Raw genomic sequence first — 72,089 nt, 5'->3', positions numbered from 1 at the left:
CGAGCGCATAATGATCTCGTGGCGAGCGCGCAACAAATTCACTGCGTACTGACAATTGCGAAAAAATAAAAGCACATTTGTTGCATTCCCGTGGCATATTATTACGCGCTTGAGGCAAAATCATTGCGCGCCTGCTGCGTTTTCGCTGCGCGCTCGCCTCGCATTCAACTCTTTCGCTAATCGCCAGTGTGATAAGGCTTTAACATTAAGTAGGTAGGTAACAATGATTCTATCTAAGGGTTGGCGATATCACGAGCCATCGATATCAATACCGAATACCGCCTGAAGCCCAATAATGTATCTAAATGCTAATGTGGCGGGCCACTCGTGTTATTGTGTGATTCCCGCATTCCCGCCGGATAAGGATAATTTGTGTGCACGGTGTGGAACCTACGTCAGAATAGAAAATGGTTTATAGCTTTACGATTGCGTCCGATAAATATATATCTACCCCAGAGTGGCTATCTGAATCTTGGTAACATTATTACTTCACTTTTTTTTAATACCACGTCGGTGGAAAATAAGCATATGAACCGCCTGAGACGTTACATCATGCGCCTTGCCGACGCTTTAAAAATCTGTATACAGTACTTTTTTGTAGAACCCCATCCTGAACTGAATATTACCTTTTAATTTTTTCGTACTATCATCCTCGGGATGAGACGTCGGGGTGTTACGTCCGTCGCCTTATTTCTGCTTGAAGAAATGTTAATGTCGACACCTGATTGATAATAACAAATCCAGATTATATTCATAGCCAGTTATTACTCGTAGGTACAACCAGTAGAAGAATTATTATGTACTTTAAGGTTGTTTCTTTTGTGCAATACTGATTAAATAAATAAGGCACCATGAGACTCTTCTCATGGTTCCTTATTTATCCGTTGGCAACCGCAATGAAGCGTAGCACAGCCGTAGAGGTCCCGGCTACGAGCTACAATGCGGCCGCGGCGTAGCACGTAAGTCGCTACAAACTTCGAACTAGAGTATTTAGTATTATCTTGTTTGTAAATAAGAGCAGAAACCCGAATCAGATTTCACAACATGTTGCGGCTTGGAACTGGTTTTCATACGATTTGACTTGACTCTTGGTGATTGGCGCGCATCTGACGCACGACACCCACTTAATTTTGAGTGCATTAATCAGCGTGAGCGATCTTCAAAATCGTGTCAAAATAAGATGTAAACTGTAACAAGTTGTTAAATCTTATGATTGTACCTAGGTGCCTTAACTACGTTGTTTCCAAGAAAATACTTTAAACGACAAAAGCGTACACAGATTAGGCAAAGTAGACGTCGTAATTAACTGTATTCAGCACAATTACATTCTCTTTAATCACTATAATATGAATATAATAGAAATTTTGGTATAATTTGTCATACATACGGTGACGGACCGGCGCAGACTGCGGGCCCTCCTGTAAACGCAAGCTCCTGATGACACTCCTCGGTACGGAGTGAAACATGTCGAGCGTTTTTCGACTTAAAATACGTTAGTGACCCCCGTTCTTAATATATTTAATATGTCTGTATCTCACGGAAGTTTTGTTATTAAAATAACAGTGAATGTTTAAATTATTGGGTTTTGCTTGTACAGTAAGTTATTAAGTAGTATAGGAATAAATTTCAAATGTATACAGCCTGTGGCCTGTAATACGAGCAAAAAATTAAACTGTAGGCTGTACTCCTCATACTGACTAACATTTGATCAGCAACTTTTAAAAATAACTTGTGGTTTGATTTTTAGTACACTTTAAAGTTGATTCTAAGACGCAATGTATTGCGAATTTTGTTATGTTTAAGGCGTGACAAGCAACGTCAATCACAATGATATGGCGTGGCGATGGCGTCCATTGAAGATAATATTTATTTTGTATGAAAAATAGGGACTCTAAATACTTCATAATTTTTAAAAGTTGTTGAACAAAAGTGTCACCGTTTGAGGAGTACAATCTATGTTTTCATTATCATATGTATAAAATAAGCGACTATTTGAATGAAAATTAAATGTATGTATAAATTTTATTTCTTAAGTATGACTATGTTCTAAATTTTGTGACTATGTTCTAATGATTAATATTTAATTTACGAATTGTAAATTTTAAAATAATGCATGTTGTATGTTTATAAGTAGTATTATAGTATTTGTACGCCACTATTGGCAGAGCATGGTGAGACTACGAAACTGTAATATAAGATCATTAATTGTACCTGTGTTTTCACAAATAAAGACTCTCTCTCTCTCTCTCTCTCTCTCTCTCTCTCTCTCTATCTCTCTCTCTCTCTCTCTCTCTCTCTCTCTCTCTATTTGCTCGTGTTACAGGCCACACCCGGTATACGAATATGTAATTGCCTGAGATCGGCTAGAGCCAAAGTAAAAAATATTACAAAACAAATGCTCTCCAAACAAGCCCTAATTGAAACTAAAGTATTTCAACTCTTCGGATTGTCACCTCTTGTTCCAAAACTGGGAGGCCAATTCAACCTACATTATAAAGTCTGAACTAACCCTCTATATCGTTGTAAAACGAGTCCACCGACGCATAATTCACGCCGACACTCCCCCGCATAATAGCTTCCCTCAAACAGCAGACTAATTGAGTAATGTGGTTTCTGACATTCGGTGACTTCGGTTTGTTAAACATTAATATTTGAACTCGATTTTTATTGAAGAAATTGGAACGAAATTCAAATAAGAAGCAGTTTAGATTGAGTTCCAAATATTGCTTTGATTATCTACCTCACGCTGACTCGCTACCGCAACAGTTGTAAAATAGAAGGTGATTTGATGTCAAACACTAATTGACCGGAGCGTAGCGAAGGTCTGCGTTTCGACTGGAGCATTTTGCTTTTGTATGTCCGGATGTTCTCCTCTACAGGTCGCAATTCTTAACCGAATCTCGTGAAATTTTGTGACTGGATTCTATGTCTAAATAATTTTTTTTTGTCCGTCCGGTTTTTTTAATTTTTTTAAAATGGCGGAGTCGTGATAGCTCGCGCCTAAACAAATAGTGGTATTGGTACCATACGAGTGTTTTCTTTTTGAGATATGTATATAGATTAAACGGCCAAAAATTCAGAAAATTTATTTCGCTGGTTTCGGAGGTATTGAGATATTTAATTTTAACTAATTTTAATTTGAGAAGGAGTAGTTAAATTTCGTCAACCCATCTAAGAACTATTTGGCTCAGTTTGTAAACGTTCGCTTTTTCTGTTTGCACAGAGGGTCTGGGTTCGATCCCCAGTAATTGTATGCTGGGATATTATAACTTTTTGTATTTTTTTACACATAAATTTCGTATTGTTTTTTTTTTTTAATTTACTATATTTAAAGCTCTTAGCACCATGTTATTTAAAACTCTGCTCGCGAGGTCTACAGCTCACAGAGCCACTAGTGTTAATATCTATCCATCTTACACTATTGGTAGTCTTTGTACAATGTGGATGTTCTTTGTTCTATTGTTGTAATACGAGAAGGCACTCATTACTCACTAAAGTCCCATTCACCACAAATTATCGGGAAATTCTTCTGTAACACAACCCTTCAAGTGGGTTGAGAGGATCTGAGCTCCGACAATGTATTTCCCGGCGTATTAACATCACAATCGACTCGCTTTCGTATACATACATGTGGTATTAAAAGTATATTGGTGAGATTGAGACATTTTTAGGGTTCCGTACCCAAAGGGTAAAACGGGACCCTATTACTAAGACTCCGCTGTCCGTCCGTCCGTCCGTCCGTCTGTCACCAGGCTGTATCTCGTGATCTGTGATAGCTAGACAGCTGAAATTAATAGATAATTAACACATGATGTATTTCCGTTGCCGCTATAACAACAAATACTAAAAACAGAATAAAATAAAGACTTAAATGGGGCTCCCATACAACAAACGTGATTTTTGACCGAAGTTAAGCAACGTCGGGCGGGGTCAGTACTTGGATGGGTCACCGTTTTTATAGATAATGGTACGGAACCCTTCGTGTGCGAGTCCGACTCGCACTTGGCCAATTTTTTTTATTCATATTTACACATAAGTTAACAGTACCTATAACACCAAAGCACTTAGGTATGTGGTTTTGATTATGTGGTATCATACTTATATTGACTGATTTATTATTAGTATAACAAGATTTTATCTAACTTGTTTGTATGTTCAGGTGAAACCTTGCAAGCTGCCGCACTTGCCATCATCGTTTGAACTGAAACTTCACATACATATGTAAGTCGCGTGACAATACAATACATATTATGGTACCATCGAGCTGATCTCGTAATGGACATAGAATCTGGCCATAGGAATTAAACAAATAAAATTTAATCAATATCCCAAAACAGACTTTGTTGTTATAACTTCCCAATGCCTAATTTTTGTGTAAGCATTTCTTTCAGTGTTCTGAATGATCGTAATATCACAAGCTTTTTTTTATCATAACAAGTCGAGACAATCCACGCTCACTTTCAGTGACAAACTGCCGTATTCGAACTTCAAGATATTCACAAGAGAAGACACGTGCTAGATCCATTCTAGATACGTTATAGTTTAGATATCAACTAGTACTCTTTTGCAGCGCAATTCGAGCAACCAATGTCACTTTTACGTTAGATAGAGTAAGATATCTATTAAATGTGAATTGGATCTCTAAGTCGTATTTTGTGGAAATCGTTCAACAGTATCTCCAGAATCGCGCAAACGTCAAATTTGACAGGTTAGATCTTAAACATATCGTTATCGTATCTTCGTGATGTCTAAAAGATGTCTAATAGATGTCTATTTCAAAATCCGAATCGGGCCCAAACTCTTACCTACTCCTTTCATAATCCGGTTGACTCGCTGTGCCACACGTTTTACATTTAAGGAGATTGACTGCGTGTGCTCCTCGTATCGTGTTCTTTCTTTAACAATTTTAAAATGTATCTAAAAACAATCCTCAATCTGTCGGTTTGCGGGATTACAGTACAGGAGTATCAGTTACTCACACGGTTGCTAAGGAGAATACATTACCTACATCTAATATCTTTGAGTAGGTATAATGTGTATTATTGCACGACACAGGGATTCACGGATAAGATGTGTACGAAACTACGAAATAATATCGTCTTGCTTAATATCGGTAACAATAGACCGCGGAGACGGCTTTTTGCCGTATTTCTTAATGTAACAAGCCTTATTTACCTTACTTATGTACTATACCTCTTTCATTGCAAGTAAATCTCCGTGGAACATTAGTTGATCCGCTAAGCCTCTTACTCACCACAAAGGAATCGGAGCAAATGTCTGGTTTATACGAAGGATACGATACCGCATTTGTGCTTTAAAAATACAATTAGAATTGATATTGATTTGACGTAACTACAGACTAAACCGACATTATAAAACGTTTAGTAAGTCAAGAGCGCAACGCTACATACAGGAGCAATTTTATTTATAAAATGCTTTACCTTAAGCCCCTTAAGGTACCGTCCGGTTTCAGACTACAATCTGCCGTATTCGAACTTCAAGATATTCACAAGAGACGACACGTACTAGATCCATTCTAGATACGTTATAGTTTAGATATCAACTAGTTCTCTTTTGCAGCGCAATTCGGGCAACCAATGTCACTTTTACGTTAGATAGAGTAAGATATCTATTAGATGTGAATTGGATCTCTAAGTCATATCCTGTGGAAATCGTTCAACAGTATCTCCAGAATCGCGCAAATGTCAAATTTGACAGGTTAGATCTTAAACATATCGTTATCGTATCTTGGTGATGTCTAAAAGATGTCTAATAGATGTCTATTTCAAAATCCGAATCGGGCCAAATATGCATGTCATTACTGCCGACTGCATCATTGCTACCGCAAATGTCAACAATTCGGAAAACAACATCAATTTCGATATTTGCGGCAGCAATGCAGTCGGTAGGTAGTACACGTGAAATTCATTGCAAAATATTATTAAAGGAATATTGAAACAAGTTTAGATTCTAAGAGCTCGAACGCAGCTGTAGCACTACACGAAATATACGAGCCGTCGGACTAGGAACGAATTTGTTTCGCTTGTAAATGTTATGTGTATTACCTACCTTTCGGGCAATAACCAATGAAGTGCTGCTGTACTTATTTACCACATTTACAATCAATTGATTTCTTATTGTATTGTCACGATAATTAGGTACATTATGTATGCTAGAACTAGGAACAATAAATCTTTTTTGAAAGGCCGCGCCTGCCTTACTAATATTTTAATGAAATAAATATGTATATGTATCCCATTGTAAGATTATGTAATTTTTATCATTATTTTAAGTTTTATTGAGAAATACATGCGAAAACATAGGCATATTAATAACTTATGTGATTTCTAAAACAAGCCAATTAACAACAATCTAGACGTAAGAGGGAGCATAAAGCCATTTAATTATTATTACTAAATATAGAACCGGCCGGCACAGAGAACCAGTATTTTGCGCCATGAGTTGATGTTGCTTTGAGAACAAACCATAGAAGCCGAGAGTGTATCTCGCGACCTAAACGCGTAAGCGCCATGAATTTTACGGCGCTTATGACGTTAGTGTTGCGTGGTAAAGATTGCGATTGCGACAATTTCATTGTTTGGTATGGCTTTTCTATAGTAATAATAACACAAATGCATATTAATGGCTAGGAAATTATATAGAAACAAAAGATATGGCGCGACGCTCGAAGCATGCGACTTGTGATAGAGTGGCGCGCGGGTAAGAGTTAGACCAAGAAAAGTCTGCAGCGATTTTGATAGCCCACGCAGTGCAAGTGTTATTTATACGTAATAATTTCATAGAAGTTCAACGTTTAAAATAACACTTGCACTGCGTGGGCTATCAAAATCTCTGCAGACTTTTCTTGGGTTGACTCTATTACCTTTTATCTCAATTCCTTACTCTGAAAACCTATATTTAAAATTTTAAGATTTTGTTATGATGAATATTTGCCTATGATTAAAACGGGTAAAAATCATTATAAAAACAAACAATTTGGTGATTTTATAATAGAGCTACCTATATGATTTAGATTTTTAGATTTAGATTTATTTATTTCATTATATTAAATTACAATATAAATTATTTTGGACTAATCTATTCGAATTTATATTATGATCGTCAAGTAGGAAAATAACAATTGATTATAATTATACAAATCGGCTTCCTAGCCTAGTCGGTAGTGACCCTGCCTACGAAGCAGGAGGTCCCGGGTTCGAATCCTGGTAAGGGCATTTATTTGTGTGTTCATCACAAATATTTGTTCCTGAGTTATGGATGTTTTCTATGTATATAAGTATTTTTATATATGTGTATATTGTATATATTGTCGTCTAGGACCCACAACACAAGACTTATTGAGCTTACTGTGGGACTAGGTTGATCTGGGTAAAATTGTCCTATATATAAAAAAAAAAAAAAAAAATGTCAAGCAATACACAATTTAAAAACCATTATAAGCAATCAATTAATTAACTAAATTATGAACAATGTCAAATAATATAAAATTAAAAACAATGTCAATATGGTTAAGATAAGCACGGATATCTCATAAGGATCGTCAAATTAAAATAAAATAAAATAAATGAAATACAGGTCAATAGAAAAATTAACTACATTCAGTTTATTATATTACATGTTATTTCCATATATTCATTTACAGAATATAATGGATTATCCAATAAAAAGAGTCTCAATTGGCGTTCAAATGTTTCGTCAGATGGTTCGGTTCGCAATTTTGCAGGTAGACGTTCATAGTACGTTGGTCCAATCACCCTCGGATTTAGCGAGCGATAGCGATATGTCTGTGTCTGTCTGGCATTACGTCGTAGATTGTTTGTCGTATCAAGTAGGTATACGAGTGTTGTGTGCACAATCAGCTCTGAACGATATGAGACATGGCGAGACAGAGGGATCACACGTCTAACGGCGGCTTCGGAGGGATATCGCTGAGATCGCGTTTGATGTCTCGAAGCTCAAGACATTGTTCTTGTTACTGCTAGAGGCTAGAAAATATTCAAGTCGAATAGTCTCTATACAACACCTTTCTTACCACCAATCACCTTTCTCGCAGCCGTTTTTACTACTTTAAGGGTTCCTCAGAAATAAATAATACAGATCCCTTATGCGTCTCTCTGCTCTTAAATAGGTTAGTTAGGTAATATAACAGGTCCTACCTTAATGGTCCGAAAAAAGCAAATATTTCAAAATTACACATGAAATGAACAGAACACATGCGCTATCTATCTATAAACACGTCTGTGCAGCCAGCATCCCGAAGATTTCTAATCTAGTTAACTATAAACAAGCTTTAAAGCAGAAAAGTTGAAAAACGTAAACAATGATGAGTCGTAAACCGACTTCAAAAAGACGAGTAATGTGCTACTTCCGGTGCAGCTTGACCGGAAACTAACTAGTCACAATATATTTGAAGTAAGATACGTTAATCATCAATTATTATAATTTTAGAGTGTGTGTAGTAGGACTACTTCAACGATCGAATAGGTACGTAATCCCTATGATACTCTTAGAAGATCCATTCAACAATATTCCACACCATGGGGTTATGTACCGGCATATTCAGCATAAAAATTCAGACTAGTCTTCAATGCAATGTGTATTATATGTTCGCCTTTGTACCTTTATTTCTGTAAATATTATGTAAACCTGTGTTGTGTACAATAAAGTGATTACTACTACTACTACTACTACTATTATACCTTTATAATTTCGCTGTTTGACAATAAAATAGTCAAGATCCAGAGCATGCTAATAATCAAATACATAGCTTTGTACTCGCATTCCAAAGGGAGGATAACAATAGCATTTGCAAGTCAAGCTCTAACGATATCTCAGCTCCATTCAGACTTCACAGCTCTCGTGTTTCATTGTGATTGTGACGGTGTTCTATAAAAGTTTTACTTCGAAGGTTTGCGCACACTTGTCAACTCGTTAACACACGTGTATTATCGAGTGACGTAATCCACTCGCCATAAATCAGACTAACAGAAAGCTGGAAGATAAACGTTCTGAGCGAATTCACTAAACGTTTACTAGCGTCTTCTACTTAGCTTGAACTAGCGTCTTCCCGAGACTTCGTCTACGTGGAATAATGATTGATGTAAACTGCCCTTATGTCCTTTCTCGGGACTCAAACTATCTCCATACCCATCTAAAACAACGCCGTTCAACGGCCTTCACGCCTCTTTCGCACATTCGCATTTATAATATGATATACAGCATAGTAGACATTTGCAAGCCACTCATGCTGACAGCGTCAACCGCAATGTAATGAGAAAAACAAATCCACAGCGGACGAAAAAACTCTAGCTAAAAGTTTTGATGCAATTTACATCAAAATGTTTGGCAAATGGATAGAGTGATTTCTCTCAGAGGGTATTTTTTGTAGCTTTCGAGTGAAGTTTGCAGCGTTGAGAGTTTTCTGCAAAAAATACATTTTAATTCAATCACACAACAGAGCTATATTAGAATGAGAAATGAAATAACTTACGAAGAGACATTTTGAACAGCTTACTGCACGGTTCGAATCGCAACGAGTAGTGACGGCGCGCGTCAAAGTGAGAAGTGCGCCCTTATAATCCACCGCGAAATCCCAATACTCGTAACGACAGCGTAACTGCCTCGACGCGAACGAACGAGGTCGTGATACTCGTGATTACACGAACGACGCGTGCCCGGTGTTACCGAATGTAGGGCGAGTAGTTAAATGCATAGACAGTCAGAATTTTTCAAGGATTTTTTTTAACCTTGTGCCCAACTCTGTGAGGTGAAATTGTTTGTACAGCATCAAAAGCAGCATCAGACTGTGCGGGAACAGTATATACATATATGTACTAATACAATCCTCTAAAAGCTTTAGAAAAATAAATATATCTCTGTCTGTATATGAACACATTATAGACTAGTTTTGAACGTCAACCATAGTAGAGTTGGACCAAGAAAAGTATGCAACGATTTTGATAGCATACGCTATGCAAGTGTTATTTATACGTCATAATTTCATAGAGGTTTGAAGTTTAAAATAACACTTTCACTGCGAGTACTATCAAAATCTTTGCAGACTTTTTTTGGTCTAACTCTAGTTCTAGATCTAGGTCGGTGCGGGATCGATTCAGTACGTTGTATTTTTTTAATGATGTAGCCAATGTGAGACAAGGGCCTAAACGTAGATTTGTGTGATCCCGAATGTGACTTTATATTCGTGCCGACCAATATTACGAGTATTATGACCCTACCACAATTAACCCAACCATATGATAGTACGTCGCATATATTGGGAAACCTCGGCCAGAGCATGAGACGTAGCTATGTGTTAGCTATGTGGGTATTCTACTCAGGAAGCCTATCGCCGCGAAAACTGAAATTCGCAAATTGCGGGGATGTTTCTCTTTTACTCTCATTAAGACGCAATTACAGTGACGGAGAAAAATGCCCGCAATTGACGAACTTCGATTTTCGTGGTTATAGCCCAGGTAGGCATGTTATATGACACATAAAATATTATGAGGTCAATGAATATACCTATGTACGTAGTAAGGACGTTAACACAGACATTGGTAAGTTTATTATAACTGTTATAAAAATACTTTTGTGTTATACTCTTAAAATAATGGGTTAGACAGTAAAGGCAAATTATCCGTCGCGAAAAACCACTAAATGTGCTTACCTAACCCTTAACCCACAGGGATGTCTTTAATGGCGGAGTGGTGAATGATAGCCATTTGTTTCTGTAAGTAACGTCATCGCTTCCCTGATAACGGGTTAAGTAATGACAGTAGCGCCCTTTGCGACAAGCAGGATCGGAAATTTATCACTCACATCCCACTAACCAATTCTAATACGGATATGATAGTCGTGGTTGACTAGCAGGCGTATTCTAATTTTAATTATAGGATATGAATTCGATCTGGATTATTAACACCACTCCGGCCTAATTAGAAAAATAAGGCCGGAGGGAGTGGTGTTCATAATCCAGATGGCCGGTGGATTTGATTTGTTACCTAAGAGTGGTGTTTAATGTTTGAAACCCGTAGGTATCCAACAAGTATGGGATTACTCGGATCTCAATCTAAATCCCACAGATTGCTCAACGAAATTCGAAGCTGTAGAGACCATAAAAACTTCGGAAAAACAAGGACAAATTGGGTTTTTCATGTCACCCCGATCTTGAAAGGGTATAGGAATATCTGCTGGAAGAACCGATACGAAAGACAAATATTATCAATTAACACAAATATTGTATCTCGCCACGCCACGCCTCGCCGGACCAATATTTGAACAGGTAACGGGCAAAGGGAAACTTTTACAGGAAAATACCTACTCGATAAAAATACGGTATAAGTTTGAAATTAATTTCGATCTTGAAATGCCCTTTCTCACATGCTAGGAATATTGACGTTATGTTCCTTATAATCATAGTCGGTCAGTTATTGACTGATGATACCAATAGGTGAAAAATATTATACCAGAATGTTTGGTTCAGATGTAAGCTTGAGGCCCTCAAAATCGAACATTTCAAGGTACCCCCTTTTCTGAATGCGCCCCATCGTCGAACTTTATTTGCGTAGGTACCGTCCACCCAGTAAAACCAACACGGCTTTCCTTTTAGACGGTTCTCAATAGAAACCAATTTGGTTTTTAAGTGGATTTTTTGAATTGCTGGTTGGGTTTAGAGAGTTTTTCCGCACGAGCTAAAAAGGATATTCGACATATGTGAAATGGTGAAATGTAAAAAAGGCTTGCGGAACAGAAATGGTCATTAGCCACAAACAAGTTTATAGAAAATTCAATTAATTTCATGTTTACTTGGGCGCAAACATTACAGCACACACGTATTTACATACACAGGCATGAACGTACACTGATAATCAGAATGGTGACTGTAAACTGATTAAAACGGCTTAATTCCATTGTGCTAATGGAAAAAATATTAAATTTAAAGTGGTTACATTACTTTACGAGTATAATCAGATACAGAGAACATTTCATGGACACTGCAATTTTTGACAGTTGTCTTTGACACGTTGCTACTCTTAGGGCCACTTGCACCATCCCACTAACCCAGGTTAACCAGTTAAGCCCGGAGTTACAATGGTTAATTGGTTACCAGTACAATTTGACACTGGGTTAACGGTTTAACCGGTTAACTCCGCGTTAGTGGATTAGTGCAAGTGGGGCTTAGTGTATAAAAATTTCAACACACCCTATAACTACTATAGCGCGTTATTTGTGCCGATTGTAGGTATTTTTAGCTAAATCGGACAAGCAAAGCGTTAAGTAGGTAGTTAAGATGGTTTACATTTTATAAAGATAACTCAAATGTAGGTTCCTACTTACGTACGTACATGGTTACTTACGTCCATTGGATGTTACATAAAAGATTTTTATTTTAAAATTTCTCGCAATTTTCTCGCACCGCAGTGGAAAGCCACCTTACTCTGAAACACAAGACATCCAACGTTTAGTAAACCCAATACCCTCTTAAGACAGCCTATGTCACAATAAAATAATTGGATTTGTCCTTTTTGTGGAGCATACAACGTGAACAACGCCATGGGACCGATCGGCTAAGTTTATTGGACAGACGTCAGGATAGCATTAATACTGGGATATCAAGTGCTTGTATTCTTGATACAGGTATCTCGTTTACCGAGCAATTTGGGGTCGAAGAAGATGTTTAAGCTTTTCTCGACATCGAGTAACCCCTTGAAATGGAAATAAAATAGATATAAACCATTTATAAAATGCACGAATTTATTTATAGCACCTATGACCACATTTAGAGTAATCTTATGACGCAACGCGCACAAGCACGGCGGCTCGTCTGCTCGTTTGCTGACTATAACATAAAAAAAAAAAAAAATAAAAAAAAAATAAAACAAACTTTCGTTATGTTTGTATAATTTGCGTTAAGTGTTTAGATGTACATTGTACAAACCTACCTACTGCTGGTGCATTTTATAAAAATGTTAGGGGAAGCTGTTCTACCTCGGACAGTTTTTTCTTTTATGAATTTTAGAAAAAAAACTAAAGGCTGCAGAATTATTGTTTACTCGAATATTATAAGATACATTAATAAACTAGCTAATACGATATAAAATTTAAAAATTAGTTTATTTATTTTGATGGGATACCTTGACGAAAAAAAAAGGGAAAAGTGTCCAAGGAACAACACCCCTGATGTACCTTGTTCATTTCCCGTTGATATGATAATTTTAATTACTAAATTTATAATATAATCATAGAAATAATATTTATATATGAAATCACAGATATTTTTAGCATTCTTACGCCATTGAATAGATTTTTCTAGTACAATTACATTAGAAAAATGTGACGTCCCACGGTCAAAGGTACCTTATGGCGGGTATGGAGTTATGCATACCCCAGTAATTTACAATAAATAAGCTATCGATAACACAAAAGATCAACCTTCTAGGTTGCGTAGTTACAGAGATATGATTTTTTGAAAATAATGTTGTGAAATGAGCAACTTAACGATAGAGAAGTTTTAAGTTTAGCCGCCTAAAAAACTATGTTCCTGAAGTAAGTTACATAGTTGACTACAAATAATAATACCTTATATATCTGAGATTAAAAAAATATTGCGACTTGTTCTGTAATGCAAATAGAAACTTTTGATATCGACTGATTTATGTGTATACTAACCAATCTCTTGAAAATAAAGTTTTATTTCATTTTTACGATTGATTGCAATGAGCTCTCAAGATTTAAATTTTATCTATTAGAAAACGACACTGACAGACAGTTTAAGCAAAAACAATACCGATTTAGAGGTGAAAATGTATTTTCTGACTTTTTCATATAAAATCACAAAATTGAATATTTTTACTTTTAATGTGACACACAATCAATTTTTCTGAGCACATATGAAAGAAATTCTGTCATTCAAATGAAATAAATCCTAAAACCCCAACTAAATACTATATTTAACCCCTATATTTATTCAAATAAATATTATATTATTCTTCTTTATGCCACTTTAAACTTACATAACAATAACAGTATTTGCTCCATACATTTACGAAAAGGTACCTTATGGAAATAAATCTAATAATACATCACTACAAAATATCAATCATATTACAGATTATCTTGTATGAATAGAAAATATTAATTTACATTAAACTGCCCCAAATTTAATTAGTTCTTCGTCATAATAATCTTAAAAAAGACCAATAATTTGTATGTAATGAAACCTTGTGGTCAAGTTACATGATGAGGCATGATGATGATGGAACAGTTAGGATAAACTAATAATATTTTGGGGTTAAGATGGTATAAATCGTCTATTTCTTATCAATAATATATTTCGGTTGCTATTGAAGATAAGCGGCATTGAGGTTCAATGACCTCAGATATTCCATAAGGTAATGCGTCGGGTATTGGCATTTTTCAGCAAACCAATGGCTGATTTACTGCATGCGACCAAACCAAATGAAGATTATTCTAGTTAAGAAAGACTTGACGAGAGTAACTTTGGTATAATAGCAGTCTACTTGGATTTGTGATGTCGGTCTATGTACGGTTATAATATTTGCGAGGCGCCCCAACCAGAACTGAAATTATCAAATTAGTTTTGCAGAATGCTAATACAGTTCTCTACCAAACTTCTTTTCCCGTATTGACTAGTTTTTTTGGGAATTTTCAATCTTTTTTCCATAAGGTACCTTTTCTACTAAACTCTGAGACGACATTACTAGGCTTATAACTAACTTATAACAAAAATAAAAACAGGTAAACAAACGTTCGGCATTAACGTTTCAGATCACACAATAAAAAAAAATTGAGCATTTTTTCACCTCTTTACAAAACATTTCATATCTCCGAAACTAGAAACCCTCATAAGGTACCTTTTCTCGTGGAACGTCACAAATATACTTAAATACTAATAATTAAACATACGGCAAAAATGAAACCTTAAGTTTAAAAAAAATATTTACAGTAGTAGCAAGCACGGGCCAAGATACAACATATTTTCGGTGTCCGAGGTACAACAAAGCAACTTTTTGGACAAGTAAGCTTCGTAATTGCACTTCCAATTAAGATTAGGCTGAAGTGATCCTACCATCGAGTAGCTAATTAACTTAACTTTAACTTATTATATTAAGTTTTATTATCTATTAGCAAAACATGAAATAATCATCCTTGATGAAATACTGGTTTTTCATAACACAATTTATATTTTAATTTTTTTCTTGAGTTACCGGCCGCTCTCAAGTTTCGTTGATAGCTTGTTTTTTATACTTAATAATAACGTTTCAAATAATATAAATGAAATATTTCAATAACCGTGGCAATGTGGAAATATTGCAATCTGTCCGAGGTAAAACTACACTGAGAGAAAAATACTGTTGATCTAACAATAAAACTTTAACGCCACACAACCCACATTGTTACATTGCTATTGAGTTAACGTTTTTATTGTCGCTAGTTTATTGTTGATATAACAACATTCTGCAACAACTTTTACAATTGCCCAGAACACAATGTCTATTAACAATGTATACAACGTTGTCATAAAGTCAAAACAAATTTTGTGATTAATTGTTGTCACTCTGACAACAAAAAACTTTGTTAATTTGACAGTAGAGCTGTGTCACTATAGCAATGTGTACAACGTTGTCATATAATCAAAACAAGTTTTGTGACATATTGCTGCCAGTGTGACAACAAAGATGTTGTCGATTTGGCTGCAAAACTGTGTCACTATAGCAATATTTTGTGTGATACGCATATATTGTTGTCAGTATGACAACATAAATGTTGTCGATTTGGCTGCAAAACTGTGTCACTATGGCAATATTTTGTGTGATACGCATATATTGTTGTCAGACTGACAACATAAATGTTGTCGATTTGGCTATATAACTGTGTCACTATAGCAATATGTTGTCTGGCACGCATATATTGTTGTCAGTCTGGCAACATAAATGTTGTCGATTTGGCTACATAACTGTGTCACTATAGCAATATGTTGTGTGGCACGCATATATTGTTGTCAGACTGACAACATAAATGTTGTCGATTTGGCTACATAACTGTGTCACTATAGCAATATGTTGTGTGACACGCATATATTGTTGTCAGTCTGACAACAAACATGTTGTCGATTTGGCTGCAAAACTGTGCCACTATAGCAATATGTTATGTGACACGCATATATTGTTGTCAGTCTGACAACATAAATGTTGTCTATTTGGCAGCGGACGGTGTTACTGTAGCGATACATTGTGAGACACACTAAATATATTGAATATATCAATATCAATATATTAATATATTCAATATATCGTCAGGTGACAAGCAAAAGTCACTAATTACTAAAAAAAATTAACAAAAATATCGACCTTCTTTTAGTAGTAATATGGTTCACTATGGCTATGAACTTGTGGTGGTAATTAGTGAGTTTTGCTTGTCACCTGACGATATTATGTGTGTCGCACAATGTATCGTTACAGTGACACAGCTCCGCTGCCAAATAGACAAGATTTATGTTGTCAGACTGTCAACAATATATACGTGTCACAAAACATATTGCTATAATGACACAGTTTTGCAGCCAAACCGACAACATTTTTGTTGTCAGAGTGACAACAATATATGCGTGTCACACAACATATTGTTATAGTGATACAGTTATGTAGCCATATCGACAACATTTATGTTGTCAGAGTGACAACAATATATGCGTGTCACACAACATATTGCTATAGTGATTCAGTTTTGCAGTCACAGATCTGCTGTAAAATTGACAACATTTTTGTTTTCAGAGTGCCTCTTAACACAGGTATTTGTTACTTAAAAAGAGGCACCAACACACAATTGTATAAGTAATTGTAATTCTAAAACCGAATAAACATTTTTTCATTTTCATTTTTAATTTTCAGTGACAACAATATAATATTATATTATGTGTGTCTACAATGTATTGCTACAGTGACACAATATACCTATATTATGTGAGAGCAAGCTACTTTTTAATATGCCAGCAACTGTAATTAATACCAATAACATGTTGCTATGCTGTCCACACTGATCTGTAAACACAGCATTTAGCTATTCCAACAAATCTGTTGGTGCTACCCAATCAATAGTCACTCACTCTTCAGACTGTCATCATAGCGATGAGAAAAAGGCAGCTTAAATTATAAATTGTATGGAAAAGTATTCTTCAAAAATCATGCAAGTTGTTTAGTTTTGTGTTATGCCTTGGATATGAACAATACTTAATACATTTTTTTTATATATACTTTCGCAAATAGCATTATTCATTAAGGTACCTAATAAACTTTTTAAATCTGACAGATAAATAATAAACACTAAATAGCCTTTAATCCTGAATGAGAGCCTGAATCTACATTATCAGACAGTGAAATAAACAAAATATATATCTTGCAATATTTTAAAGGATTATTCATAATTTTAGCTGCCATTATTTTATTGCTATAGCTATAACAGCGCTTTCTGTTCATGGATACAACTACTAGCGCAGACAAGCGGAAGTCTCTTTCTAGCAGAAGAAGATAGAAAGAGACTTCCGCTTGTAAATTGTAACTTACAGCTAGCCCCCTTATAATATCGGCCCCTGAAGACGTTTGGTAAGGTAGGCACAACTGGTTAGTTGCAACAGATAGCTAAAATACTATGTTTACAGAGTTGACAGCTTAAAACAACGCGACGTTATGTAATGACTAAAACAATTACTTACATTACTAGAAACTATTTAAATAAAACAATTAATTGGCGGTGATTAAAAAGAAATTTGCCCTCTATGTTTATGATAGGAGGGAAATGCAAAAATAGTGAATAAAACATTAACTTGTACATTAATGTGTATTTATTTCAAAGATACTTTAACTAATCACTAAGTAATTAAGTAACAGCAGTTGAGGCCCCAGGCCTCTAGAAAATAACATAACATGGTCCTTTGTTACATGTACCTACCTACAATATTACCGACCTCAAATAACAGCACATTCAAAAATTAAAAAAGCGTTTTTTGGACCACTCTAAAGTCCACATAGATAATAATTATTATTTTCTTTATTAAGGCTCCGGCACACTAAAAAGCAAGGCAGAAACAGCGCGGGGCGGCGCAGTTTGAGAGCTGAGCTGAGTTGAGCGACTTGCGACGGCGGCAGCAACAACCATAGGTGGGAACGAAAGGTCCGATCGCTGTTTCGCTCCAACCTATGGTTATCGCTGCCGCCGTCGCAAAGCACTGAATGTCGTGGCCGAGCCGAAAGGGTTGTTGCTAATTGAAAAACAACGGAAACGTATGAGCTGAGTGTCAGCTTTAGTTTATTTAGACCATACATTTGCGTTGTTTTCCGGATTGGGTTGAAGTTATATAATGACGTCAATGACCCTGTGGGGCCGCGCAAACTGTCATAATGGCTGTAGTAAAGCGGGTCAAACGCGGTTGCGGACAGTTGCGTTTTTAAGGGTTGATTTCCTGCTAACGCTGGTATCGGTCAAGCGTACCAATAAACAATGTTGTAGGTATGGGACACCGCACAGCGATACTCATGTCTGCGCGGCAGATCTATCAGCGTCGCTTTGCGGCGTCTCATAGAGCATTGTGTTTATTCCTGCATGTGACCGACGCGTCAGAGACCAACATCAGCGTGTATAGGAGGAATGGTTTATTAGTACAGCGGCGAAACTGCTTTCAATATGCCGGATCCTTTAATCGGAACAGTAACAGTAGTAATGAGTACACTTAATTACATTACAATGGCTTACGCAAAAAACATATTTCATAGTCAGCCCACCATGACTCATATTGATGAGATTGCAAGGAAAATGATACTGCATACCCAACTAGCAAAATAGTCGTATAAGAATTTATTTACTCAGCCTGTAATCGTATAACAGCCGAGTTACGGTTGTTGAAACACCAATATATCGTATAATAGCGGTTAACTCGACTATTTAGCAATTTTCGCTAATTAGTGCTATAATCATGTCGTATAAACGTTTATAGCACTATCTTATAGCACTTTTATTCCACCTTTTAATAAATGCTGAGTTAGCGCTACTAAATCACTTTTATTCAGCATAATTGTTCTATTAAAATCATATAACAGCTATAGAATAGCTAATTGTCTGAATAAGGCGCTTTAATACAACTGTTACTCAATTCTCTTCTCTGTTGCTATAAAAGCTTATTAAAAGCAATCCAATAACCATTTGGCAACAATGCTGCTGTAACAGCGCGCTTATATCATAATTCGGGTAATGGGGTTCAAACCGCTGTTATAGGAGCTGAAGTGTATTTACAGGTTTTATTCAAAATGTATTCAGCTTAGAGTACTTTTAAAGAGTTTTGAACTACATTAACAGCACAAGTCAGCCATGTTGTCGTTTCAATATAGTCCGGTGGCCAACTGCATGAAACCCTACCTGATAAAAAAATAGAAAAATCCTACTCTGTAGGGGTAGCTGACTTTTAGTAGCATCAACTGCTCTTGGTCGGCCGCGGCTTAATTTGGCAAATTTTGCGCAAATGGCAAAATAGTGGCACAAAAATTCATCAAAAAAAACCCCATCGTATAATAGAATTGAGGACAGCAAAACAAAAGTGGTCAGCTACATCCTGTGTTGGCAGGTTCCTGTGTCCTACCGAATTTGTGGCACAACGTGACAGCTACAATTTACCTCATCGAAAAATAGAATGAAAAAAACTGATTGTAATACCTACATTAAATTTGTTGACGTATGTCTTGGTCGGTCTCACCTGGCAGCTTTTGCAGTCCGTCCGCATTAAAAAAAATGTCAATGGCAGCTATCCTACCATACAAGTGACATTCTATTTTTCGATGAGGTAAATTGTAGCTCACTTGGTACCACAAATTCGGTCGGACACAGGAACCAGCCAACACAGGATGTAGCTGACCACTTTTGTTTTTTGATGAATATTTGTACCACTTTTTTGCCACTTGCGCAAAATTTGCCAAGTTAAGCCACGGCCGTCCAAGAGCAGTTGAAGCTGCTAAAAGTCAGCTACCCCTACAGAGTAGGATTTTTCTATTTTTTTATCAGGTAGGGTTTCATGCAGTCGGCCACCGGACTATAAATCCATAAACATGGCGACATCATGTGCTATAAGTGTAGCAGTAAACGCAGTTACTCGACTTATAGTCGAATTAATGAGATATAAGAGAAACTAGATCGTGTAAGCAAATTTTTACTTATTTTAATTAATATTTTTTTATCGAAATTTAAGAAAATAGACGGCCCATGAATATATATGAACCAGTGCCTTTGGTTTTATCAATAAAGTATTTTTCGCGCTAGGTTTTACTGTATTACGTGTACTTACAGACAGTAAAAACTTATGTACACAATCACGGTAAAAATAAATGTCATGGATGACAGCAGTAAAAAAATACTTAAGTACCTTTTTGTTTTATTAGACACGTGAAGACGATTAGGCCTCAAACATAATAAAATAATTGTAATATAATCGCTTACCTGAGATCGTTTTTAGCACATATTAGTTGAATAAAAGCATTTACTGCACTCTTACACATTTAAAATGCCGAGTAAAAGCAATTCGGCTACTTTTACGAAACATTTTTGCTGAGAAAAAGCAGTGCGGCTGCTTTTATAGAACACTTTCACTGAGTAATAGTAAATTGCTAATGTTTATAGAACAAATAGTCGAATAAAAGCACTATCGTTGCTATTAAAACACTAGAAGCGCTTTTATCCACTTTTACTCAACTCTTGCAGCATCGATTTGCTTCTTATACAGCGCTTACTCGATTTTTGTAACACTTTTAGTCTGTATAAGTGCGCCTTTTCGCGTTGAGTAAACGCTTACAGGACTTTTATTCGACTGTTTTTACACCTTTTATAGCACCAAAAAGCGAAAATAAAAACGTGCTCTCAACTTTTATAGCACATAGATTTGCTAGTTGGGTAGTGTCATAATCAAGATATACGGGCTCATCTTCGGAAGGAGCATCTTGATCACGGTATGCAAAGTAATGATCATCAAAGTTGTAAATTATTTATGATAAAAAGCCATGTGCTTCCTCAACCGAATAAAACTGCCAAAGGAAGTGTTGCATACCGCACAAGTAGTCATTTTCCTTTTTTCTACAATATTCGTGCAAAGAAAGTGTAGCTGCTTTATCCCCTTGGACGTCAAGAACGCCGTGTTAATGTCAACGCAACTGTATCAAGCTAGGTATTATCAAATAAGGTTTATTAGTAAATTAGTTTAATAGCGCGAGACACTTATCAAAAGGCGTTCAAAAGTTTAATCAAGCGAATTTAATAGCGAAAGCTCTTAATGGAACTCCTTCAGAGTCAAACTTAGATTTCATCTTAAATATGGCCCGTTGGATAAACATCCAACAAGGTGCAGCTACCTTAGGGTACGCTAAGTCCAATGCCTAGTATAAATTATACGTCACATTTATAGTCTCACAAATGGTGGATACTTGATATCTTAGCCCACCAGCAGTGGTAACAATTTCATACGTATGTAGTTGCCCATGAAGGTCCGACCGCAAGTGTGTATGGTTGATTCTATGCCTTTTGAGAGGTTGAATGCCTCTTGTTGAGGGCAATATGTGGCAATCTCTGACGCTGCTGCAACGCGCGCCAGGAAACCAGTGCTTGCCTGGTGCCTTGACAGCCTCCACACTTTTTTTTCGATACTGCGATAGTGTGCATTTGCCGGAGCAAAACAACAATTCCCAGCAACGCGGTTGAATTTGCTTGTTCCTCACCAACTGCAAAACAATCAAATGCAACCATTTATAATACATTACCTATACATATATTATGACCAATAGCTTAACTTTCATGCTGGGCTGGGAGACAAAGATAAACATAGAATGTTCCAGCTGCTTTTTTTCCCGGGCATACCTACTGTAAAAATCAGTAAAGGGACATGGATTGGACCGTGGGCGATAGACTGATAACCTGTCACCGCGTGCCGATTTTGATGATATCATAAGCCTCAAAACTTTGTCAAAAGTGGCATGATGTGACCTCTAACGCTCTGTCTACCACTCTACCCCATCCGGGAATATAGGCGTGATTATGTGTGTGTGTGTGTATGAGCATTCAATATGGAAAATTTAGTTTATATTTATAGTTCACAATCCTATTGTGAAAATTAAAAATTCCATAATCACAAAAATTACCAAAATATCGCTTAGGGGACACTTGGACTCGGACTTAGCTGGCAACGTTGCGTTTTTGGTGATTTCAAGACTGAAAAGTGTTTTAATAAAAATAAAAGGCAGATTTTCCATTTTAACGCGGAATATCCTCTTAAGACTAATGAAAACAGTTTTTACCTTTGGTTCGAAGTATCCTTCCCTATTATAATCTTGCAACGCCTGTGGAGGCTGTGGAGGCTGCACAGGTGTGGCCGGTATCGTAGGTGGTTGCACAGGTGTGATCTGTTGTATAGTGGGCTGTACACTTGGTCTGATCTCTAATGGAGTACCCTGAAAAAAAAATTGTTAGGTAGGTACAGTCACCGGCAGAAATATCTGCCAAGCTGTTCAAATGATTTAAAATCTTTACCCACCAAATTTCCGTTACCCACCCAGAATTCTTTTTTTAAGGATTAAGATTCAAAATACATACCTCTAGAGTTCCATTTGGTCCTAGAATTAATATACTTTGCCTTTCAGGCAAAGCTACTGGTACTGGGCTGCTGCATGCGCTGGACCTTGGAGAGAACAGTCCGGGGTCATTCATAAAAGGGGCGTTCTGAAAAAAAGAAATAATTTTAAGAATTCTGTATTATGCTTAAAGAACTTTATTTTCTCAAAAGAAATTGTACATTTCACTTCATGAGAATATATACTTACTAAAATAAAAGTAAATCAGTGCGCATCGCAAGTTATACAAAACAAACAAACCCAAAACCAAAAACAATAACAAATTAAATTAGATTAAGACTTTTGTCACAATAACAAGTAAATAGAGTCTGTGCGGAAAGAGAAGAGTCGTGAAATGTAGGGGAGCCCATACATTTCACGACGACTCTTCTCTTTCCGCACAGACCCTAGCAGGTGGCATTATAAAAGTCCAGAAACTTACACGTAAAATGCAGTTAACAAGCTCATTTTAAAGAAAATCCATTAATACAAAACATGTTATTTCAAATTTTAAATCTTTTATATTTTTTACATAACTCGTAGAACCGATGGTGAGTGGCGACCGTGTCTACGGAGCTGTCGTTAAGGTAGCGAGACTGAACGCAGTCACCACATTACATAGTTACATAAATACGTCAAGGTGTCAGGATTATTTATGTACCTACCTGCCAACCAAGGTAGCTGTTGTCGTGAAACGTGTGATAATAGGCGTGTAATCGTGATATGCCAAATATGATATGGTCTTATGCTGATATCCTAATATGGGCCGCTTAACTAAAGATAAGGTAAGTACCCCTATTAACGAGCCCATTAAAATCGGCACTGATTACCGCGGTATGTACAAAAAGGCGTTTTATAAGAAAGACTATTGACTTTTTAAACAATTAAGTTCACACAAATATAGCTTTCTATATTGACTGTCGAATAAGTATAGCACTATTAAAGAAACACAAAGTAAACAATTCGAAAACCGTAAACTAACTCAACGGGGGCGCAGGATTTGAATGCTCCATACTAACGCGCAACACCTCAAGTAAGCAAACGCGTATTTTATTTAGTGATTTTCATAGTAATGGTGAATATTACAGAAAGACTAAGACTTTATATCAATTCTTAATTAGGATATTTATGGTTCCCAAATCCTCAATTTGTAAATATTTGCTTACCAATAGTAATAAACAGGAAATTAAAAACCTCGGTGTTGGGTTCCATTTTTTGGTGTGGTTCCTAATTTCGAGGTATACCTCGGTAATAGCGGTAACAGTATTTTAAGTTCGATGGGTTATATATTCATATGTAAATACATATTTCCTTAACTCTTGATGTTACTGAAATATTTAACCATCTATAAAGCTAAAGAGCTATTAACGTGGTATGAAATCTATTCAAAAACTCTTAATTTTGACTACAGTTTTAAGCACTTAACTGGAGGTTTCCCTAGAAACCATTATATGAGAATCTTGTTTAAATATTGATATAAAAACAAAAGCATGGCTGTCAAGTCTGTTTTATACAATGTTTCGTAATATTTAGTATCTTCCATATTGATTGTGTTCAAAATATACGCGATCTTTATTTATTTTTATTACTCGTAAATGAGTTTTACAATAATGAGAATTAAACCGTTTAGCGATGGTTACAAACGACATCACTCGGTTATAAGATGTATGGGAACCCAATACCGACCCACCTACAACTTTGGTAGGAAATAAATAGGTTCATAATATTATTATTATAAAACCTATTTGGTATTATTTTAATTAGAACATAATATATAATACACCAACATACAATCGCATTCCAACGCGGCAACGCAGCGAGCGTGATGGGCACCTTTGCGTCGGGGGCAGCCCGGTACGGGTTTCAGTAGGTTGTTTATTTTATACATATTTAGTTTATATTTAAGTTTAGTTTTTAATTAATTTAACATTGTGTTTGGATTATGTCTTATTAATACAAGATGCAGTACATCCAATATAAATTTATTTTAATATTTAATTTCACATATCTTGTATCATTAGATCAATTTGATGTTGATGGGCAAAATATTTGTGTGATGAACACAGATCACATGACATGTCGCGCGAGTGACTAAAAACAAGCGAGTCTAAACCGTAAAATTATTCAATGTTAGTATGTCTCACAACAGTTTAAATTCGATAAACACAGATATTTGTTCCTAAGTCATGTGTGTTTTCTATGTAGAGGTATATAAGTATGCCCAGCAGTGGGACGTATATAGGCTGAATTATTATTTTTATATTATAAATTTGTATTTATCTATATATAAGTTTGATATAAGTATGTATATCGTCGCCTAGTATCCATAGTAGAAGCTTTGCATAGTTTGGGGCTATGTCGATCTGTGTAAGATGTCCCCTTATATTTATTAATTTATGTTTTTTTATGTAGATACTTGTATACAGCATGTATGTTTGATACGACCACATATATATTATTATCTAAGTGTAGTTAGTAGGTGTAAGTAGACTCAAAGGAATTCACTTTCATAATTATATTTCACTAAAAATCCTCTTATTTTTCCTTATAGAAAAACCATTAAAAAAATTACTTATTTGAATCTTATGATTGGAAATCTGATTAAATATAATACCTACTATTTATTCAACTACTATTGTCAAATAAATATAAGTAGGTAGTAGGTACCTATATAAAGAAGGAACTAAAAATGCGATGGGTTTATTTACCCTCGTAAAAAGGAACCCTTATCCGCGGTATTTGGGTAGCAATGATCAATTACCACGGTAATAGGCGATTTCGACGTTTTAGGTTTAATAATTATTTTTTTCTATATAACTAGCCAAAACAAGTCCAAAAACGAATGAAATATAAATTTTGATGTACAAACTATCATAAAAAAATATGTCTTTGTTCATACAGAGCCAGCTTATGCTTCATTTTTGGCTGTCTTTGTAAAAGTTGCTTAACCCCCTCGTTAATAGGGGTACTTACCTTACATATATCTCGCGTCTATCGCGAAAGTTTTAAATATTATAAAGATACTTACTTAAAATCTCCTCCTCTGCTATGAAGAGGCGCCTGTCGAAGTGTCACCTTGGGATCGCGGCGAGGCGAGGTCCGCGGCGATGGAGCACGGCACGTGGGGCGGCCTACGCGGGAGCTCAGGGCCCACCGCTTGCCTTCGCGCCACCGCGGCAGCACCCCAGCCTCGGGCGCATCAGAGCCATACGCCTGGGAACCCTAACCCTACGGGGAGCTCGAAGATGCCTCGGCGCCTTCCATAGGCGCATGGCGGCAGCCTCCTATCTATTCAAGCGATAGCGCCATAACCTTCAGCCTTTTCTCGAGTAGATGGCGATCTAACAGTTTTAATCTTCTGTTGAAAGATGGCAGTAAATGTACTGTGACTACATAATTTACCATGACGGAATCTCTATACACTCTATTCTCTTTGCTACTACTCAACCAGACTAACAACTGAACTACAAAACTATAGCTGCTACGGAAAAGCTTCAATAATAATACTACTATTTAACTACTAAAAAAGATTACCAACTTTTTGGCTAATTTTCTCTAATGAAGATCTCAGTCTTATTTTGTCTGCAACTTTTGTTGTCAGTTCAGACAACTCCTCATCATTTGCTTGCAGCAAAAAATCAAGTGTCACTCCCTCCTCTGAAAGCAAGATAAAGTTCAGGTAAATCGCTACAGAAACAACATTCTGTAACTAGTTAATAGTTACCTTTGTCGATATAAATAAATAAATATTAGGGGACATCTTACACAGATCAACCTAGCCCCAAAGCAAAGCTTGTGCTATTATGGGTGCTAGGTGACGATATAATTATGTACATACTTATATAGATAAATACATACTTATATACATAGAAAACACCCATGACTCGGGAACAAATATCTGTGTTCATCACACAAATAAATGCCCTTACCGGGATTCGAACCCAGGACCATAGGCTTCACAGGCAGTGTCACTACCCATTAGTCCAGACCGGTTGTCACCGAAACGACAATACAATATGTTATACATTGCTACAGAAACAAGGTTTATTTAGTAAATATGTACCTTTGTCGATATGACAATAGTTTTGTTGGATCGACAAATTATGGTCAAAAGTGCGAGGCAATGTGTTTGAAAACTTTGGAACCCATCACCTTGGAGTCTTGGTATATTATACTCCAAGTTCAGATCCACATCTTTGTACAAAACAATAGCACGGCGGTCCTGCTCATAGAGGTAGCCAAAATAATGTGCTCTGGACTGACGGCCGTCATATTTACACACGGCTACACATCAAGTTTTATTTTAACACGCCTCGTGTTTTCACACTTTGTGAATTGTGGCCATGTATACAGACATGAGTACACAAAATAACACTCCATCACCCCAAAGACCCGATCCGACCCGATCGAACGCAGTATGTTTTAGCAGAAAAACGAAAATGGTCTTGATGATCCGTTGAAAAGTTAATGCGTGAATAAAAGAGTATCAAATAAACATAAAAACTCACTTTCATACTTATAACATTCATAAGAATAAATAAACACTTACCCACCATACGCTGCGACAAATGTGTCAGCCCGACACTGTCAAGAAAACTAGTTATGTCCATTTTGCACTTTTCATAATAAAAGCAATTTACTGGGTGATCGAATCGTAGCACTAAGTAATATAGGCGCGCGTCCATTCTCTACCGTTGACATTCGTATTTGAAGACAAAAAAACTAAACGAAACGACAACATACATACCCCTTACCCCGTACCCCGCCCGTGCCCGCGAGTTGCCATTTTTACAAAGTTAGTTTCGGTAGGTTGTCGAATTGACAAATTAAATTTGTGACGAATTAAATCTTGTACACTCGCGTAAAATTATCGCAAATGCATTAAAAAAACCAATTTTTCCAATGTGCTCGGAAATGTTCTCCGTATTGTAGCAAAAATAGTACGACAAATTCTTCTTTATTGTAAAACTCGAAAAAAAAAAAACTAACTATTAGGCCCCATTCGCACGGCAGCTTTTTCAACGCGCGTTAAAAAAGCGTTAGAATGACACAAATGGATAACCATGTATGTATTCACACGACAGCGGTGACGCTTTTTATCAAGCGTTGTTGGATTTTCGACTTTAAGCCTTGGTCGTTAAATCGAATTTAGAGTGCGGATAGATTCAAGCGCTTTTTTAACGCGCGTTGAAAAAGCTGTCGTGCGAATGGGGGCTTACTGTCCTGTTTTAGCGGACGGGAAATAAAAAACAATACAGTAATATTAACTTAATAACAACTTATCTCATCCGTGTTCATACAGCTTATATTGCACAATTATTATTTTTTATTGCATAATTAAGTATAGTTGGTCAAACCAAATTGTCAGTAAATAAGAACAAAAAAAAACTATACTCATCCTTTTCTTTTGGGTGCTAATACAAGACAAAGGTAGTATGATTCTCTCTGTCTATCTTTGAAATGCGGCAGTCCTTTGACAAACTAAAGCTGGTCAAGCAAATCTTGTCAGTAAAAAAAGGCGCGAAATTCAAAGTTTCTATGGGACGATATCCCTTCGCGCCTACATTTTTCAAATTTGCCGCCTTTTTCTACTGACAAGATCTGCTTGACCAAGTATATTATATATTGAATGGTACTGAATTAAATGGCAGAATAAGTTTGTGCCTTTAACTTTAAAAAAATAATTAAAGACGGAAATTGTTTTTGATATTTTTGATGTAAAGGTTCGATTTGAGTGATGCTCGATTACTCACTTCACTCATGATTAGGAAATGCAATAACCGGCCAAACTTCAGAGCCCATCAACGTGCACACTAGCGCCACTGCTAAATAATCGTGATTATTTAAATTTAACGAAAGATCTGTTGCTGGATTCGTCAATCTATGCGTCCAAAGTTAAAACGGCCGTTTTTGTTTTGAGTTCCTAGATCGACGAATCCAGCAACATAAAACCTAGTCTGATGTATTCAAAAGGTATTTAAATACAAAATACAGTACGTAATAGCGGCCCCCTTTTTTTAAATATCTTTCGTTAAATTTAAATAATCACCATTATTTAGCAGTGGCGCTAGTGTGCACGTTGATGGGCTCTTCATAACCGGTTTCGGTTACGGTTATGCCCGAAAAATAATCGTTTATAATCGGTTACGGTTATTCTCGAATCTCGACAAAAAATGATAAACTTTATTACAATAATATAATTACAAAATTACGACAATAAATGTACAGTATTAAGGAATGTGAGTGTAAGTCTTCGTTTTTAGGGTTCTGTACCCAAAGGGTAAAAACAGGACCCTATTACTAAGACTCCGCAGTCCGTCTGTTTGTCCGTCGGTCTGTCTGTCCCCAGGCTGTAACTCATAAACCGTGATAGACAGTTGAAGTAGGGTATACAACAAACTTGATTTCTTTGCCGTTTTCTGCGTAATGGTACGGAACCCTTCGTGCGCGAGTCTGACTCGCACTCGGCCGGTTGTAATTATTTAATAACGCACACAAAATACAGTAAAAGTTAAAATATGACCTTGGACGTGATACAATATTCAATCAAAATATGTATTTCATAAATAGGGAAGTAAATTTGGTACATTTTCGTTAATTACACGAATGACAAGCCAAAAAAGAAGATAAATTCATAGAATTTATAACCGAAAATAACCGTATCAACCGGTTATTCGAGTTTCCAATATTCGGTTATGAAATGAATAGAAATCGGGGCGGGAAATGATGTATTAGTGCTTAAATTGGTCGTAAACTTATATCTTGTTAAAGTCTTGATTTGACGTCGAGTGTACCTACCTTAGTAACGTTCGTAGCAACAAAGTCTAACTTCAGTAAAATACACTGCTTTGTTATAAAAACTAAGTCATATTTGAATATAATAACAATGGCACTTTGTTAGTGCAATAAAAGAAAATCACCTAGTTTCAGCAACAATGTTGGGCTATGATTAAATTACAGAGTGATATTGTAACTGGAACAAATAAAAACATTTTGTGGAAGCAACAAATCGTTTTATTTTAAAAATGAGCAAAGTGATGTTGTAAGAACAACAAAAAATAACTGCTTTGTTATATAAGCTAAATCTAACTTTGATAAGTTAGCAAGGCACATTGTACCTGCAACAGAGGATAAAATCTTTGCTCCAGCAACAAGGTAAATCTTTGTTAACATTGCAAAGTGATATTGTAACTGGAACAAAAAAAAAAACATTTTGTGGCAGCAACAAATCGTTTTAGTTTTAAAATGAGCAAAGTGAAGTAGTTAGAACAACAAAATATAACTGCTTTGTTATATAAGCAAAATCTAACTTTAATAAATTAGCAAGGTACGTTTGTGCCTGCAACAAAGGATAAAATCTTTGCTCCAGCAACAAGGTAAAACTTTGATAACATTGCAAAGTGACATTGTCACTGGAACAAACAGAAACGCTTTGTTGCAGTAACAAATCGTTTTAGTTTTAAAATGAGCAAAGTGAAGTAGTTAGAACAACAAAATATAACTGCTTTGTTATATAAGCAAAATCTAACTTTAATAAATTAGCAAGGTACGTTTGTACCTGCAACAAAGGATAAAATCTTTGCTCCAGCAACAAGGTAAAACTTTGATAACAATGCAAAGTGACATTGTCACTGGAACAAACAGAAACGCTTTGTTGCAGTAACAAGCCACGTGATTTGATAAAACAGCAAAGTAGTTTGGTCGCTACGACAAAATATAGATGCTTTGTTGTAGAAGCTAAGTCTAACCTTGATAAATTAGCAATATTATATGAAGGCCATGACAAAGGAAACATAGGTTGTTCCGGTAGCAATGTAAATATTGTTACCGATACAATAAACTGTTGATTTACGGTTAGCAATAAAAAAGTTGTTGGTGGCAATAAGCTCGTTTTGTTTTCGCCACAAAGCTTATTGCTCTTACAACAACAAAAAAAATGACAAAGCATTTATTGTGCTTTGTCGGCCGATTTTTCTCTCAGTGTAGGTCCAACGTACAACAGTTTCCCCTAATCTCTTTTTGAAACCCCGTTTTAGTTTTCTTGATATTATTTGGAGCATAAAAAACGCATTAATATTACTTAGTTATGAAGTATTATTAAACACCTTACCATTAGTTTATAAATACCTTTCAGTACATGTTTCGTTAGTTTAATAAGAACAATAAACTAGCTATAAAACATTGTAGGTATTACAATGTGCGCGGTCTATATTAAAACTCTCAATAAATATTTTTCTTGCTCAAGTACGAGCAGCATTAGATATATTTTTAACCTTCAAATAAATAATTTATTGCTTCAGTTGAGAACTGCTAACAATATATATGTAATTGAACGGGTATCTTGAAAGGTGAATGATAAATGTGATCGTAAATTTCGTAGCAAACCAAACATTTAAAGTGAAAACGCATATCGGGCACAATAGTGGGAGGAGTAGAAAATTCACTAGACTTGTTTTTCACGAATTTATTCTATTGGAACCATAATTTAAATCTTTATTAACTAACTACCTACATATGGAGTCGTATTACTTTTACTTACTCGTATGACTTAATAGATATTATGTTTGTCTCTCGGCCACTAAAATATTTTACCGGCAGAAGTGTCCGAACACTCACAAATTGGGTCGCCAACGCCATCGACTGCCGCTTGACCCAAATCACGTTACCTGACCAGTAAACGAACGTCAATAAAGGCATGAAAATAAACACGGTTGTGGTATTTTTAACATTATATATTCCATTTTACTTAATGATACCTACTGATATTTTTTGTCATCAAGATTTTTTATGCGATTGAAGATCGATTCTGGAACCGAGAATAGGTAAACAAATTTTAATCAGCAGAATTACATGTTGGGAAACACGAAACACTAACGGATCTTGAGGGTGATTATATACTGATATAATTATTATGAATAGGGTGATGTTTCATGGTGTTTCATGAGGAGTAAACAATAACTGTGCCGTTGTCACATCGCCCCAACGGACCAAGCGCGAAGGACGTTATCCGTACTCGCCAACTGTCTATTCACAATCACTAGCTGAGCGAATGCTGAGTCGATCGCTCGAGCAAACCAGCATAACCGTCCATTATAGTTTACATATACTTATATATGCTCCTGTCGCTGTTATAGGTGTGTCGCCGAAAACATTGCCGCAAACTATGCCCGGGTAGGATCGGCGGCAGTGAGTGGGTTATACACAGCACTACCCAACAAAAGGCAAGTTTTATGAATAAGGCCGATAGGGCATTTGCAACTATGGGGCAAATGCAACCCCTCTAAAAATATAAACAGCCTAGTGCTAGTGCAACTTGGTAGAGTGACAAACTTTCACCGGTCATAAAAGAGATTTCCCCCATGATATAAGTGGCTCGAAGTCCATACTCCCTTGTTTCATTTTTACAGTACCTTACCTAGTTGCATTTTATCCATAATTGCATTGCCGTCGCTGACCATACGCCTTTTCAAAAACCAGTAAGACGCTACTCCCGATGCCGCTTCTCCATACTAACTATGATGGAATCGTTCCATGATATCCTTCGATCGCCAGTCCTGCCTTGCTGGCAGTAGTTTGCAGTCCTAACCACAGCGACAAATTGTTATGACGCATAGGTATTTAGGTATGCTCTTAGGCAAGAGTGCTCTTATTGCTCACACTTATTTGTTACGGGTCTCAAGAACTCGCTTCATTCGCTTTCGTTCGCGTAGAGTAGAAGAATTCCCGCTTGACCCAACGCTCGGGCACTCATCTGCAATTTCACGCGTCACCAGAGAGGACACCGGACGGTAAACATGAGAGGTTATCTGTAGCTGTACACAGGTCGATTTTATTTCACCTTAGCTTCGACTTCACAACGTAAATATTTTATGGATATGGATGGTGTTGGCACACCCATCAACACTTTTAAAGCATTGTGCAAATTTTATATTTGTCCGTTATTCTTCGTTACCGTGACTTCAGGGTCGTTCGTATGATATTTAAAGGTGCATTGAATATCACCAAATTTGCATTTTGGCTGAAGTTTGAAAAAAACCGAACAAGTGCGAGTCGGACTCGCCTACTGAGGGTTCCGTACTTTTTAGTATTTGTTGTTAAAGCGGTAGAAATACATCATCTTGTGAAAATGTCAACTGTCACTAGCTATCACGGTTCATGAGATACAACCTGGTGACAGAAAGACAGACGGACAGACGGATAGTGGAGTCTCAGTAATAGGGTCCCGTTTTTCCCACTGGGTACGAAACTCTAAAAACTGTATGAAGAAGAATATCTCAAATTACCGAACTGGAAATTCTTCACCAAACGTGTAAAATCAAACCCACTCATGAATAATGCATGACAATGCGTTTTCCATGCACGGCACGGATGTAGTTTCCAAGTCAACTAGACAGTAATCCGGATAGACGTGTGGTGGCAACTTGCAGTGATGCATCCTACCTCCAATGGCTTACCTAGCTACTAACCTATAGGCGAACATCAATAAACTGCCCTGATAATTAGGTAGCTTAAGATGATATATTTGTAGGACTATTCAAAAGTGCTTGTTGCTAGGCCTAATTGAATAAAGAATATTTTGGTAGTTGAGAGACATTAAAAATGATATAGATATACGGGAGACATTTTGACCTGTGACGGATGAGTAATAGAATAAAAATTATAGCTTAGTCCACATATTTAAATATTTACTATCATACCATTATCACTGTAATAACGTGCTTGGAGACCCAGAAATAAAATTGTTTGATTGTACCTATGCTATATAGGTACAATCAAACAATTTTATTTCTGGGTCTCCAAGCACGTTATCACAGTGATAATGGTATGTGCGGATTTCATATTAAAGGCGACAGTCCATTTTCAACGACAGCAGCACTACCATTCATTTTACTATGGAAATTGACAATAACACCGACGCGTTCGTACTAGTAGTTCAGTAGAGCAGTTGCGGTCAGAAATGGAATGTTACCCTAAACTGTGACAACGTACGAACTTGTCAACAAAACAAATTGACTGATTATTCGTATGAATCTCGAGGTAAAACACACTTTTAAAAATAAAAAAAATACCTTACACTGTCTCATTTAGATTTAAGACCCTGGAGAATAATTCGAACGCACATTTTGTTGCCAAAATTATGTCTTTTTGTTATCATTATAGCCCGAAGAAGCCACGAGGGAAATGCGAATGGTAACAAAATGACATCATTTCGATATTAAATGTAAGTACGAATAATGGTAGATGGTAGAGGCCTCTAAGTAGGAATAGGCATAATACTCAGTTGCCACTAGCAGTGAACAATAGTTTGCCTGCTGTTGCCTGTCTATGACTAATACAAGTAACGAGGGCCTGAGCTGCATGACAAAGCCACAGTAGTTTACTTTGCCAACTTCGATATTGGATGAAATATTTACTCGTGGCAACTTGCATGCTGCTGCAAGTTTGCCTTCCAGTACACAATCATAGACAACTTCCTCCATACTGATAGTACAATAACAAAAACAAACTCACATACATGAACCTTGGAAACAATACACTCCTTTTTTGGCGAGTCGTGTAAAAACTAATTTTCGTTCGCTGCAATTTTCCGGCACAGAAAAAAAACCATTGAAATTAAAGCGCGCCGTTTTTTGCTCGAACTCATGCAAACATTTTGATTTGTTGCGCGATTTCACCTCAAAGGAAGTGAAACCAGCGATGTGAGTAAAATAGATTAGGTACTCATGCCCAAGCGATGTTGTAAGGCTTGCGACTGCTGATTATACCTAACGCAGTTGTATGGTGTTAATTAACATATTTAATGTAACATTGATATCTGGAAACCGTTCGGCACAATTTTAATTAAGATAATTATTTGTGATTCTTGTACCTTGTATAAGTTTATAATGGAAGTACATGTAATCGCTATGTAATTTTCTCTAAAATACACATCGCAGTGGTTGAAAAACCGTTAATATTTTTCTGACCGAACAAAACTTTTTATCATTTTGGGGCGCATTTGTGCTGAATTATGAAAAAGAAACTATAAACGTACGGTTATTATCCGAGAGACGTTTATTCGTTTATTCCCCTCTGCAGATGCTGAAAGCCGCTTAAAATGCGCGCCTCGGCGGCGGTAGCAAAGACATTTTACAATTTCATTTAAATTTCATATTGATTTGATATAAAAGTGCCGGGAACTTACACTGAGAGTAGGTTAGAATATTAGAAAATGAGCGGTATTCAAATCTAATACTTACAGTTTTGATATTGATCTACTAAAATCACCTTCATAAATAGGTGTTATATAATTAACATGAAGTTCACACCTGCGAACAAAAAACTAAATCATGGCATCGTAAACTCCCCGCAATCAACACCTACTTGCGCCAACAATAGCCTACATGAACCGGTCCTGCGCCCGTCTTATCGCGATGTTGCTAAGCCGAGTACAGATGTTCAAGCAAAGGAGGCGAGCCAACCGAATACGGACCTTAATGCACCTATGCAAAAGGATGAGTTTATAACGGTGACTCATAAGAAACAGAAAAAACGTAATCTATGCGGAACTGCAACGACATGTAATAAAATCGTAGCAGCTGATTTGTTGGATGCAATATATGTGTCAAGGCTAAGGAAGTCAACGACAGAGGAAGATATTAAGTCGTACATAACTGAAATGGGTCAATCCTGCATTGATGTAAAAATATTAGTTTCGAAATGGGACACTAATTTCAGCTCTTTTAAAGTAGTCGTATCCAGGAGTAGATTACCATCGTTTCTGTCTAAGGATTTTTGGCCAATGGATGTGAAATTCCGACGTTTTAAAAATAGGCCTGACAGCGCAGCGATAACTGATTCAAAAAAAAAACCTTATCATGAACAGCACGCCTAACAACATTAAATTAGTTTCTTTCAATTGTAAATCTGTCAAGAGGTCTGTAAAACATATACGTGAGTTATGTGACACATATGACATTATTGCTCTGCAAGAGACTTGGATTATGCCGCATGAGTTAAATTATGTGCAAGAAATTGACAACAGATTCAGCTGCATGGCGACATCATCTGTCGATACGTCTGCTGGCGTGTTGCGCGGGCGGCCGTACGGCGGCCTGGCGTTGATGTGGCGGAAGGATATATTTCCCAATGTGTCGACTGTGGACTGTTCCTGTGATAGACTAGCTGCTATAAGAGTGAAAGTATCGTCGTGCACATTTTTAGTATTTACAGTGTATATGCCGGTAGACCTTCCTGAAAACATTCCTGAATATACGAATTGCTTAGCCAAAATAAGTGCTATAATTGAAGAGAATGACGTGCAATTAGCGTACATGCTAGGCGACTTTAATGCCCACCCTAGTGCTAGTTTTGGGCGAGAAATGATGAGTTTTTGTAGGGAACAAACTTGGCAGTGTGCAGACATAAATACGCTAGGCGTTGACTCGGACATATATACGTATTATAGCGAGGCGCACGGGAGCCGGCGGTGGCTAGACCACTGTCTCACAACTGAAGCGGCCTGGCGAACTGTCAATTCCGTAACAGTCTTACAGGACGTACTATGGTCGGATCACCTGCCCCTGGCTATAGTATGTGACTTAAGCTTAACGATAAATATGAATAAAGACGTAAATGGACAACAAAATAACAGTCTTAGATATATCAAATGGGGTACAAGGTCCCTGTCGCATATTAATGATTACGCGCGTATATGTTACAATAAGCTTATAGGCATAAGTGATAGTTCAAACTGTGATATTTGTTTCGACGATCCGGAAATATTCTGTAATAATACAAATAATCATATACTACATATAGAAAAACTTTATGGTCAGATTGTAACTGTTTTGCAGTCAGCCGCCGCCGTTACTTCTGCGTCTCGTGGTGGTGAACGGAAAAGGGCTAAGAAGGTAACGGGATGGAATCTACACGTCAAGCAGAGTCATCAAATGTCCAGGGTACATTTTCAGACGTGGGTTCTTGCAGGCCGTCCGTCTTCGGGTGAAGTATTTGATAACATGTATAACAGCCGTAAAACCTTCAAAAATAACCTTAAGTGGTGTCAAGACAACGAAGATAAGGTCAAAATGGACATACTAGCTACGTGTAAACGTGAAAAGAACTTTGTAAAGTTCTGGAACGGTATCAAAAAACTCAACCCCAAACAAAGCTTGCCTGTTAGTGTGGACGGTCTGCAGGAGCCCAAGCTCATAGCCGACATGTTTGCTGGTAGGTTCAAGGTCGACCCGCTGCCTGCGGCGGCGCAAACGGATACTGTGATCTCGGGAACGGAAGGCTCAGTTCGGTTTACCCCCCAGGATGTTAAAAAAGCAGTTGCACAAATGACAAGGGGTAAATCGCCTGGGCATGATGGACTTAGTTTGGAACACGTGCAGTATGCTGGCGATGTTATTTATGGCAAATTATGTGCGTTATACTGCATGTGCGTCAAACATTCCTATTTACCGCCTGAGATGATGAAGACCGTTGTGGTGCCAGTTGCTAAAAACAAAACGGGTGACCTGGGATCTGCCAGCAATTATAGGCCCATTTCATTGGGTACAATACTGGGCAAAATTCTGGAGCGACTTATACAGCCTGCACTGGTGAGTAATTTAGATATCAATGATGCACAGTTTGGTTTTCGTACCGGGCTCTCAACAGACGCGGCGATTTTAAGCCTAAAACACAGTGTGAATTACTACGTGGACCGGGAAACATCTGTTTATGCGTGTTTCCTGGACCTAAGTAAAGCATTTGATCTGGTGAATTATAATATTCTCTGGAACAAATTGCTCGACACTAAGGTACCTAAACCTATCGTCGGGCTGTTGAGATACTGGTACGGGAACCAAACTAACTGCGTTAGGTGGGGCGACGCGACGTCTAGTGAATATAGACTAGACTGCGGTGTACGTCAGGGTGGTTTGACCTCTCCGGACCTGTTTAACCTCTATGTGAATGATCTGATAGTCGAGCTGAGCAGCGCCAGGATCGGCTGTCATATCGGGGATGTTTGTCTAAACAATCTCAGCTATGCGGACGATATGGTGCTGCTGAGTCCGTCTATCAGTGGTCTTCAGACGCTACTCTCGGTCTGTGAACGGTATGCGGCGGCTCATGGTCTAAAATATAACGTTTAGAAGACCGAGATGATGGTCTTTAGGGCTGGCAGAGGTCCGGACAGGATACCTAAACTAGTTCTGAATGGCTCACCGGTGCAGGTAGTGAATAAGTTTAAATACCTTGGACACGTCTTGTGCAGTGACTTAAAAGATGACCTTGATATGGAACGAGAAAGGCGGGCTCTGTCCATCAGGTGTAACATGCTCGCGCGCAAATTTGCGAGGTGTACAAATGATGTCAAAGTGACTCTGTTCAGAGCATTTTGTCAGTGTTTGTATACCTGTCAACTTTGGGTTAACTTCAGTAGAAAAGCATTTTCAACTCTGCGGGTTCAATACAATGACGCTTTCCGCATTCTACTGAGGTTACCCAGGTTTTGTAGCGCATCGAGCATGTTCGCAGAGGCGGGGGTGCCCGACTTCTTCGCCATCATCAGAAGTAGGATAGCAGGTTTCTGGGAGAGATTGAGAAACTCAGACAATCGAATACTTAAGACCGTCTCCGAGAGCCTGTACAGCCCCATTTTTCGTTACTGGTCATCCGTTCACCACAGCGAGAACAAAAAGTGACAGTACCTATAGTACCTATGTTGTAAAATTAATATAAAATATTTTATAAGACTAGTCATGTGGCGACTGAAGCAACTCTTAGTTTAAGTTCTTAGTTTATATTAGGATTAGCATAATTTTTATATGGACATGTGTCTGAAATAAAGTGATTTTATTTATTTATTTATTTTATTTATATCGGAATGTCGTTTTAAAATGAGAGAGTAACTTCGATTGATGACGGCGGCTGTATGGGTTCATGTGACTCATAAGAGTCATAAGGCATATCGATGTACTGCGAGTCATATCAAGGTCATATTACAACAATAATAATTAACGAATAAATATGTAAAACACTATCAAATAGGTATGTAACATTATCAAATAAATATGTAAAATTAATCAATTTGTAGTCCTTATATTTCTCGTATTTAACTTTATTTATGAATCTGAAAAAGAAAAACCAGTAGATTCATAAAAGGTTCCTTCGGCTCTCAAACGCTCAACAAAACGAATAAGTAGGTACCTAAACATTTTGCTTTCAATAATTTCGAGTATTCAGTCTACAGACGAATGAGATAAGTTCTCGTAGAAATCCATTCAAAATCTCAATCTCAATTCAGCCGTTCTCCGACATATATATTATATGTAGGAGAACGGCTGAATTGTGCAGTCTTGTCCAGTAAACACTGTGAGTTGAATATCGAATTTCATTGAAAGCCCTCGTCATCCACGATTGAAGGTTCTGATGTGCTTCCGACATTTTGATACATCCCGACATATAAATAACGTTCTCTGTACGTTTGAAAATGTATACTTAGTCCTTTTAAGGGTTTTGTAGTCAACTATGAATAGGAACCCTTATAGTTTTGCCGTGTCCGCCTGTCTGTCCGCGGCTTTACTCGATGTATGTTAGCGCTATTTGGCATGTATATAAAAATAAACCACGCTGACAAAGTTGTAAATTAAATTTTAAAACGAAAAAGGGTTTTCAACAAAGGGTCTTTTGGGTCGAGTGAATATTTTTATAACCTAACCATCTCCACCCCCTCTAACTTTTAAACCATGGGTCCAAAAAATGAAATGCCCGACATACTCTTGGCCGGTATTATATAATTATTAAGTACCTACCAAAAAACATGATATTTAAGCTGTCGTGTCGCTAGTGGCATATAAATACACCCTGCCACGATTATAAACTTTAAGGTAAAGTGCCATACGACAACGGCTATCCTCTGAATCTTTGTAAATATATAATTGAATGGCGGGCATTGAATTTTTTGGACCCATGATAAATGAAGAAAAATTCTTCAACCAGTGTGTTATGATATGAATGTAATATTTTATCAAGTGGTTGATTTATTCACGTAATATTTTTTCGGCATCACATTCCAGACGCCACTTCAGTAGGTTACTATATTTACGTTCCATTAACTAACGCCAAACCCAAGATTTACAACTGCGTGCTGTAATAAATTGTACACAAGTGCTTATTACAATTGAGTTGCCGGCGGCTGTCCCACAGCTGACGAATAGCGAGCAACACTTTTTGACATAACTTTAAAAAGTCATTGCCGTTAAGGTGAGATTCATATGGTAGCTGTATCTGTGTACCTAAAGGTGGCGGCATTACTGCTGCGGCGTGGACGCAGCGGTGAATAAAGTGAAAGTCGTGTTAGAGACGCGCCAATCACCAAGACGATCGTCAAGATCGTATCAAAACCAAAATCATAATAAATTGGTAAATTTGATTCGACCTCTTGGACTGTTTTTATGGGTAATGGGACATGATTAAACATAATGGGGCCCACTGATTAACAGTCCGCCGCACGGTGTCAGTTGTTCGGAACTGTCAAAATTGACAGACACTGACAGGCCGATACCGTCCGGCGGACTGTTAATCAGTGGGCCCCTTAATAAACAATAAGTTTGAGTCATTGACTCACACATGCTTGGTTGGCGATGGCAGTGTGACAGTTGCCTATACTTGTCGTCGCCCGTCGTCATAGGACAGACGATTGATAATTTAATAAGTTTAAAGATAAATTTGCTCAGACATTTTTTTTTTGTTTTTATATTAGACGTGTGAATCGATGCTGCTCACCGGATTTTTGACATTAGCGGCAGCAACGCATTTGGCAGTTATGTCGCGTTGCAATACTGCAGCGGTGATGCTGGTGTGGTCTGGCCCCAATTTCACCACGGTGACAGGTGCGACAATTGTAAAACATCACTGTTGCTGACGTCACAGGCATCCATTGGCTACGGTTACCGCTTATCATCGGGCGGGCCGTATTCCTGTTTGCCACCATCATTGTATTATTAAAAAAACTTTATTATATCGGAGAAAACAGATATTTCTCTTGCTAAGTTTATGACAAGTAAAGTAAAAGTAGAAGTTTCCTTTATTTTTGAGTTGAAATCTCGCTGGCCAACACCGACTAGGCTGCATCAATCCACAGACGATTAGTTTCTCGTTTTCTTCATCTTATCCACGCGCCACTAACCCGAGTTGCCGTGACGTGACGCCCGTGCCGTGACGCATACGGTCACCTTCCTCCGTAGATCACTTCATATAGACTCCGTTTTAAGCGCACGGTTGTTTTATGCGATAAACGCAGCGTTGAACGCATGCGATCAACGGAATGTATGAAAAATGACAATGCTCTTTCGCAGCGGGTGTTTACCGCGTAAAACAATGTAGTTTTACAGTCGTTAGATTATTATAATTCAATCAAGTTAAAGACACTAATTATTTACCATTACTCAAAATTAAACACTTCAATAAAACTAATACCTTTTTATGACCGTTGTGTAGAGTTACGAGTAAATTTTGCGCTAACATTATTTATTGTGAACTTCTTTGTTACCTTATTTAATTAAAACATAACTACTGCATTTAAAAATATCAGTAACTTTGTAATTAATACATTTATGATAACATTTTGCCATATTAATCTTTCTTTACTGATAAAAACTTCAGCTTCATCATTTTATGTTGCTGTATGATCATTAAATTCAATTGAGCGAGCGAAAGTTTTCCATTTATATTTTAATGTCGGAGTCTAGTAAGTGATCTATACCTTTGTCCATCCAACTCTTTACTCTTTCACCCATCTGCATCATAATATCACTATGAATATTCATCCACCTACGCTAAGGAATTTAAATGCAAGAAATGCGCCGAGACGGATACAATTCATACAATTAGGCGCTTTCGCGCGAGTTGAAACTTAAAACGGTATTCTGATTTTGAAAGCTGTTATGGTGTTGATATAAATATAAAACAATCGCTCGATCACGAGAGCGATTCTGGTTTAACAATTTTAATTGTAATCTTGTTATTAAGTATACGACCGTGACACAACTCGCGCAGTATCAATAAGTGCAAGCGTAATCTAATAATACGAATCCCAGTTCCCAGTGCTAATCGTATGCACAGCAGTATGGCTGTAAGGTCGTATCATAACAAAGAGACATACTAAATCGGTCCTTCGGCGCAGACATTCGCCAACGCCTCATTATAAAGCGAAATATGATGCAATTTTTGACTAAATAAACGTGAGTGACTCGCTCTAATATATCAAATAGATCGTACCATAACTAGAGCGAAACCGTTAAACAAATGTTAATTCAGAATAGGCCTCGTGGTGCAACTTCCACCAGTTTATAAATTCTGAATCATGATCGCATCAAAACAATATTAAAACTTTAACAAATTGTAAAATCTGAATACTACACTCGCTAATCCAAGATTAAACTCGCATAATGTCGGATTATCATAATTAATGGATAACTTGGAGCTGAAAACTAGCGCGGATGGAATATCTACTGCAAGTTGTAGTTTAACTCCAAATTAGGGAACTATTAAGATGTAGTCATAGACTTATAGTTCATATAAATCTAATTTGCACGAGTAAAAGTTATGCGTGTTCGCCTTTTTACTTTATTAATATAGGTAGGTAATTAAGTTATTTATATCTTGTTTTGTGCAATAAAGCGTTTATTACTGACGTAGGTGTCATAGCTCGGCATTTTCCCAGCATTTGTCCCCACAATTTGTTCCCTGGGCACGTCCTCCGTTTAGTGCCTTTTTCCCACTTTACGGAGCTGCACTGAGGTAACGCAATTGAATTAGGGCCGAGGGGGCCGAGGAGACGAGCCCCACATAGTAAAGAATACAACAACATACCTTCCGAAAATATAAAGTAATAAATCCGTCTTTTACGACTGACAACAACAGTTTCAGGCAGCTATCTATTTGTTACAATATCGTTTTTTACCATGTTAAAATATCGTTTTCTTTGACAGTTATTATATGTTTGGACGATCTTACTGCATATTCAATAAGAAAAACCGGCCAAGTGCGAGTCAGACTCGCGCACGAAGGGTTCCGTACCATTACGCAAAAAACGACAAAAAAAACACGTTTGTTGTATGGGAGCCCCACTTAAAAGTTTTATTTTATTTTGTCAAAGATACAAAGATTTTTTTTTGTTTTTAGTATTTGTTGTTATAGCGGAAATAGAAATACATCATCTGTGAAAATTTGGTATCGTCTTGGGTCGTCCCATTCGTTTTTCGTCAAGTTCTTAAATTAGTCCTATTCTGCTTTCGTCACTCATTCTACATTGAAAGCTACCGACGATTGTGACGGTTCTCGAGTTACAGCCTATTTAATCTTTATTTAAAATAGCAGCCTAGTTAAAATACAAATAAAAGTTACAGCCTGGTGACAGACAGACAGACAGACGGACAAGGGAGTCTTAGTAATACGGTCCCGTTTTTACCCTTTGGGTCCGGAACCCTAAAAATAATAATCTGAAAACCAATGTCTCGGAACGTATACATATAGGATATTATTTATTATATATGTATTTTATATTTTACTTCTACTATATCAGGACCAAGCTAACCCTGCATGGCATTTGCAAGGTCAAATTTCTATTAAAATAATGATGACGTTTATAATGACACTTTCTGACTTTGTTATATTCAAGTCGGTGTAAAGTTAGCTTAGACGGATTCTATCTGCTGCCTTAATATTCAAATTTCAGTTATTTTATCCCCAAAATGATACCTATTACAATAATGCGTAATCTACATAAAACAGAGTTCTTCAAAACAAATAACCCTTAGGCGGTACTTTGCATAAAGTCGGGCAAAAAAGGTGCTCGTGGCAAACGCGCTGTGTCTCATTAAAAGTGCATGAAGCTCCGTAATAACTCCCGTATGTTCCCATTAATGAGCGAGGGAGGGCGAACCCAGTTCTACAGAAACGAGAAGAGAGGCCCTACACTAGCGTCTCCCGAGCGTCGGTGTCTAGTCAACTGCCTGTGGCTGCTGCTCGACGCAACTTTGACGCAACTGCGCAGCGACACCATTTTCCATAGCGCTGACTTGACGTCGACGCTCCAAAAACGCCAGTGTGGGGTCTCTTATGGTGACAGTCGGATATCAATAGCAACTGCATTACTGCTTCGACATTACCTACTGCTGCGGACGCTATCACTGCTGTCAACTTCAAATCAAATGTAATTTAAGGCGCTCTTATACTCGAGTTTTACGTTTTCAAGGGGGTGAAGCAGACGCGTGGTAGAACGGACAGGCGGGCGCCCCGCGCGGCGCACCACACCATTCCCGCGCAGCACGTCTACGTCCTTATTCTGACGACATCGGTATTCTGAATTGTCAGTTCCGGGATTTTTTCCGGCAATTAATATTGAATAAGATTTATTAGCAAATTCGAATTTTGATGAGTACTTAATGAAATTAAAAATGGTAGGTAAGACGGTGAGTGTAAATAATTATTAATTATATACAATATAAGTGTATACCGCGACAAACTGAGAATCTAATCAAATGATACCAAATTATTATGAGACAAATAGTACTTATACTAATAGACATTAAAAATGTAATAGAGCTAGACCAAGAAAAATCTGCAACGATTTTGATTGCACACGCAGTGCAAGTGTTATTTTAAACGTCAATCTTCTATAAAATTATGAATAACACTTGCACTGCCTATGCTATCAAAATCGTTGCAGACTTGGTCTAACTCTAGCAGTCAATTTCGGGCAAGTAGGTAGTGAAAATAAGGAAGAATACTAGCAAAGCTAAGATAATTTGTGGGACTATTGAGTTATGCATAGCTCCAATAAGTACATAAAATTAGCTGTCTTCACAAGAAACAATTATAACAATTTATAACTCTAACTGTAATACTTAATATTTTTCTAATTTTGAATTGACGAGTAAAAGTCAAGCAGTTAAAGATTGTAATGACAAAAAACACTTCTACTTCGACATTCGAGTTAGTTAATAGCTCAAGAAAATAAAAAAAATCTGCGGAAATAATTCGTATAATTTTGAAAATTGGCACAGTTATACCTTGACAGGTGGTGTCCAAGGCCCCAATTTCACCACGGTGACAGGTGCGACAATTGTAAAATCACTGTTGCTGACGTCACAGGCATCCATGGGCTACGGTTACCACTTACTATCGGGCGGGCCGTATTCCTGTTTGCCACCATCATTGTATTATTTAAAAAAACTTTATTATATCGGAAAAAAACAGATATTTCTTTTGCGAAGTTTCTGACAATTGTCAAGATTTAGAAGAATTGTAGGTAATTCTTGACAGGTAATGAGTTATATGTCGGAATTTCGTGACAATTGTAGTGTTTCTTGTGACAATTGTCATAAACTTAGCAAGAGAAATATCTGTTTTTTTCCGATATAATAAAGTTTTTTTTAATAAAACAATGATGGTGGCAAACAGGAATACGGCCCGCCCGATGGTAAGCGGTAACCGTAGCCCATGGATGCCTGTGACGTCAGCAACAGTGATGTTTTACAATTGTCGCACCTGTCACCGTGGTGAAATTGGAGCCTGATAACCATACTTAATGTCCTCGAGCTTAGCGGGTGTGCTGAGGGTGTAGGGGTGAGGGGGGGGGGGGGAAGTGAAGGTCCCTTTTTTTAGTTTTTCGTAAATAACTCGTAAATGGTGGCCAATATAAAAAAATCTTGTTAAACGTTAATAATCTACACAAAATTTTGTACTAAAAAGATTCAGTACACTTTTAGCAGGGATCAATATTTAAAAAGATAATAAAGAGAGAAAGTTAATTATATTGAATTCTAAGGTTCCTTGTTTTTATTTTTTCGTTAATAATTTGAAAAGTATGACTCATAGCAAAAAAAATTTAAACATAAATAATAAACATAAAATTTCCTACAAGAAACATGTAGGACACTTTTCGCTAGGATCAATATTAATAAAAACCGGGCAAGTGCGAGTCGGACTCGCGCACGAAGGGTTCCGTACCATAATGCAAAAAAAAACGGAAAAAAAATGCAAAAAGAAAACGGTCACCCATCCAAGTACTGACCACGCCCGACGTTGCTTAACTTTGGTCAAAATCACGTTTGCGGTATGGGAGCCCCACTTAAATCTTTATTTTATTCTGTTTTTAGTATTTGTTGTTATAGCAGCAACAGAAATACATCATCTGTGAAAATTTCAACTGTCTAGCTATCACGGTTCGTGAGATACAGCCTGGTGACAGACGGACGGACGGACGGACGGACGGACGGACGGACGGATGGACGGACGGACGGACGGACGGACAGCGAAGTCTTAGTAATAGGGTCCCGTTTTACCCTTTGGGTACGGAACCCTAAAAAAGGGACCTTAGAAGTGATTATAATTGAATTTCCCGCGTTAATATCTCTTTGAATATTGATCCTAGCAAAAAATTGTACTAAATCTTTCTTGTAGGCAATTTTATGCAGATTACTTATGTAATAGAATATATTTTGCTATGCGCCACCGTTTAAGAGTTATTTACGAAAAACTAAAAAAAGGGTCCTTTAATATCAAATATCTCACTTCCGGTCAAGAATTCGATCAAGCAACCGGCAAATTCGGATTCAGCGGGGTCTAAAATTAGGTTAAAAAACCCGGTTGCCAAAAAGTAATACGATTTGCCAGTCGAAATCGATATTATGAAAAATATGACCAGTCTAAAATATTTGAATCCTGTATATCTATGTTTAAAAATTATTCAATTTGATTAATTTTATAGCCTTTTAAAATATGTTTACACAATTTATCAATCGTGACTGAATTCCGGATTGGTTAGATGGGTGTGTGCCTTTGCTGCCCAACTTGTTATAAAATGACAATATGACGGACGAATGTCTGAAATGTCACCGTATTTAAGAATTATTTTGCTTTTCTTCGTAAGCATGTTGAAAAACATTGTGTGTATAACATATTTATACTGTGATTACCCATTTTATGAAACGTCCGCTAAACTAGCATAGGTCCGACGCCGACAGTGGTCACGGGCGTACTGGCGTGAGGAATGGGCGCAAGGTATTGCCGCGTAGGGTGTAATTTAGTAAGCAAAATGTTGAATTCATCAAATGATGAATGAGAACATTAACGTTTCGATAAAAGGACAAGCAATAATGAAGATTTACTTAAAAGCTAACGGCTGAAGTAAGTTTCATATACACTTTCGTCGTAGTACTTCTAACATAAGGAAATAAAGACAGTGTTAGGCATGTTTTCAACTTAAGATTCTATCGAGAAAATTATGAGCCGTCGTGTTTCTGACAAGCAATAACGTAGTTCAAGGACTGAAGTTATACATACTAGAAAATAATGCATGAAATCCTTGTAAAAGTCTGTAAATATGGTGACAAAAAAGCGCATTTTACTACACACCGCGCCTTAAACAAAATAAAATAAATTTCCTTGATGACTCATGAGTGACGGATTGAACATTCGAAACCTGACAGTCTGGCGTCGGCGAATATCACTCATTTTCTTAAGGAAATAAATATTTACAGCGGCCACGTTCACTCTGCAGCTGTAATGCGGCCACAGTAATGCAGCTGGATTTGCAGTTCAAATATCACTCTCTGTCTAATTTAAAATACAGGAAAAACCCATCTTCTGGGCCGATTTTTTTTCCTTTTTAGGGTTCCGTACCCAAAAGGTAAAACGGGACCCTATTACTAAGACTTCGCTGTCCGTCCGCCCGTCCGTCTGTCTGTCACCAGGCTGTATCTCACGAACCGTGATAGCTAGACAGTTGAAATTTTCACAGATGATGTATTTCTGTTGCCGCTATAACAACAAATACTAAAAACAGAATAAAATAAAGATTTAAATGGGGCTCCCATACAACAAACGTGATTTTTGACCAAAGTTAAGCAACGTCGGGCGTGGTCAGTACTTGGATGGGTGACCGTTTTTTTTTGCATTTTTTTCCGTTTTTTTTTTTCATTATGGTACGGAACCCTTCGTGCGCGAGTCCGACTTGCACTTGCCCGGTTTTTTATTTGCTCTAGTTTCCCTCGTTCTAGCTCTATGCCTATTGAGTCTATAGTTCAAACCCCACTTGTAAGTCTACGGTTTGTTAAGCTGTAAGAATGTCTCGCGGGAACTGGCCTTAGAGGCCGAGAGTGCTCTTCAGTGCAATCATTACTGTTATACTATCCCTCTTTACTATACCATATAACGATCAACCTTACTCCCATAATCTTTAAGTTCAAATTTAGTGAGCAACTTGATTTAAATATGCGTGTTAAACTAATTCAAACCTTTACCTGATAGTTTTATGGTCGAAATTATATAAGAACTTGGGCATTCTTCACGGCCATAGGAGTTTTCAGAGATCTGTATTCCGTGTTATGCAAATTTAAACCTTTGGTTACTACTTTTACGGTCGAAAGTAAATTAAAATGCATACGCTTTATCGGCTACAGGAGTTTTCAAACGCTGCGTCGTTTTACGTTTATAGGACCAAGTTCTAGCCTTAGTTCTAAAAAGTCGTATGTGCTTTGAACATGTTAATAAAATACGATATTTGTAAGTTTAGAGGGCAGGCGTGTGAACCATCCTCAAATGTCCCATTGCTATAAATGGAAACTGCGGGTGTTTTGCTCGAATCTGTGAGAGTTTGGGAAAGTTCTCCACTGATTTATTGATAAACAGGACGTGACCGTTTCGTGTGATATCTGATGAAACGAAAACTTTAGTAGAAGGTAGGTACTTGTATCGAGAAAACGGTTTCAATCTGTTTTGGTAAACAACCTAGTTATTGTAAGTAATTTAGTTGTTATACCAGTTGTTTTTTCAATATTTAGCCGAGTGGATTATAATTGAACAATTTTTAAATTGCTGTCTCTAGGTAATTCTGAAATGGCAAAAACAAAATTAACTGGAGTCCGATGGGGATTTATTAACTTGTTACGGTTTTAAAGTAGTTTTGATACGATATTGACGACCGTCTTCGTAAAAAATCCCATTCTATTCCAACTTATATAGGAAATATCCAGGAATTTTACAACCGTCGCTAGCGGCGTTGCATAAAATTACAGTTTCATATAAAGCGGCTTTATAAGGTAGCTACTATAGCTAGGACGACGACTCTGTGAACTCTGGCCTTTGCAGTTAATGCAGTAATATTACTGTGATATTATTACTTTGTTCTCAGCCCGGGTGCCACCTGCTACAGATTATATACATACTATCAGACATACCACACTTAAAAATACCCACTAAGACAAGTGGCTCAAAAGCGTTTGGGAAAATTGGCATAATACGACGAACTCATGCAGTTTTTAAGAAGTTTTCAAGGTTGGTACTTGCCTAAAAGGAACCACAAAAAAATTGTCTTTCAAGTCCTTGGGTGGTAAATTGGTTTATAATTTATATATATTAATGTGATTATTTAATTTTAAAAACACAAATCAAAAAAAAAACATTTATTCCGTAGTGATCTGGGCTGACGGTCAGGTAATTCGACAGTGGCATATTGTGTACGTGTATGTACCTACACTGTAATCTGTGCCCAGGTCAACAAACGCAATACCTATCTCGTGAGCAAATACCTACATTCAATTTTCTCGCAAAAGCCATGTAAAAGGACATATAGTCGCTTAAAGATCTTATATTTGGCTTTCCACACAAAAATGTGCTTTATGGAATTGTCTTATGGTACCTTTTCATGTGAAAAACCATATAATTTGTCCGCGTGTCAACGTGAAATGGTCCTAAAAGACTCGTAAATTTAATGTGAAGGAGCTAAGAGCCATAATATCGTAGGTAATAGTTGGGACGGCCATAGAAACTGAGATAATATATGAGGTGTTGGGGTTATTCCAAAAGCTTTTTCGAAAAATGAAAATTTATGTTATATTAGACCAAAGAATAATTAATTAGTGACCTTAAAAATATTTATAATATATAATATTAGCTTAACAGTCAGTTAGGTTAGGTGACAGGTCGCAGTCCGTGACGTAGCAGAGAATGTCGCCTCCGGTGGTTCGGCCACGTTTGTCGCAGGCCAGCAGAGCTGACTACGTAGGAAACATATGCCTTAACCTAGCCCTTGACCACCCCCGACCCCAAGGCAGACCAAATGGCTCCATGTCGTGAAAGCAGAATAGATATGAGCGTAATCGGGCTCACACGAGACGACGCCCAGGATCGCGCAAAGTGGAGGAAAGCAAGTAGGAAAGCGGACCCTGGCAAGGGCCGGGCTAACGTATTAGGTTAAGAACTTGACTGCGTTTTTTATATGCGGAATAATCTGGTAAAACTGACAAAATATTCTTGTATTATTTGACTTTAGGTAAACATGGAACAAAAAATAAATAAAAATTGCAACTAACGCTTAAATAACGAAAATATTTGAAACTGTTAGCTTATGCCCGCGACTTTGTCTGCGTGGAATGATGATGATGATTGATAAAACTATTATAGTTTATGTCCTTCATCGGGCCTCAACATACCTGCATACATGCAAAATTTTGTTTAAATCGGATCAGTAGTTTAAGACTAGAAGAGGTAACAGACAGACATACAGAGTTATGTTCACATTTATAATATTAGTAGGGATAACAGAATTAACCCGTTTACAGAATAACCTCAATGTACCATAATAGGACTTTAACAACCTTTTTCTTTTACCTCTAAATCCTTTAATCGATGTTGCCCGCTCTCAGCAACAGAGACGCAATTTTAAATTGTTAAGAAGATTGTGTAAGTTTTAAAGAGTTTTTAATAGCTTCGCTAAGCTGAACGGGAACTGGCTTTTCTCAAAGAACTTTACTAGAACATCTGGATATTAAATTATCGAAGTACTTAGCTTTTGTACTATACTTTTATTTTAATTATTTTTTCATTTGAGTTTTGTTGAGGAAGATAAATTGTTTTAAATTATTAAAATCTAATGCCAAATCTATTCTAATAGCGATAAATTACATTAAAAAATTAAAACGACATTTTAGTACTTCAATAAATTTACATTAAAATGAAATTGCGCAAAATATGTTATTATGTACGCAGAAGTCGCTATACACTCCAGGTGCTCAAAGAGAGGTAAACATTTAAACTGTCAAAAAGTTGTTGACTGTCATGGTAGTATTTACTTGTGAGCGCTCAACGTGTCACAAATATCTTAACAGTCGCTATTCATTAATTTCTACACTTACAACAAGTCATTGATACCTTAGCTGTCAAAAAACCACTGGTATCTAAGCGGTCAACGTGTCAAATATATCTGAACAATATGGAAGACATAGACGTTTAAAGCATACAAGTAGGGTCGAATATCGAATAAAAAATAGCCATGCTAATTTCAGGTAAAGCGTTTTGACAATCATTGAAAGCAGTGCAGACTTGTCATCACATACATCTATCTCACGTTTTGCTCTTCAACCATTTGACAGGGGCCTCTCGGTCAACTTACTGCAAACTATTTCTTTAAGCAGAATCGTCAAAACGAATGACACATAGCGAAAGCTAACTGAAGCCGAATTTAGAGCCAATTGTCAAGGCACGTTGTGGTCTCAGTAACAGGCGTTTGCTTTTCTAAGCAGAGACCGCGGGTTCAAATCTCAGTCGCACACACCTAGAGATTACAGCTTTTTATTTTTTTTTGGGTTTCGTTTCTATTATTAATTTGTGTCTTCTGGTTTTATGTTAATTTCGCATTAGTTTATATAATTTTTGAAGATATGTCACATGTAGCGTATGTACGACTTTCTAACAGGACGTTGTAGGTTTGAACCATAGACCTAGAATCCTCGCTCGCGCTTGATTTGAACCCGCAGTGGGCGTTCCTTAGATTACTCCTGTGCGGAATGCCATTTGATGTTTACTGCTACGTTATATAACTAAAAATGGCCCATTTAGATCGGTCAGTATGGGAAAATCTAAAACTATAATACATACACCGATCTCTTCTTAGGAACCATGTCATCGTTTTTAGTAACAAGAAAAACTGCATTCATACATTTAAAAAAAAAAATGTAAAATATATTGAAAAAAATGATGGTCTTTTCGAAAACTTACTAAAATAAATTAAAGGATATGAAAACAATGCATTTTATTCATTTCAGACATCATGTTTCATAGTAAAATTAAATTTACTGCATAAGACCTACACAATCGATATCTAAATAGAAATAGTCTTAGATTTATTTTTCAAAACGTTCGGGGTTCGATTCCCGAGCTGAATACACATTTTTTAAAATGTATGAATGCAGTTTTTCTTGTTACTAAAATCGACGACATGGTTCCTAAGAAGAGATCGGTGTATATCTTATAGTTTCAGATTTTCCCATACTGACCGATCTAAATGGGCCACCCTGTATAGTATATTTTAGTACAATAAGCGGGCTAAATAAATATATTAACATAATTATATTTGCTCTAGGGTTTGGAAGAACGGCCGCCTATGACCGTTAATATGAAAAAAAAACCGATCATTCTCGTAGAACCTACTTAATATTTATTGTCTAAGTTTGACACTTGACGATAAAATACTTCTTTAAGAAAGGAGGTGTCAATTCGTAGCTGCTACAGTATTTTTTTAAAGTTAAACAGATAAAATGTTGATGCTTAGTTACCATTGAAATAACAACTGCTTAGCAACTGGTGGCACCCTGGCTGCTGACGTACGTGATTGGCAGTGCGTGTAGGTATTAATGACAGCAGCTTGAATTTGAGTGCTTAGTTACCACTGACTTTCTAACCGTTATTGTCATTGTGATTAAATAAGGATGTATGTCTTAAAGAAAAACTCAGAAGTTAAGATATATGTGACGAACTGGCTCCAATTTCACCACGGTGACAGGTGCGACAATTGTAAAACATCACTGTTGCTGACGTCACAGGCATCCATGGGCTACGGTTACCGCTTACCATCGGGCGGGCCGTATTCCTGTTTGCCACCATCATTGTATTATTAAAAAAAACTTTATAATATCGGACAAAAACAGATATTTCTCTTGCTAAGTTTATGACAATTGTCACAAGAAACACTACAATTGTCACGAAATTCCGACATATAACTCATTACCTGTCAAGAATTACCTACAATTCTTCTAAATCTTGACAATTGTCAGAAACTTCGCAAAAGAAATATCTGTTTTTTTCCGATATAATACAGTTTTTTTAAATAATACAATGATGGTGGCAAACAGGAATACGGCCCGCCCGATGGTAAGTGGTAACCGTAGCCCATGGATGCCTGTGACGTCAGCAACAGTGATTTTACAATTGTCGCACCTGTCACCGTGGTGAAATTGGGGCCTGAAAGCCTATGTGAAAATGACAACTTAGATGTCTTTATTTTTGTACCGATTTAAGTGTTTATGTTTTCTTGGACAACTTGCCCGCTCAGGTATATCTGCTGCTGACTGTACGAATAATAAAGAATGAATAATAATTAAAAACATGAATTCATTTTGTATTGAGCAGAGAGGTCAGAGAGGTCAAAAGTTACCAAAACGCTAAAAAATAAACAAAAACCCTCATAGGAAGGGTCCTCTAAGGTGTTTATGTAGTACTAAGTACGATATGTTGGAAATATTCGCTGGTCCCGGCCGTGAAAGCGAATTCTATATATTTATTTTTTTCCTAGACATTAAAAACTTGGCCAGTACCTACTATAAACAGTTATTAATAACTTCTAAATTCTCCTTTCCCTTTTACAACCAGCAGTAACACAGTATTTGCCCAATTAATTCGATATTCTCCTAAAAAGGCAAACCACTCTCATTTAAAATGCTCAAAATAAAAGATCTCAGGCGTAACAGCGTTCATCATAACAGAGTAATCCCGGAGATCCACACACAGGTACACATGTCCTGGGAGCCATATTCGAACTTTGAACATCCAACTTGACTGTTGATAAATCTATACATTTTAATAATCATTTCTTTTTCAATCAAAGTATACAGGAGCCTGATTCAGGCTTGACTTGATTTATACCTCCTAATTAAGGTTGATCCCATTTTGACATGATCTTGAAGCTCGCTTGCGGTGATTGATGCATGCGAAATGAAGTAGTTAGTACCCGGTGTGGTGCGTGAGGTGCGCGCAAATCAGTCGAGTCACCGAGACGATCGTCAAGGTCAAGATACAAAACCCGTTCTAGTTCAAAACTGTAACAAATTGTTAAAGCTGAATAGGGCTCCTGATTTTTAAAATCCCTTAATACTAACATTGTACCTAAATGCAATAAGTACTTGTTCAACAAAATTTGGCTATTTACCATATTTTTATTATGACACTCGTTGGCTAGACTCTATAAACACTAACTATTGAAAAATCTTCAGATATCTGGGTCTTATTTACACTGGTTACCTTGAGGCCAGGGCATGAGGAAAATAAAATCCCAGCTTTAAGCCTCACTCTGCAAGGGATTTTGATTTATTCCCGTTGCTGGGTTAAATATGTATGACGGTAGGAGTATGATCACATCCACCGGATGGTGCATTGACGAAGCGCGGAGCGCGGTCATCATACCTTTATTTTGATTTATTCGCGTTAATATAGGTATTCCCTTTTCCCGCTTACCACTTACGCTCACGCGCCCGGGTTAAACCAAGCACACACCATCCGCTTTCTCAGCTCTTCCTGAGTGATTCCTCACAACTTAAGCTCTGGTTTCCTAGGATAGCCTCTAGGTGCCGTCAAATAGCGACCGTCTCCACTACTTATCCATATTTAGCCATATGTATTTTGTATGGAGACAGCCGCTATATGACGGCACCGATATCTTATGAAACCAGAGCTTTAGTGTGTACCACACAAAGTTTACGTGCGCGAAATAGTTATCTTAAAGGTTTATAATAAATATACCTACCTACGTATTACGAATATTCGCAACATCCCTGTTATACTCGTATAATTATAATATTAAATTATATATCGTCCCATTCGTCCTCTAGCACCCATAAAACAAACGTTATTGCGGTTATTTTGGAACTAGGTCTGTGTAAAATTGTCCTATAATATTGATGTAGAGTTTGACCAAGAAAAGTCTGTAATGATTTTGATAGCATACGCAGTGCAAGTGATGTTTTTTTTTGTCTTTACAATGTTTTTTCTTTGTATGCCCTTATAATACGTAAAGATATTCCACGTGTGTGGCGACCAAAAATAAGTATCTGGCGGATGTAATCTATTTCTGAGCCTATCTATATGCATCACGTATTCCTGGATACGTAGGAGGCCTCTTTTTATTACGACACTTCCCCGGGTCTTTTAAACTCATCCATTACCTAAATCCACATATGATTACTACGAAACTGGTGTTTTAGGTTTACGTTCAGTACTTTGTTCAAACGTCTGGTAGAAATTACTTTTTAGGCATTTTACGAAAAATATTATTGCTATGTCGCGGTGAATTTGCTGCCAAGATTTTGTTGTTATTGTGTTTGTTTACGAAACATAGCCAGACTCAAGTCGACACCGACACCCCGGGGCGTCCACGTTCAACGAAAAGGACGCTGTTCGACACGTCCGGTAAATCGGGTTCGTCCGAAAACGCGGCTCCAATTCCAATAGCCTCGTATCGTATCGGTTGAGTTAGGAGAAACTTTATGTATATATAACAACTGTAATCTGACCCTATTCACGCAAATAAATAATTTATGATTATATAATTTAGGTATGTAGATCGTAGACCTTAGTCAATAAAGTCTGTTTTGCAGGTTTAATAACGGGTGATAATACTTTCAAAATAGAGATGATAATAGTTTTCACGTTAAAAAAGGTATATTTGGCCGAGCGTTAGCGAAGGTCTCCGTTTAAGCTTAGGCAATAATGCTTTCGTGTGTCCGGATGTTCTCCTCTACAGGTCGCAATTCTCAACCGATTCTCGTGGAATTTTGTGAGCATCAGGTTCGATGATTAGGTAAATAGGGTTTTCTTGTCTATTAAGTTTTTCAAAATAATAAGGATACAGGCTCATAACACTTTTTTTTGCCACACCATCGCGATCAATAGTACATTGTGCAACATGGGGCGTAAGTTGAATATTGCAAACGAGAGTAATAGTGTAGTAAATGAAGCAAGTTGTTGTATGGAGACCCATGCATTAATTTCTCAGTCGATGAAATTTAGCTTGGTTATTGTATAGTATGAGCCGAGACTAACATTATAAATATCCAAAAAAAAACACTCCTAAGTTAGGTAAAAACACAAATCTGATTATATATTGAACCGAGTAATTCCTCAGTCCAAAATTATTTTACAAAATAAGTTATTTGTATCAGTATGTGATACTAGAAAAAAATCTAAAAGTTTTGTCAAACATGAGAATATTTTTTTATGATACTTCCTTTTTTTGACGCTCATTTTCATCGGAAAATTGCTCTGTCATTTTTTTCTTCTTATATGATCTTAGAATATAATTTGGCGCAGTGGATAAAAAAATCCAAAAAAAATGCGTATCGAAATGTATGTATTATAAAACTATTAAAAACTGGGAGTGGAAAATTTTTAGATTTTCATTTTGTAGGTATAAAACGGCAATAAAATGGCATTCCAGTGAAAAAATTAGACTGAGCAATTTTCCGGTCCAAGACACGCCAAAAAATTTTATTTTCTTAATACTGGTATTTCTGCTGGGATATTTTTTTCATATTTCATATATTGTTGCAATACGTTACAATGAATATGTCTTGTGAAGAAAGTTTGAACGGAGCATTTTTCCGTAAAAAGATATTAACGATTTAAGACTGTAGGTATTTACTTTAATTCTATTATTATTATTCTTTGAAAAATATATACAATACTTTTTATTTATTGATACTTTATCATACTGTAAAGTTTTTTCTGGCTGAGGAATTACTGCGGGGTCCACTACCTTTATTTACTACACTATAAGTTAAATCGCGACGGCTTGCCGGAGCGATTTATAGACTCGAGTTTGCAATATTATTACGCCCCGAGTTACACACAATGTTTTTCATCACACTTGCGATACAAAAATTAAGTATAAAGACAAAAAACTGTTAATTATGGCACTAGAAACTTCATAACTCCCTAGGGAGAACGCTTTTTCTATAACTCCCGCTAAACCTGCGTGCAATTCCACAATTACTGAGCGAGTGTGATGAAAAATACTTTGGTACCGTAAAACATTACAAATGTAATCCAAATGAACGCTATTACCTAAAATGTATTATTATATTCAATATCATCACAAGTCAATTCCACCAGCCAATAGTTATAAGGAAACAATTCAAAATTTCTTTCAAATTACTCTGCCCCTCTTGTCGATCAAATGCAACTTTTTCATCCGTTTTTGAAGAATAACGAAAGGCTTTACGGGGCTTTAAAAGAATTATGGAAATCCATCAAGATGAAAATCAAATTGGTATAATTTGCAGTCAAGTTTCAAGCTTCGCAGTGTTTATTTTATTCATCAAATACTTTTGCGAATATTAATCTCATAAATCAAAGCCCGAGTGCAGGCTCCATTAAAAAAGATTACGCTTCAGAAGTTGACTGAACAAAGTTTGCTGAAGAACAAGACGTGCCTTGGACCGAGGAGGGGCTGCTCTTAAGTTAATCTTAGGGTATTTTAGTTCATCATCATTTTCGAGCGTATAGCATGCAGCCTGTATTTTAATACAAGGATGCTGAAAAGAGTATCTCCTAATGAGCCAGAAAAGCTGTATCTTTTTGCATGCTTTAATATTTAGTCGGCGTAAAAGACGGATATTCATTCTTTTTTGAAGTGAAAACTTCTTTAGCGGCGCTGGGCACTTTTTGAGGTGGGGAAAAAATGATAAACTCGAGACAGCGTAACGCGACCGTAACGTTTAGATGGCCACTCATTTAGATGGCATTTAAATCAATAAAGAAAAACTCAATGACATTACATGAAAAAGGTTCTAATCTTGTACGGGTTGAAATACGAGGATCTCACAGTTACATTCTAACTTTATATCACTCAAATATAATTGAATAAAGCTACATCTTGATGAAATCGCTAATAAAAGTGAACTCTAGTACTGGTGAATAAAACTCAAAATATCATGACCAAATATATTTAGATCCGAGGTCTGCAAGGTAACTTTACAATTTCTATTCGAATTTTAAACAATTAACGCTACAAATTTGAATTTCGAATTTTAAACAAGCCTCAAACAAGCTCACTGGCCAGCAATTTCGGAACTAAAGTTTTTCAATAGAAAGGAGGATGGGTCAATTATACATAGTGCTGCAGACATTTTGGACTAGTCATTGAGTTTTTATTTCTGTCGGCACTCCCGGAGTGCAACCCGTTGGTTTTTTTTTAACTTTCTTTTTACTATAATGCAATAAAATTCCCTTATTGCCATACCTAATTCCGTTGGTAGTTAACATAAATACACAAGTGTTTCCGTGTTTTATTCCTAATATTCCTATTTCTATCTATCTATTGCCCTTCTTTCTTTTTATTGTCCTGTGTAGTAAGATATACCTCTATAGAAATTTGTGAGGGACAAAGAGGGAGTCTTTTGCACTAAGATGAAAATTGGTCTCCCATTTTCTTCAAAGATTTTATTCGCGAATATTAATATTATATATCAGTGCACGCTCCATTAAAAAAGATAACGCTGCAGAAGTTGACTGAAGAAAGTTTGCCCAAGAACAAAGCGTGCCTTGGACCACGGCGCTGCTCTTAAGTTAATCTTAGGGTATTTTAATTTATTATAATTTGCAACAGTAGGTACAGGAGCCTGATTCAGACTTAACATTTTGTTACCGTTATGATCTTATTTTGATGCAACCTTGAAGATCGCTCTGCTGATTGGTGACGTGCCGTGCGTGAGATGCGCACCGATCACCAAGACGTACGTCAAGGTCGCATCAAAACCTGTTCAAAATTATAACATGTTGAAAATTACAGTCGACCTGTGGTTGTTACTAAAACCAAATTCAATATGAAAGAAATAAAAAAATTATTTGACATAAATTACAATGAAGTTAGGTCTGAAGATAACACCTAGATTTAGGACTTCTCAAATTTTCTTGTAACTGACATAATGTAACTTGTATAATGATGACAAATCAGTAAAACCTGCCAAGACCTAATGTTACATGTTTACGCAAAAGCTGACTCCAAGCTTGGTAGCAAAATGGCGCGTATTAAAATTGATAGTTCGGCATAAAACGAACGACTCCCAACTGTATAACGGTCATACATTATTCAGAACATTAGGAGCCAACGATGGATTCCGATATTATAAATATGATACAGATATACATTCTATTTTCATTCTATCCTTCTCGCATCAATTCATGGTAGACATGTTTGGTGGTAGTTAGAATACAGAGGATTAATGTAGCCACTTAGTTAACTATATATAGTGTTTAAAAGAATAACGATTAATCGATTACTTTATTTCAGACCCCTCAAAATAATTTTACGTGTAGGTAAAACTGGATGCCACTAATAAATAATTTGTAATACTTATCACTACGTTGATTAAAAAATATTTTTGTTTAAAAAAATTACTTGCATACCTCCGCAAAACGAATTATATAAGTAAATAATATAATTATTCATTCCATCATAAAAAATAAGTACAACTACATAATAATTGAGTCTACTTTGTTTAATTTCCACTAAATATCCAGTCTTTCCTGACTTATTATTACCTGCTTAACCTTCATTTAATTCGAAATGTTAAGTAACTTAAATAACTTTTGACGCTGCTCTTTCTAACCATCACGAGAATCATGATTTTATCAGGAGAATCGAGCGTCATTGAGGTTAGAGGTCACTACTGGACAATTTTTTGCGGGTTTAAGAACAGGGTTTAGCAGAAATTATTATCATATCTTCTAAATCGGAATCCGCCTTCTGATTACTCGCAGCAAATTGAATAAGACCAACAAATGGACAGCTGAAAAGCGCGTTTTTCGCCCTTGTGGCGTAAACCGTGTTTGGCTCCGGGTCCAAATAGGAGTAGCCTAGTTTGCATATTTAATGGAACTGACCGCGCGGAGTTCACCGCGGAGTTCAAGTGTTGGCGCTTATTTGTTATTTACTAAGGTCAACAACGTCATAAAAAACGGACGACATTTTTGTAGACAATAGGAGTAATTCATAGTTGTAAAACGATATGGGTACATTTTACTAGTGCTTTCAAAATACAGCTTTTAAGTAGTCAACAACTGTTTATAGTACCTATGAGTTAAGGTTATGCCACTTTCCTGTGGACATTAAAAAAACAAAACTGATTTCATTTTGATACGACCTTAAATATCGCTCACATTAATTGGTGCATTTGAAAAGTGAAAGTCGTGCGTGAGATGTGCGCCAATCACCAATAGTGATACCGGTACAGCCAGAAATTCGGGAATCAGCTGCAAATGGTGTTAAAGGTATGAAAATCGGCACGATTAATTTTTAGGCCATTTGAATCAATTTGACCCGTAGCACAAAAAAAAACAAACGGAAAGGAGTTATGACGTTATCTTTTTTTTGTATGGAAAATAAATAAAAAATGTTCAGAAACCTATTGTGTATGGTATTAAATGAAAGGGCATTTTGAGCCGGTTCTAAAAATATATCACATGATTATATTTCCGTCACTTGCATTCAATTAAAATTAATAGTACATTTCGATGCTAGTGCGGAAGGTATGTCATTACTTCACGAGTACCGAGATATCTTGCCACGAGCCGCAGGCGAGTGGGAAGACTCGGGACGAGTGAAGAATGACATTTCCGCACGTGTATCGAACGACGTTTTTTAATACAGTTGCGAAAAAATAAGTAAAACATTGTTAATCGTACACTAAACAAAAGTGGTAACAGTGACAGCTCGCTTAGACGTCGTCTTTAAGTATATTATATCTATGGGCGTTTGGCAGCTATTCCGTTCCATTCAGACACCTTATTAAGAACGGAATTTTCAATATTCAATATTAAAAAATAAACGTGTTATAATGATGAAGAGGTAAGTATTAAAATATGAAATATGTATATTTTTCATATTCTTACATTAACAGTAGGTTTTTATGCTGATTACGACGTTTAAAGGAAACTAATATTAACACTCATCAATAAGTAGTCGTGAATTGGAACAAGTATAAATTTAAAAAAATTGGAAAAGTAAAAAGCACTAGTTCGACATAACCAACTTTCCGCACGCTAAACAGCTACGTAAAGTAGCACTTTGTGAGCAACTGTATTAAAAAATAATTTTCAAAACATACCAAGTTTGGGCTCCTCCAGATACGAAACCGTTCCATTATTTTTTGTAAAATATATGTACCTCAAGTAATACCCAACATCCTCATATCTAAATAAAAAAAATCCCCAAGAATAGTACATTTCGATGCTAGTGCGGAAAGTATGTCATTACTTCACGAGTACCGAGATGTCTTGCCACGAGCCGCAGGCGAGTGGCAAGACACGGGACGAGTGAAGAATGACATTTCCGCACGTGTATCGAACGACGTTTTTTAATACAGTTGCGAAAAAATAAGAAAAACAACAAGTAAGGAATTCGAAACTTTTATATTATTAATTCTGTAACACCATTGTAATACAGTTAAAAAAATTATTTTTTTAAAAACAGTTCTATACTTGGTCAAGCAAATCTTGTCAGTAGAAAAAGGCGCGAAATTCAAATTTTCTATGGGACGATAACCCTGCGCGCCTACAATTTTTAAATTTGCCGCCTTTTTCTACTGACAAGTATTGCTTGACCAAGTTTATCTTATTTATTTTTTATTGACATAATAATTAATGGCACAATTTGTACAATTATTGAGTGTGATATTGAAAGTTTTCGCTGGTAAATTAAGTGTTTGGCTGAGTGAGTTATTAATTTCACATGTCTGTGAAGATTCTGTCACTGGGTCCTTATGGTCCTTATTGAGCTGCAATAAATGTTGTTTGCCAGATTTTAAGGCACTTGGTCCAGTCCGGTTTGCACATGAGTCAGTATTAGATGGGCCCTGTTGTGGTTCCAAATTTACATATGGTTTTGACTGTTTAGAGGTGCCTGGCTTGGGTTCAAAATTGGAATTCAATTGACAGGGATCAGGTTGAAAGTCAAAATTTACCCCCGGTTCAGAGGAGAGTCGAGGTTCAAACACATACTGTTTAGAGGGGCCTGGTTGGGGTTCAAAACTGTCAGGGTTGTCCAGTTGAAATGTGGATACTTGCTTTGTTGGAAACTCTGCTGGGCCCGGCTTTATGTTAATTGATGATGCTATTTTTTGCCCAATTTTTAGTTTGTTTTGTACCGAATTTTCAATATATCCCTCTGCAACATTATTTGAACGCCAGCCCCCATGTCTCTTCAGAGTTGTAATATCACCACCAGAGTCAGCGAGTAAGGTGGCCGACGTCCTTCTAAATGTATGTCCTGTATACTGATCAGCATCGGGCAAATTCAAAAATTTGGCTATTTCCTTGGGCATATTACCAAACTTATTTAGGCCTATGACCTGTGCTGTGCATTTACCTTTTTGGTAATTTTGGAAAAATCTGTCACTTTTGCCCTTTGATGATCGTTGACGTTGATACTTTTTGACAATTTCGATAAATGGGCCATCAACAGTAAAAGATCTTGGTATTTTGTTTTTGGTGTTAGGTATTTGTATTAATAGTATATTTCCATGAGTTTCAACATCTTTAAGCGTAATGTTCGCCAGTTCCTCGCGCCTGCAAGCTCCACAAACCCCAAATATGAGTGCAACCTATGAACAAAATCACACTTTACTTATAAAATTAAATGAATTACTTAACTTATGATGAACTAAAATCATAAATTTGAGTGAATTCGTACCTTTGTAGCCAGATATACATTATCTGGAGCATCATTAATAAACTTTTCCACGTTTTCTGCCGTTAATACTTTTGATTTTTTACTTTGATAACCTGTAGATTGTCTCTTTAAAAATGCAGTCAATTTATTGTAACTTTTGATATCAATATCATTCTTTGTCTTTATCATAGTTTTTAGCATCGAGTACTTAGACCACAAGGTAGAGGGCTGATATTTTTTCGACAGTTCTAGAAAATAGGCTATAATAACGTTTTCTGAGAACGACTTTGCCTTATGTTCCGATTTCCAGTTCACAAACTGTTCATAAACAGCAATATACTTATATTTAGATTTTTGTGGCAAAGCACTTTCATTAGCAATGGCCGCCTTCTCACCGATATCTGGCGGTGTGAAATCAAATTCAGAGTCTGATTCACTCATTTTTATAAGATACTTTTGGAATCTTAAGATTGGAAAACAAACTAAATCAAGTCGTTGTAAGTTCGAACTTCCGCAGTGAAAATTTTTGACATTATGAAGAGGTGTTTTTTTTAGCTTTTATTCGACTAGAATGGATTTTGTTTTTATTCTTGAACCCCTTCAATGAAAGTTTTTTTTTCAAATGCATGTTCTATAAGTCATAAACAGTTGTAAATATAAAACATTGTACTATTATTACCTAAGTATCGTTGTTTACGATTATTTAAAACAATATCGAATGTTGCCTTTGGAAACTTAAAACATACTTGCAGTAAGAAAAAAACGCCTCTTCTTTGACAATGCTTTGACAGGCGTTTGGCGTTTCGGCAGCTATTCCGTTCCATTCAGACAACTTATTAAGAACGGTTTTTCAATATTCAATATTAAAAAATAAACGTATTATAATGATGAAGAGGTAAGTAATAAAATATGAAATATGTATATTTTTGGTATTCTTACATTAACAGTAGGTTTTTATGTTGATTACGACGTTTAAAGGAAACTAATATTAACATTCATCAATAAGTAGTCGTGAATTGGAACAAGTATAAATTTAAAAAAATGGAAAAGTGAAAAGCACTAGTGCGAGATAACCAACTTTCCGCACGCTAAACAGCTACGTAAAGTAGCACTTTTTGAGCAACTGTATTAAAAATTAATTTCGAAAATATTTAGTTTTAGTATTTATTTTTATTTTTTTATTATTACAAATTGTGATCTATCAATCTATCGATGAAACGGCATTATAACCTAGTCGATAGTGACCCTGCCTATGAAGCAGGAGGTCCCAGGTTCGAATCCTGGTAAGGACATTTATTTGCGTGTTCATCATCATCATCATAATGCCCATAATACACATATATACAAGCCCTGGTAAGGGCATTTATTTGTGTGATGAACGTATTTTTAGAACCGACTCAAAATACCCTTTCATTTAATATCACACACGATAGGTTTCTGAACAATTTTTTTTATTTTCCATACAAAAAAAAGATGATGTCATAACTCCTTTCCGTTTGTTTTTTTTTTGGTGCTACGGGTCAAATTGATTCAAATGGCCTAAAGATTAATCGTGCCGATTTTCATACCTTTAACACCATTTGCAGCTGATTTTGGTCAACCGCTAGTACTACAAGACGATCGTCAAGGTCATATCAAAACCATAACAAACTGTTAAATTAGAATAGACCTCCTTTATTTCGGTACTCGTAACAAAAACTAGAAAACCTTAGACGGGTGTAAAAGAAAGAGTTACATGTTGTTTTACAAGGTGCTATCTTGTGTTCTCGCCTCCGCTCCGCTGAGCCTTTTGTGCTTTTTGTGGGCTTCATTAATTTCGCGCCTTTGTACAAAAGCGACCAGTTTCGGCATTTACACACTTGTACTCGTAGAAGCAACTGACATCTAAAAGCATTAAAATTTAACAGAAATAAAATGCTCTTGCGAACACATTAAAATTCTGTCTTGTATTAGTTTTTCGTCCTCACATTTGTTCTGTTTGTCCTTTCTAGGCTGTATCATGTACCTTGATTTTATAAATACTGTCTATTATACATTTCACAGTGCAATTAGTCCACTGTAATGCTGTGTAAATTTTATGAATCAATACCAAAAATCTTATACAGTGAACTTCACCAAACAAAATAGATTCAATATTATAAAGCATATTGTGGAACAAGAAAATGAGGAAAACGTTATAAAATAGGTATGTTTCCGCAGGTTGATTCCCTTAAAACTACCCACTTATGTGTAATGAGCTCAGTATATCAAATCAGCCATTAAGGTAAATATTTATAGGCATTAAACTTCTTTCAAAATTATCCCCTCGAAGCAAAAGAGCATATTTATACGCGATGTCATTTAATGTCATGTCATGTATTTCCCTTCCCAACTGTTATCTCAATATTATTTATTCTCTTACCTTTGACAAAAGTTCCCCAAGCGTCGTGAAACGAAACGAACAAGAAACACTCTCACTAGTTCAAATTCTGTTTGCAAATAATTGAATAACCGAGGCACTTGTCCACACTTAGCGACGGAAAGTTCGTCACGTCACGGACCGCTTTTAGTCACGGTGCGTGCACGGGTCCGTGAGGAACTTAGACCGGTCGCCTATCGGTCTATTTATATTCAATTTATTACTTATTTTAACACAACATCTAGAGACAGATTTTGGAGTGAAGATTCTATTAGTTTTAAAAAAAATGGCTTGATACCGTGCAAATGTCATATGCACGTTCTAGTTCGCAAACATCTTTACAAGCCCACGTTCCAAAACAATATGTCAGTGTCTTAGAGACGTGTCAATATATTTTTGAAACATTGGCTTGGCAATATGTTTGTGAAGTCGACTATAGGTACCTGTTACGATACGTATCCACAGCACACAAGACAAACCGTGTGAGCACTCCACACCGTTTATAGCAGTCTGTGCCACCGAAACATGCCCACAAAGCTGATAGGTTTGATGGATTTCGCTTTGAAAGCAACGAGGACAATTCTGTTACCGTTTTCCCTTCTCGTACCGAAAATAAACGGAGAGAGCGTACTCTCTAGTACAGTGTACAAGGCTAGTACCTAATCCAAGCTCCTAGCTATGGAGCTTGGATTAGGTACTACATATAACGTAATAATATTTTCAGTAGTTTTAATGAAGGTAAAGGTGCTAAGAACAAAAATAGAGGTACCTAAATAAAGGAAAAAATATATGATGAATGTCAACTTATTACATTAATGGACGTGACATGACTGACTGATGGACTGAATACTTAAAAAGAATCCGTAATACAAATCAATCGACATCTGTAGAATAAATATCTTAGTCGATAGCAAAACAGGCTAATGGAGTCCCTGGAATAAGTAATTGTCTGCCTCTTGAGCCATTAAAGTGGTGCTTAATGTAATGTAATGGACTTTCAAGTGTCTTGAGCGATGAGGAGATGGAACGACATTATTTTGATTCACTCCATGAATACTTTTTGTAGTTTTAAGCTAACTGAGTTAGAGGATTTAACCTTAAAAACAAAGTCAATCGCATATTTGACGTGGCCGCAAGTCCCAGTCAATTAGGTTCGCCGTGAATTGCTACCGTACCGGGAAACCAGGGTATCGGGGTACCAGACCAGGGCAAGTGAGAAGGGGGAAGGGAAGGAATTTCGTGGATAAATAACTCAATTTGGCCCTTCAAGTGAGTCGCCTCCTAACAGAGTACATAGTGCGGGCGGTGCAAGCCATTAGCTCCGGTGTGATATTCTACTGAATATCACATCGGATATTCTACTGAATAGCCTACTACTTCTACGACTAAAAATATCCAGCCAACTGAAATGGATATGGGTACGGGGTATGGGTATTGGTTACATGGCTATAAAAATGTGTTAAAACCTCCCAAATGATCCAATTGATGTATTTAATCGGAAGTGCTTTCGTGCACATATTTTTTTGTATTTACTGGTTTCAGTAGATAAGGCATGTATTTTCATAGGCTACATTTCTCTACCTTTGGCAACCTCGAACTAATTTAAACAGAGCTAGCACTTATGTACTATCTCAGAGACAAGACTATGATTGCAAACTTATCTTGTTTAAACTTATTATACCTACTTATCCATGTGACAAAAAACTTTCGAGCGAATTCGCTTCACAGTTGGGGGAGAGGGGGGCTACCGCAGACATAAAAAATTGTGTATTGTCTTCGGTCACTCAAATATAAATGCAAGAGCGATAAAGATAAGCCTTTGCCCATCTTATTTTTATTTTGTTTTTGAGATTTTTAGTAACATAGACGTTTTGGTATCATCACCGTAATGCATTTATGAAATTCAAATGTAAGTATTTATAACGATCAGCACAGCGAATAAACTCTGGTCGTATTTTTCATTCGTATTTTTCATGGCCGCCAACATCAAGTTACATTTGAAGAGCTATGGCTTTCGCTGGGCGCTCATAACTTGCGCCACAAGAGTGCTTGTTTTGGAGATGATTTCGTATAAATGCCTTTCATATTCCCTTTTTCTGTGAAATTCACTTTTTGATTGCTTTATGTTTGTCAGACAAGTAGATTAGGACCTGTCGCTCGCTGCTATCATTCCGAACGTCTTACTTACGGGCCAAGTCGAACGTACACTGACATCAGAATGATAACTTAATGTCTTTAAGCGGTATTTACATTACGAAATTAGTATCATGCATGTTGAAATCAGTTTCATGAAAGTAGTTTCGATATGCGAAAGTAATTTCGTGAAATAATTAATGTCGTGAAATTCACAGTATCGCAGTGACCATGGCCCCATCAGCATCGAAGCTACACGTCTGCACTGCGCAGACACTTTTGCGACATTTAGTTTCCACGTCACATCTACACTACGAAATTAGTTGCATGACACTAATTTCACCAAAAAATCGCGCAGGGCACAAAATTGATTTGCTTTCATGAAATTAACGCATGCATGACGAAAATATTAAATTACACGTTAAACTGTAGGTGAAACTAATGTCACGAAATTAATTTCATGCCACTAATTTCGTATTGTAAATCCTGCTTTATCGTAAATTTCTTCCGTACATGTATTAGCGCGAGCAAGGCGCACGATACCTTAATTACGATTGACATCTTGGCTAGGCTCCCAGGCGCCTTAAGGTCAAGGTATTTAGGCTCGACGGAGGATTAGACTCGCAACAACTCGCCAAATAAAATGAAAACAATTCATTCGCTCGTTCATTTCAAAATGAACATTCCTTCACTCGTTCACTCGCTCCGTCACTCAGCGACGAAATAAGAGCTCGCTCGCAGCTTGGTTTCATTATGGAAAAAGAAATATGAAATATGTACTCGTATTAGCATGTCTGTATAAATTTATTTAACTTGATGATAATGTTATTAATGTTCATTTTCTGCGAAGAATTACAGTAGGTAGCTATTTTTTTCAAACTAATTATTTTCTTGTTATAATCTAATATAAGACTAGCTGCTTTTCGGTGAAAGAAAGCAGCGTGAGGAAACCTGCATACATCAACTCATTACTCGACCCACTCGCATGGGGTCAGCTCATTACTCGACCCACTCGCATGGAGTCAGCTCATTACTCGACCCACTCGCATGGGGTCAGCTCATTACTCGACCCACTCGCATGGGGTCAGCTCATTACTCGACCCACTCGCATGGGGTCAGCTCATTACTCGACCCACTCGCATGGGGTCAGCTCATTACTCGACCCACTCGCATGGGGTCAGCTCATTACTCCACCCACTCGCATGGGGTCAGCTCATTACTCGACCCACTCGCATTGGGTCAGCGTGACGAGCACTTGTACCTAGCAGTGGGACGTACAAAGGCTGAAATATTATTATAAATTACAATTTTATTTTTAATATGATCCAAAAAGCTAATGAAGCCTCTTGTGTTCTGTTTTTTCAATACATTGCCAACTGTTAAATGCTTTGAGACTGATCAGTCGAATTGCCATAATTGTATCTTGGTCCAGAAACATGTCAAAATATAAAACATAATTAAAGTATTTTATTCGAAAGTCACGTGATTGTTGACACCAGCTCTTAGTTTAGGTACCTACACGATTTACACCATCGTCATCTCATCATTATTCATCTAAAGGCCGACCTACATCAATACCCATAAACCTTGGCTTGGCTTATCATAGTGCAAAGTTAAGTAAAAAATCTTGTTCGGTAAGCGTTACAAGTCGATAGGTAAAATTGGTTGTATTCTTCGGGGTTATAGCACCCTCCCTTAAACAGCGCGGCCTTTTGGACCCGGTGACCCATATTTAGGTAACAAGTTTTATTGTAAAATAAAATGACAAGTTGCAAATTTAAGCAAGCTAAACATAACTTAAGCCGGTAACAACGAATTAGAATAAAAAAATTCTATTCATAAAAACAAAGAAAAAAATTAACAAACATAATAAGAAAAAAAAAAATTATATATAATAGGCCGATTTTACACAGATCGACCTAGTCCCACATGACACCACAACTCATTAAGGCTTGTGTTGTGGGTACCAGACGACTACGATAATATTTGTGATAAACACCCAAATGAATGCCAGGACTTCCTGCTTCGTAGGAAAAGGGTCACTAACGAATAGGCTCGGAGGTCGACAAATAGGTACCTACCTACTGCTTGCATCTTAATTATGTATAGCATAATATTGTTTGTTCGGAATAGAACGAAAGAATATCAATAATATTATTATGCCATTCTTATGAACTGTCTGCCTTTATTATTCTATTGTGTTCAACAATAGATAATGAGGAGAGAGCTTCTCTCTTCCCGAGCCACTCATTAAAAGTGCAGTGCAGTGTTTGCCATTAAGCAAAGAGTAAAACTCGCAATTACTGTTGCTTTTAATGCAGTTGTCCATTGCCATTGCATTTTCTATTATTGTTGAGGTCTAGGCTCGTTTCCAGGTAATGCAGGAAAGCCTAAGTGGATCTTTAATGAAGACTTATTATTCTGTTATCCAGACGTAATAATGAGTTAGGTATTTAATTTTAAAATCGTAGTATTTACAGTACACCTGCGTGCTTTTCGTTCCATGGATTTTGTATCGTTGTTGTTGGTTGCTAAGAACGCTGTAAACGTTTACTCAGAGCGGATGTCTAAAGAATTTCATATAAATAAAAAATATCTTCGAAATTGGCATCGAGGTTTGCAAAATCAAATTTAAATTAGCTACCTCTAATAGTTTTTTTTTATAATTCTTCACTGCCTCGTGTTGATAAACCTTCTTTAAAAGTGCGTCTTTTTACACTAATCACATGTAATTTTTAACTCTTTTCTATAAAAAAATATTGTTCAGTTTGTTTGTTTACAAACTTTTTAATCATTAAGGGACGGGCACTCTCTCTCAACACACACAGACATAAACACTCATTCAATTGTGTACCGTATTCTCGCGCAGTAAATTCCAAATTGTAACACATTTTCTAATGTTTAATATTATGCTTGGAGGGTCAAGACTGCCGTGATTGTCATTAGACAGAGAGGTTGCAGTTGCGGCCAGTGTTGCTGCTTTTAATTAGTCAGAGACAGATATAGTAGGAAGGAAAGACAAGTCGTTCATCTTCGCTTCTATTATTCGCCTTTTATTCATTTTGTACCTTTTGAAATGACAAATTATTTACCTATTTATAGGTCCACCGTTTAACTGAGGCGGTTGGTAAGAAATTATTATGGTCAGCTAAGAACTGGTTAAAGGTTTGGCTAAGAAATAAAGTGAAAAAAAGTATTACTTATTAAGAATATTATGTATCATATATTAGACAGGCAGAAATAATATCTAATAAAGCCTGTATCTTTTAAGGTCTTGAGATGTTTTCATTGTTTGCAAAATTTTAATTTAAATTTCTGACAACTTATCCTATAGAAATTTGGCAAATATGGAAACTTCTCCCTGATACAATGCTGGACTGAGCCAACAAAATATGACCGGTCTGGCCTAGTGGGTTCGAATCCCAGTAAGGGCATTTATTTGTGTGATGACACAGATATTTGTTCCTGAGTCATGGTTGTTTTCTATGTATTTAAGTATTTATATATTATATATATCGTTGTCTGAGTACCCTCAACACAAGCCTTCTTGAGCTTACTGGGGGACTTGGTCAATCTGTGTAAGAATGTCCTATAATATTTATTTATTTATTTATTTATATTAAAATAGGTACTCGTAAGTACCTACTTCAAAGACTATTGTCGAAGATATTTTTGCCAGAGTTCCTTTATTGGCTATTATGATGGAGAGATTATACAGGGTGATTCAGGAAACGTGAGCAGGACTAATACTGCGCATTTCATAGATTATGAGCAACACTTTCGTATCAGTATTAGTGAGGTTAACGTTAATTTACTAGTCGTGTTGAAAAAAAAAGTTATTAATTTATTTACGACATGCGTGGTCACCCTAAAATTAGAATACTAAACTACCGATATTCTGTGTCAAATTGAATGTCACCACTGTCATCGCGGTCTGGTTACTTTTGAAAACTCGTATCTCACTCAAGTTTGAGAGTTTATTTTCTTCGTAATCAAAAATTAAAGAGGTTTTATGCTTATTAATTAGGTCTTGTAGGGTGACCATGATTGTAGAGGATTAAATTTGCCCTCACCAAAAAGTTAAAAAATAGGAAAAAATCTGGCTGTTTCACCTAAATACGACGGTGATCGATCAATTATCAGTTACTGAGTGTGCAGGATTAGTCCTGCTCACGTCTCATGAATCACCCTGTATTCATTTTACTCTGGCAGGCACTAGCGAGAGTAGCGAGCTGTAACGGTCTGAGCATCGTAATTGCTTCATGTTGAAGCAAAACTACCCGCTGCGAAATTTCATAATGACTGGAATACCATTTATGAATGGAACGTGAGGTTATTAGAAAATTGTAAAGATCACAGTAGTGAATACCTACATATATGTGGCCTTATACTGTTAACATTTAACATGTTATGTAGCATGATCCTGACTTTACACTCTTTAATTGTTATGTTTATGACACTTTTTCGTTTTTCTTATAGAGAACTGTCGAACAGCGTTTGAGGGAATACTACTTAATTCTTATGATAAATTGCGAACATTACAATAATAAGCGCGAGTTCATTAATTCAGAATAATAATTCATTAAAATGTTGCGTGAAATTTGAAGTTAGATGTTAAATGAAGCTAATTACACAAAGAGTTTTAACAACTTGCAAGGTAATTAAATATAATTACGTAGATCATAATTAAGATAATTAACTTTTACTTTCACTCAAAGTCGAATCTTATAAACGCTGCGAGGGTTTCAAGGTATAAGGGCTAAATGAACTTTGCTACCGAATGAAACACGTTGTTTTTATTAAAAAGAGACACAGTTTTACAAGGTTTTAGGCCACGTTTAAGCTGGTTCGAACAATGGAAGCTCGGTAAACGTTGACAATCAAAACAGTGCCAATGATCTGGAAGTTACTATTATCGATATACCATTACAATCCTTTGTTTCATGTCCTGTTGTAATTGAGCTCCATTTTCCCACCATTGGCCACCCCTATTAACCCCTTTTATTTGTAACATCAACACTGACCATCAATAGAGGTTATCTCCTTGAAATAGGATCTAGAATGAAACAAAACTGTATCGAAGTTTGTATCTCCGATCAATGTAGCGATTCGTGCTGGTTTTGAG

Source organism: Cydia splendana, chromosome 13 (assembly GCF_910591565.1).
Source record: "Cydia splendana chromosome 13, ilCydSple1.2, whole genome shotgun sequence".
Classification (NCBI taxonomy): domain Eukaryota; kingdom Metazoa; phylum Arthropoda; class Insecta; order Lepidoptera; family Tortricidae; genus Cydia; species Cydia splendana.
Note: the sequence above shows the minus strand (reverse complement) of the source record.